Below are 72,089 nucleotides of genomic sequence, written 5' to 3' on the forward strand. Positions count from 1 at the left end.
AACCTTGAAACTTTGAAAAACCTTCAAAACAATGAAAAATCTCAACAAGAACACAACAACCAAGAGCACAAAGGCTCTGATACCAAATTGTAGATCCCAAAACGTATCCGGATCACAGTGGTTGGTTGTTTTAGTCCAAAACACCTATTGATTAAGTGTTTGAACTATGAAGAGTCAAGAAAGATCAAGAATGAAGATGAAGCTAATGGATTGATGAATACAACTAGTGTTGTATTGAATCCAAACAGTAAGATATAGCAATGAATAACCTTGGAAATCAGATCTAAGCACAATATGAATGTAAACAACACTTGATTCCACCAAGAGCCAAAAGCTTGAATAAGTTACAATGCTTGGGGTATTTATACTAGCCTCCTGACTTGCCAGCAAATTTATAAATTTGCTGGAATCTTAACTACACTAAGTCAGGAATACAACTTCTAGATAAATACAAAATAACCCCCTAAACATTCAAAATGCATACAAACTACTATCAAACTAATCCAGCACAAGTACCAACGATCTCATAAGCTCTAACACTAATCCATCCACCAACTTGCTCTCGGATTCTCAAGTTTAAAGACTTGCAAACCGTGAGTATACTCGTACTTTTCCCCTTTTTACTTTTACCACTTTTAGGGCGTAACATGTTTACCTATTGAAACTTACACATGAACTTTTGTCTAAACACATGAACATTCCTATAACATGCTTGTATATGTGATGGCTTGATACTTTAAATTTGGGTGATTCTTATGTGTTGAACTTATCATTAACTTCGTACGAGCCAAACCTTGACATATATAGCGCTATAGGATTAACGACCCGCCTCTACTGAAACTTTGGTTATGTCATGAGCAAGTTGCGTTTTCTTGGTTTGATATGTTAGACACATGCCATATTTAATGTTTATCTTGAATCGCATGCTTGCTATGAGGAATTGTTCACACGTTTATCTTATGCTATGTATGTACCAAACTTGTATACTCGCCTTTGCTTTTGCATTGAATTGTATTTTAAACATGTTACAGGTTGAGGATGATGAGACCATGAAATGAAGTAGGCTTGATGCCTAGATACACATATAGACGTTTAGGTTTAAATGTTGTATCAATTTTGATTATGTTGTTATGTATTTCTTCGAACATGTTGTTATTTGTATTTCTTGTATTGTTGACAATTTACTATGGAAATGAAATTTGGATTATTAAATTATTGTCACAAATAGCGTTATGATGTCTCGAGCAATCTTCACACTTCGTCTCATCCCGATGTTTCCGCCATTGGTTGGGGTGTGACAGATTGGTATCAGAGCTATAACTATAGGGAATTAGGAAAATTGCCATGCTTTTGCCCTAGTCTATAGTTTTAGGAACTTTATCTCTTATTTGTTGTTTAAAACATTTGTACTCTACCTTGCATGCTTCCTAGCTACACTTCTTGTTATTAAACTTATGCGCCTTTCCTAAGGCTAACACGAATACACTTATGTTATTTCATACTCTTGTAACATCAACGAGACAACTTTACCAAAATAGGCGTGAAACCCACAATTTGGTAAACGACTCTCACTCTACCTTTAATCTATTTTTGCACGAAATTTCACCATTAAGCTAGGAGTGACATCCACAACTTAATGGAAATTTCCATTTCAACTCTAGTGGACCCTTGTCAAAGTGTCAAAATTTTATTTTGGCCGACAAGTACCAACCACATTTAGGGTACGAAATCGTCAAGTTAGGGGTGAAACCCGCATCTTGTCGATTAAGTCCCATTCCTTGATTTTTATTCTCGCCAAAGTCCCGAATGTTCCAATCATTTAGAGATGTGTAGTAACCGGAAGGGTAAGATACCGTTAATCGCTTCTCGAGGAGAGTATCTTACTTATAGGCCAAAGCACAATATCTCTAAATCGAAAGGACTTTCGACCCACTTTGGAATTGTCGACGTTTCTCTACCCGAAACAATCCTATGTTTTATTGAGCTTCTCTTTTATGTAACTCAATTTATATGTGATTTTATACTTGAACGTTCTTTCATTTCGAAATGTCGTTTTAATCATTTCGCACGTTACCGCAATCACAAACAATAATAATCCCTCGTGAACAAACTAAATTTAAAATGCTTTCATTTATTCATGTTATGTGGAATTCATGATTATGCTATATGAGACATTTAAACTTTTATACTATGCAAATCAACTTGAATCTTTACGTTATGTGACCCTTTATGCTATGTGATCAATTTCATTTTCTTAAACAAACATTATGACCAAGTCTCATCTACTCCCTCTTTTCGAATTCGAATTATTTTTTTTTTAATTTCATTTTCTATGCGTATATCGTACAAATACTTTATCGTACATTTATACATTATTTACATGCATGAGTTCACATAATTTTATTTATACCCCTTGTAACAATAAATGGAGACATATCATCAAGGTGGGAGTGATTTCCTTACCTTGACGACTAACTCCGTTTCTTTTCTCATCTTACAACGGCCTCGCCAACGTATTAGGGGTGATTCCCTTACTTAGGTGATCGTTACCAATATTTTCCTTAATAGACTATATTACGTAAACATGATCACGTTTATATCTAAATCTTTTATCATTAGGCAAATCTCTATTTATTTCAGCATGCATTGTTTATATGAACGAATTCCTTATCCTGCAATATATATTTTTTTTATAAAGCTCACACACACGAAATTCTTAACCTTTACCATAAACGCTTATTTCTCGATTTTCAAAATTTGCAACCTAGTTGGTTTAATAAATCCATTGCCCACAAAATTTTGTATTCAACGTAACTATTGAAAAAAAAGCTCATCTTATATCCTTAAACTAGAGATCTTCTATTTTCAATTAGGAATCAAATCAACTTTTTCCCGCACACCTATAAAATACTACCAATGTTATTCAATCATTTACTAAAATTTCTTTCAAAATCAAAAAACGCTTTTTCAACAGACACTAAGATCGTATACCAAAATCCTTTTCTTACGAGTCAACGTTGTCACAAAAATATCTAAAATTCGAATTTCTTCCTTAATGCAAGATCATTTAAAACGATGCAAACTTATTTACTTCTAGAACCTTTTCAACCATTATTCAATACGTCAATTTAATTTAAAATGTGTGGGCAAGGAAACTTCATAAGAACCAACCAACCTCAACGTATGTAAATTTTTCTTTTTTTAAAAAAACAAGAGTAGCATTTCCCTTCTTTCACAAAGTATAACACACATAACCATTAGATATTTTATACTCTCTTTACATTTATGAACTAGATTCTATATTTCATGTCAACTCAATCTATTTTGATTTTAATTAAATTTCACGCTTATAATTGTATATCATTTTACGTGCTTTAGTTTATATCTCACGACAATTTCACCTATACACTCATTTTACCTTCATACTCAAAAACTTCTTGGCCTTTCTTTTCATGTTTAAATTCGTATATTACGATTCATATCATAAACAAAACCATTACGTATTACACTCATATCCATATTCGTATTTCTACACCTTATGTCTACACCTATATTTATATTTACACATTTATGTTAATTTTCATAATCATATCTATATCCATACGTTTTATATTATACTCGTGTTCCCAAATTATACATTTACACTACACTTATATCTAAGTTTATATTCATGTAATACAATTATACTTACACTAACAATTACGTTGCGCTAATATTCATATTCGTGTTTATACTCATGTATCCTACTTGTACCTGTACCTATACAACTATGCTTAAACTTATATTCACATTCATATATTTTCCTCATACCAATACAATTATGTTTGTACTTAAATTCATAGTTATACTTGCATTTATACAATTTATGATAGACTCATACTTATATATATACTCTCATTTATACGATTTACGTTTATGCTCACGCTCATTCGTTTATGCTCAAAATTGTACTCACATATATACTCATACTCATACTCCTGGCATGCGTTTTATTTAAACTTATACTAGACTCATGCTTTTTACACAAAATTTATTCTTTCGCACTATACGCGGGCGAAACCCGGGAGATTCGCTTACGTTGTTATACTATTTGGAACACAAGCATGCTTATATGCTATGCCTCTATGCACGCAATCTTATTTTTAGAATTTATTTATACCTAAATTCATACACAACTAGTACAAGTTATGCGGATCATGTGACGATCAATGTAATCGCGGGTGCACACGGGATTATAGTGATAGTCGTATGAGAACCATAGAGTGTACTATTGTGTATGGTAAGACACGGAACGTAACATGACACCGGATATGAAATGGACGTCACATGGTCAAAACATGGTGGATACGCCGCTGGTACTTCCTATATATAAGTGTTTTCACCATGTTACCAAACTCTCGTAAAACGTGCCATGAGAAATTCAGTGTTTTGAAGACCTTTTTGGACCTTATTACCAAAACTTTTTCAAACCTTCCGTCTTCCTAAATTTCGGGACGAAATTGCCTAAAGGAGGGGAGACTGTAACGCCCTGCGTTTTCATAATTTCCCTATTTAGAAACCATTGCTTGGATTTCTATTTTTGGAAACCTTGTATTCTTGTAATCGTTTCTTTCTTTGTAATCTTTATCAAATCGAGACTTGGATCATTAATGAAGCTGGTATTTTGTTATATTTATGTTATACACACTCTATGAATGCTCGTATGTTCGACTTCGTGAATCAGTCAATGTCTAATTGTTATTCTTGGAAACTATGTGCGAAACTTGTAATTAATCTAAACTTATGCATTGAGCGTCTTTTGAACGAGAACGATACTTGGTTATGACATTTATACGCTTAAACATACCTTGGTTATGATCATCATGCTTAACTACACTTCATACTATGCTTTTATATCAAAACAAGTCCCTAAACTATCAAAAATGCACCTAATAGAATCAAGCATAAACTTCAGGGGGGTAAAATGCAAAACTTTGAAACTTGCCGGCACTAGGGCGCCGCGTGACGCGAGGGGGCTTGGCGTCGCGCGAGCCCCTTGTTTCGGCAGAATGTGTGTTTCCTTTCAATTTTTGCACGAAATCCCAATAATCCAACTCACCCAATCACCTTTAATCCACCTCTAATCACCTCCAATCACCTTCTAACTCATTCATTATAAATACCCACCTTCTCCAACCCATTTGACACTTTCACAACTCTCTAATCTTCACAAATTCACTCTCAATCTACAGTAAATCTGAGTTTTTGGACAGATTCTTGTAACTTCACTAAAGTGAGTGTAACTTGCTTATTTCTTAACCAAATCACTTGGTTCTTCTTCCTGTTGCTTTGTTATGTCCTTGGGTTTGAATCCTTGGTTTTTCCTTGGAAGAATCATGCTTGGATTTGCCCTAAAATGGACTAAAACTTTCTGTTTTGTTTACTATTAATCAACATGTCATTTCTTATCCAACTTGTGTCTAACACATCTCAAACCAATGTCCTAATGCTTACAACCCCTCTTATGGTCGGTTAAGCTTAAAAACATGGTTGAGACATCTAAATCAGAGGCTAAAACCTCACAAACTTTCTGTTTTTAATTAGGGTTTTACCCACAAGTAGTGTTCAAGTGTGAAACTTGATGTATGTGTGATGGTTGGTTTAGCCTAGGCTATCCTTCATAAGAATCCACTCATTACTTGATGTTTTTCTATAGATTAGTTGTAGTTACTACCTTAATACTTGTATGTTCATGACCCTCCTTGTTGTTTATAACAACAAGTGTAGTGGTGAACAATAGAGGTGCCTAAATGGAAGCTTGTTCTTCCTACCTCATGTATGTATTCTATGACACAAAGAGGTACCTAAATGGAGACATTAATCTCCTACCTCATGCTTGAATCATAAGACTTGTAAACTATATAATATTTAAGTTATTCTATATGTATACATCTAAGTAACTAAGACTTGATGATGACTTAATAGTTATTTGTTAAGTGGACGTTACATCATCTATGACCATGCCCTTGTTACGACTCTAATGGATCTTAGAATCCATGAAATCATACCAACTCTTTTGAGTTTAATAGTGTCAAGAACAAGAGTTATGTGTACAAGATGATTATTTTCACCTAGGTTACTTTCTATATATTTTAAAAACTCCGAATCTATAATCTTCCGTTATACGCCAAACTCACACACCTACGTTTCCTCGTGTAGAAGGACAAGGTGCTCCAAACTAATCCATCCACCAACTTGCTCTCGGATTCTCAAGTTTAAAGACTTGCAAACCGTGAGTATACTCGTACTTTTCCCCTTTTTACTTTTACCACTTTTGGGGCGTAACATGTTTACCTATTGAAACTTACACATGAACTTTTGTTTAAACACATGAACATTCCTATAACATGCTTGTATATGTGATGGCTTGATACTTTAAATTTGGGTGATTCTTATGTGTTGAACTTATCATTAACTTCGTACGAGCCAAACCTTGACATATGTAGCGCTATAGGATTAACGACCCGCCTCTACTGAAACTTGGTTATGTCATGAGCAAGTTGCGTTTTCTTGGTTTGATATGTTAGACACATGCCATATTTAATGTTTATCTTGAATCGCATGCTTGCTATGAGGAATTGTTCACACGTTTATCTTATGCTATGTATGTACCAAACTTGTATACTCGCCTTTGCTTTTGCATTGAATTGTATTTTAAACATGTTACAGGTTGAGGATGATGAGACCATGAAATGAAGTAGGCTTGATGCCTAGATACACATATAGACGTTTAGGTTTAAATGTTGTATCAATTTTGATTATGTTGTTATGTATTTCTTCGAACATGTTGTTATTTGTATTTCTTGTATTGTTGACAATTTACTATGGAAATGAAATTTGGATTATTAAATTATTGTCACAAATAGCGTTATGATGTCTCGAGCAATCTTCACACTTCGTCTCATCCCGATGTTTCCGCCATTGGTTGGGGTGTGACAGTTAATTTAAGTTTTTCAGTTTATCTATATGCATGAACATAATATACAAATAAATGGAAAATATCAATTATTATTTTAATTGACCATTTTAATAAGAATCTTAAGAAGGTAAAACCTAGCTTGAACGTCTTATTAAAAGGCCTGGCCAATATGGTAAAACCTGGTTAAAAAGATTCAAATCTCTGTTAACATCTGTAAACATGTTAACATTCTTGGGTGGCGTGATCTGTAGAATCACACATGTCACCCTTTTAATAAATTATCCTAAGATTATATTGTATACATGTCTGATTATGACTTGATGCCTACGGGTTATGACTAATGTCATATAAAACAAAAAGGCAGCCGTGGTTTATAGACTCCCTGCCAAGCAAAGGATTATTTGTTTTAATTATACAATTCTAATCCTATAAAAATTCTAAATTTAAAATTTAGAAGTTTGTCCAAGTGACTAGGCCAATTGTGCCAATATATATATTTCATTCTATGATAAAGTTGCTAATAAAAGTGCTGAATGAAATTAAATAAATTAACTAATATGGCTTTTATTACCATGGTTAATAAATCGTCAAGAACGATAATACTGTTAGGTTTCTAAATAGACCTCATCCTTACTTTTATGTAGCTCCTAAAGCTACATGGCCAAGTCGGAAGAAACAAACAGTCATTCTGAGGAAAACCCGGATAATACTAAGATTCATGTAACTGGTGCGGAGCTACAAGCACTGGTAGAAAATGCTGTTGCCAGGGCCATTGATAGGCAATTCAGGGAATCAAGCGGGACTCGAAGTAGGACCCGAACCGTACCACGTTCCAAATCCAAGAATCATTCAGAGGCTCATAGCAAGCCGCCCTCTAAGAATGATGTATCAAAGAAAGATGAGCCAAAGAAGAATGACGAGGATAATCACTCCTCTAACCACAGCAGTATCCCGAAACAGGAGATCAAGCAGAAGCATGAAACGCACAGCAAGTCCTGTACGTATAAATATTTCGTCTCATGCAAACCCAGAGATTTTACTGGGGAGAAAGGAGCGGTCGACTGTATAACCTGGTTAGATGAGATGGATACGGTTGTAGATATCAACGGGTGTGCTGATCGGGATGTGGTGAAATACGTGTCCCAATCATTCAAGGGGGACGCACTGGCGTGGTGGAAATCTCTTTTGCAAGCTGCCGGTAAGGCCACCCTTTATAGTATGTCATGGGATCAGTTTGTAGCCCTGATCAAAGAAAATTTCTGCCCACAACACGAAGTTGAAAGGATTGAGTCAGACTTCGTATCCCTGGTAATGAAGAACCTCGACTGCCAGGCATACCTTACCACTTTCAACACTCTATCTCGATTAGTGCCATACTTGGTAACTCCAGAGCCAAGAAGGATTGCCCGTTTTATTGGGGGTTTGGCGCCTGAAATCAAGGCAAGTGTTAAGGCATCGAGGCCTACGACGTTCAGATCAGTAGCTGATCTATCTCTCTCCCTCACCCAGGATGTAGTCAGGTTGAGAGCTCTTAAGAGCTCGGAGGAGAACAAGAGGAAACGTGAGGATGACACCTCACGAAGATCGGAGAAAAGACACCGAGGGAACAACGACCACAGGAAAGGGTCGGGATCTAAGAAAGATTGGCAACCATCAGGGGATAAGCCCCGATGCAAGACCTGCAAGAAACACTATTTTGGGAAGTGTCGTTTAGAATCAAACTCCCAGTCTCACGCAAAACGATGTGGAATCTGCAAATCCACCGACCATAGAGCCTTGGAATGCAAGAAGCTAAAGGATGCAACTTGTTATGGTTGCAATGAGAAAGGACACATCCGACCTAATTGCCCAAAGAACGCTAAGAAGGCCGATGATGGAAAGAAGACCAATGCGAGAGTCTTCAAAATGGACGCTAAGGAAGCAGTTCAGGATGACAACGTCATTACAGGTACTTTTCTTGTATATGATGTTTTTGCTAGAGTTCTATTTGATTCAGGAGCAGATAAGTCATTTGTAGATGATAAGCTCTGTAAGTTGTTAAACCTACCTGTTAAAGCCTTAAGTGTGAAGTATGAGGTGGAATTAGCCGATGGAACCATAGAAACCGCCTCAACTGTCTTAGATGGATGTGTTATATCCATTAGGAATCATTCTTTCCCGTTATCCTTGCTTTCCTTTAAGCTAGCTAGATTCGATATAGTGATAGGCATGGATTGGTTATCGCGTAACCAAGCTCAGATTGTGTGCAACAGAAAGCAAGTGATAGTTAAGACTCCGTCTGGTGAGTCACTCACTATCCAGGGAGATACCCAGCATGGATTGCCGGAGCAAGTGTCCATGCTCAAAGCATCCAGATGCCTGCAGAAGGGTTGTGTCATTTATATGGCACAAGTTACTATTGATGAGCCAAAGCCAAGGATCGAAGACATCCCTGTCATCTCAGAATACCCTGAAGTATTTCCTGAAGAACTCCCCGGTTTGCCACCGGATAGGCAAGTGGAGTTTCGAATAGACATCATTCCAGGCGTAGCGCCAGTAGCAAGAGCACCATATAGGTTGGCACCAACGGAGATGAAGGAGTTGAGGACGCAATTGGATGATCTGTTAGCTAAGGGTTTTATTAGACCTAGCTCATCTCCTTGAGGAGCGCCAATCTTGTTCGTTAAAAAGAAGGATGGATCGATGCGCCTGTGCATCAATTACCGTGAGCTTAACAAAGTCACTATTAAGAATAGATATCCGTTACCCAGGATCGACGATCTGTTCGATCAGTTGCAAGGAGCGAGCTACTTCTCAAAGATCGACTTGAGGTCAGGCTATCACCAGTTGAAGGTCAAGGATGAAGATGTGCACAAGACAGCGTTTAGGACTCGTTATGGACATTACGAGTTCCTAGTGATGCCTTTTGGGCTCACTAACGCACCAGCCGCATTCATGGATCTCATGAATCGCGTCTGCAAGCCTTATTTGGATAAATTCGTCATCGTCTTTATTGACGATATCCTTATCTACTCGAAGAACCAAGCTGACCATGAGAAACACCTTCGTTGTATTCTCAAACTTCTACATCATGAGAAACTCTATGCCAAATTTTCGAAGTGCGAATTTTGGCTTCGAGAAGTCCAATTCCTTGGACATGTGGTAAGTGAGCATGGTATCCAAGTAGATCCCGCAAAGGTAGAAGCAGTCATGAATTGGCAAGAGCCAAAGACTCCTACCGAGATTCGCAGTTTCCTAGGATTAGCAGGATACTATAGGCGATTCATCAAGAACTTTTCAAGGATTGCTGCGCCCCTAACTTCGTTGACTCGTAAGAAGATTAAGTTTGATTGGGGCCCTAAGCAGCAGGAATCCTTTGACATTTTGAAGAAGAAGTTGAGCAATGCACCAGTGTTAACATTGCCTGATGGTATAGAAGAATTCGTGGTGTATTGCGATGCGTCACACACTGGTATGGGCTGTGTACTCATGCAGAGAGGCAAGGTCATTGCCTACGCTTCACGACAACTAAAGGTGCACGAGAAGAACTACACCACCCACGACTTGGAATTGGGTGCCGTTGTGTTTGCATTGAAGCTATGGAGACATTACTTGTATGGAACCAAGTGTATAATTTATTCGGATCACAAGAGTCTTCAACACTTGTTCAATCAGAAGGAATTGAACATGCGACAAAGGCAATGGATGGAAACTTTAAATGATTACGACTGTGAGATAAGATACCATCCAGGCAAGGCAAATGTAGTTGCCGACGCCTTAAGCAGAAAAGAAAGAGTGAAACCGATCAGAATCAATGCCAAGCGCATTGAAATAAGGAATAATTTGAACGAAAGGGTGTTAGCTGCACAGAAGGAAGCTGTGTTGGAAGCCAACTATCCTGAAGAGAAGTTAGGAGTAACTGAGGAGCAGTTATCCTACGACAAAGATGGAATGCTAAGACTGAACGGACGAATATGGGTTCCAGTTTATGGAGGACTTCGGGATGTTATCCTCCAGGAAGCCCACAGCTCTAAATATTCCGTTCATCCTGGAGCTGATAAGATGTACCAGGATCTAAAGGCAAACTACTGGTGGATTGGTTTGAAGAAGTCTGTAGCTGAGCATGTAGCTAAATGTCTGACTTGTGCGCAAGTCAAAGCTGAGCACCAGAAGCCGTCAGGTTTGCTTCAACAACCTGAAATTCCCAAGTGGAAATGGGAAATGGTGACAATGGATTTCATCACCAAGTTACCAAAGACGAGAAAAGGAAATGATACCATATGGGTCATAGTAGATAGACTGACGAAGTCAGCTCATTTTCTACCCATCAAGGAGACGTATAGCTCCGATATGTTAGCTCAATTATACGTTGATAAGATTGTAGCGCTACATGGTATACCTGTATCTATTATCTCTGATAGAGACACTAGATATACGTCACATTTTTGGAAGAGTTTCCAACAATCATTGGGCACTCGTTTGAATTTTAGTACGGCTTATCATCCTCAGACTGATGGTCAGAGTGAGCGTACTATTCAAACTTTGGAAGACATGCTGCGTGCATGTGCGATCGACTTGGGTGGTAGTTGGGATAAGAACCTACCACTGATTGAATTCTCCTACAACAATAGCTACCATTCCAGCATAAAAGCTGCGCCTTTTGAGGCCTTATATGGTAGAAAGTGTAGATCGCCCATCTGTTGGGCAGAAGTTGGAGATGTCCAACTATCAGGACCAGAAATCGTTTTTGAGACGACAGACAAGATCGTTCAGATTCGCGATCGTTTGAAAGCTGCCAGGGATAGGCAGAAGAGTTATGCGGATCTTAAGCGCAAAGATTTTCACTTCGATGTAGGTGATAAGGTGTTGCTTAAAGTATCGCCCTGGAAGGGGGTGATGCGATTTGGTAAGAAAGGCAAGCTAAGCCCGAGATATATAGGACCTTTCGAGATTATCGAACGTGTCGGGTCAGTTGCTTATAAGTTTAACTTGCCTGAAGAACTTAGCGCTATTCATAATGTGTTCCACATCTGTAATTTGAAGAAGTGTTTCGCTGATGAATCACTGGTTATACCGCATACAGATATACACATAGATGAGAGTTTGAAGTTTGTGGAAAAACCATTGTCGATCGAGGATCGACATGTGAAGAAGCTTCGAAGGAAGTATATACCTATTGTCAAGGTCAAATGGGATGCCCGTAGAGGTCCCGAATATACGTGGGAAGTGGAATCCACGATGAAGGAAAAATATCCTCATTTGTTCTAGTAAATCTCGAGGTCGAGATTTCTTTTAAGGGGGTGAGGATGTAACACCTCGAAAAATTTCGTCCAATAATGCATTGACACGTGTCATAGACTTTGCATATGCGAAAACATACTTTAGAGGGACTAAAGTTGACAAACAGTGAAAACTATGGAACGTAAGGGTCCAAAGTGTCAACAATGGATAAATAGACTCTATAATAACCCTACATGGTGTTAATAACCCTAAACGGATAGATCATGGATCATACGAAGCGGAAAATACACAAAAGTGAGGAATTACAAACTATAGGGACTAAAAGTGTCAACATGTTGAATTTATACCTCTGAGTGATCTTTTGGCAGCCCCGAAGCTTTGTAATACTAGAATATACTCACTAGAATATGTGGTAAAAATTTCATGAAGTTTCGTTATCGTATGAGAAAGTTATGGCCAAAACCGTACTTGAGGGGTTAAAAGCGTCAACGTCGAATTTCATGACTTTTCGGGTGAGCGCAAAGTTAACCGAGAACATTACCATGTTGGTAAATGTCCCAAGGTTCTTAAAAATCAGATTTGAAGGTTTACGAGTCAAGATATACTGCAAAAACCTCGCGTGTAAAGAACAGGGACCAAAACTGCAACAAATGATCAAAGTTTGGAGCTGCAGACCCCAGGCGCCCGCCTGAGGCCTTACGCGGGCCGCGACCCAGCGCCCAGCTCCAGTTTTCGCGAACAGTGCCATTTTGGTCCGAATTTTGAGTGTTTAACAGCTAGCATCACCTCTAAAACTCACCAATCATCTTACATGCAAGTATGGACACCTGTTGCACTCTTATAACACCTGAAACCTCCATAAATCAGATCAAATTCATCACTTTTGAGGGTCTTGAGTAGTAAACAAGAACACTAGCAAACTTGCAAGAATTCACAAGGCATTCCAGGAGCATTCTGATCGACAAGGCTACTTCCAAGTCCTATCTAAGCTTCATTAGGACTCTTGTAAGCATCCATAACTTCCTCTAATTCGTTCTAGCATAGATTTTTAGCCAAAAGTCAATCCGTCATAGTTATAGTTTGACTTTTCGATTAAACGAAAAAGGCTCAGTCATTTCTCAAATTGAAAGTACCTAAATGTTGGTATTTATGTGGGAAACAAACCCTCAAAAGGGTATTCTCTGATTCCCACTCTAAGCATGGTTATTGTCGAGTCAAAGATGTTCTTAAAAAGTCAACAGGAAGTGTTTTTGCAAATTATAGCATAAATGGTAATGTAGATGACATGCAATCAGTTTGATCATCCAAAAATAACTTTATAATGAATATAAGAATATGTTTTATCATGATCAACTCGACAATCTTTAGTATAAACTCGGATCGGAACCGAAAGTCTTATAAAACGACTTTTTCTTTGACTCTTGATTCGGATCCGTGCATGCATGTTTGAGATCTGCAGTAGAGCTTATTTTGAACCATTTATATTTAAGTTTAACTCTCTGGAATTTTTACAACTTGAGTCTATGCTTAACCGATTCATATGCATGTTTCCGATTTATGCTTAAAGTTGACTATTTTGCCCTTTTTGTTATAAAACGTGATTTTTGGAAAAGTGAAAGAGTAGAAACCTTTATTACTGATTTATAAACGTGCACCGAAAATTTGAGATCAGTTGGAGGTCCAGATTTTGAGTTATGGCCGATATCGTAAAACTATAGCTTTATGTTAAAGAAACGGCGCATTTAGCGTATAACCTATTTAAGGCCACTTTTTGATATAAAACTTTTTACCCACTGATGTTATATAATATTTTGGGATTTTTGAAGATTTTTATTTAATTTTTGGCTGATCGTATCATAGGTCGCTAAGTTGATTCGGTTAATGCCGGTTTTGACCGTTTAAGCCATAAAATGAGTTTTATAAATCCTTTTGACCCCAAACCTTTTTCTACTGATTTTATTTGTTAAATAAATTATTTTGAGCATTCTGGAAATATAAAAATCTTAGCTTTCCTTTAAAAACCCGGAAACGGCTCTAAATCGCCTTTCTAAGCGTTTTTACGCATAGTATGCGTTATACCCATATTAAACATATAAGGATTATACCTACTGATGTATTTAGCATATTTTTATAAAATAACAGTAAGTATAAGTTTTTGAACTCAGGTTTCCAGTTTTGACATTTTTAGCCCTTGTGAAATTACTAAAATACCCCTACGGTGCATAGTTTGATTTTAAATGATAAGTTTTGTATATGGGTCATACCCTACTGTTATAATATGTCAAATTAAGTATATTTACTGTATAAATCAGACCTGTAACTCAGATTTCCAATTTAACTCTTTTATAATCTTTTAAATGACCAAAATGCCCTTATAAGGCATAAATTGAGTTTAAATTCATTCGGGGCATAATAGAACATAACTTGCTGATATTATAACATATTTAAAGCATATTATCTCAGGGAACTTGCATATGACTCTTTTGGCTACCCGTAACGCTCTTTTAGCGCTCGGTTCGGTTTATGTAACTAGTTTGCATAAATTGACCGAAACGGGTCAAACGTTATCATTTTTGTCTCAAATTCCAGAATGTACTTAGTATACCCATATTATACAAGTATTCAAACTTGTCGGGTCTAAATCACATTCTATCCGGTCTTCGCTTAATCGTGCGCTTGAACCGTATCGTCCTTAAACTAACCGGTCTAAGCTTAGGCTTAAATAAAAGACCCGTTAGGAATCTAATAGGTTATTATAAACCTTTGTTCCAGAATAGGAGGCCCAGTAAAAGCTACCCTCACTTGCCAATTGTGATTCATACTTACTCAGGTAAATACTTTTAACTTATTTTCCCTATACGGGCTTGGGTTACGGTATATAGAATACCGCTTGATCGAGCGTACAAAATCTTGCACCCTTGGGTGTTCAATTGAATAATTTTGATCGGCTCGTTTAAACAGTCTTGTTTTACTTTAAGCCTTTGGGGGGTTAATGACCATGTCCCGGATATCCTTGGCATTATCTTACGAGATGGCCACGACCAGAGCACGGGGTGTAGGCGTACACCCGTCGTGTATAACTCTTTAATGTGGTGTGTCTATTAATCTTTAACCCGGACAAGATCCCAGGCTACTGAACGCACGAGTAACATGTAATTCGTTCACAAGATTATATTGCATAATTAGCCCAAGTTATAAAAATATTTTTATGCCATGTGCATTTAAATCAATTTTCAATCATTTTCAAAATGAGTCAGTTAATTGTATTTACCAGTGTAAACTGACGTATTTTCCCAAAAGGTTAAGTGCAGGTACTACAGGTACTAGGCTGGCTGTTTCCTAGAGCGTCCACAATAGTCTCGCAAGCTCGGACGACAATAAAACTGTTGAACAATTATCTTATTTTATTTGATCCGCCTGTGGATCCGTTTCAACTACTCGTGATATTTAATATTACATTTTATTTAAAGTTGAAATGAATCTATTTCTGCTTCCGCTGTGCATTATTATATTGTGTTGTTTGTCTATGATGATGCCAACTACGTCACCATACCCTCCACCGGGCCCACCGGTGACACGTGGAAATAGAGGGTGTGACAATCCTTGATTTATGTGATCCATGCAAAACCCTAGGTCTACATATAATGGCTCTGTGTTTTGGTCAATTCTGATTATTGTGAAATGGTTGTGATTAGTAGTGTAATCAAATGCTTGTCAATGAAATGCTTGTAAGATAGAGATGTTTGATTTGCTGATTAGATTACTGCACTTTGAATATATGAAAACTAGGGTTTCTTGATCGTGAAAACGTAACTGTTCCAATGAAGTTGAATATTCGTATGATTGATTGTTGATCTTAGTTTTGTGAATGAAACATAGTCTGAGTTTGTAAGGATTATATGTCCGAGTTTTATGTAATGTTCACTTGTCCGACTTTTACATAAGATATAATGTCCGAATTTTATATAAAGGACACAAGAGGTCCGAACTTTGTTGAAACACAAGAGGTCCGAACTTTGTTGAAACACAAGAGGTCCGAACTTTGTGGTAACACATGATGTCCGAGTTTTGGCCCAATGATCTTGTCCGAACTTTATGTATAGTACTACAAGGGGAGTCCGACTTTTAAGGGTTGTTTGGTCCGAATAATATGAGTTGATGCTAGGTCCGAAGTTTAAATAAGAAGGAATTTGGTCCGAGTTTTGTGTAGGTTATGAAGTCCGAATATTTGTAATCATGAATGGTCCGAACTCTTGTAAAGATACAAGGGTCCGACCTTGTGAAGCCCATTTGGTCCGAGTTTTTATAGTGAAGCATGAGTGAATGATCCGAGTTCATGCATGACTATATGGTCCGACTTTTACACATAATTGTTGAGTTTTCATTTACTCAAAACAAGTGTGATATCCAAGTTTCGAGTTTTTATAGAATAAAGAATGTCCGATTGATCAAACAAGTCCAAATTACACTTTGCAATATTCCAAATTTCTGATGACAACTACCAATCAAATATAAATAAAATTTATGTGTGCTGGACTTGAAAAGAGTTATGGAGCGCCGGCTTTTAAAAGTTGATGTGAGTGGGTTGTGATATGTATTGGGCCAATTACATCAAATATTCATAGATATGGTTTTCACTGTAAACATTTGCAACTTTGCATTCTTTATAGCAAGAAATATTATAATAAGGTTCAATTTACAACAAAATAAATATTAATAAATCATATGTGTTTATGTTAACAATTAGAATCTACTGTGTGTTACTGTTGCTGTATGTTAAACTTGATCACATTGGACACTGTTGTTTGGACACTAGGGTATTGCAGAACCTTACTCGTATACTCACTTATATGACATTATACCTTAGGTCGCGTGTAACGGACCTAACAATTAATTAATGCTAGAAGTACGTTATCATACCGAGCAAACCAAGGTGAGTTCACACTCTTTACCAAGGCATGGGATTCCCGGGGATTGGGATTGGGTTGAGTGATGGAATTGAACGATTTCTCGTACTTACACGGTTACTAGACTATCTACCATGGTCCTCGGGTTAAGCAGGACAATTACGTAAAACCTACGTAAACTCATACATGCTACTGTCTTCCGGAGTCAGGAAGGACACTTACGTAAAACCTACGTAAACCCCACGCGTACCACTATCCTCGGGTAAAGAAGGATACTTACGTAAAACCTACGTAAAGCTTGTACGTACTACTGTTCTTGGGTTAAGAAGAACACTTATGGTTACGAATAGTCTAGTGTATATGCAAACATGGGAAGCCCCCACTAATGGAACATACTATCGGCCTAGTAGAGCCACATGTTACGAAACAAACTTACTATTACGAACTTACTTACTGTGAACTCGCTCAACTAGTTGTTGACTCTCTGTTACATGCCTTGCAGGTCGTTTGGTATACATGGAGCTTGCATGGGGAGGCGCGGTCGTTGTGGACAAGGATCGTGAATGCTTTAATTAAACATTATGACATTACATACTTTATTTGTGTTGGGCTTTTACTCATATGCTTCCGCTAAACGTTGAATTTATACTTATGTTTTGAACACCTTTCATATGGATTGGTTTTGGTTAAACTACATTTACTTTTACTATTTACATTGTTCTATATGATTGGTGGCTTGATCCTGGCCAGTCACGCTCCCAAGCGGTAGTACTCCGCGTGTGGATTTTGGGGGTGTGACAGATTGGTATCAGAGCCAGGTTATAGAGAACTTGGTTTTAATATGGGGAAAACATTTTTATTAAAACCAGACTATAACCAGTACAGTGCTCAACGATCCACAACGACGCCTCGCTCCACGTGCAAGACTCAACATCCTAGGTAATAAGGTTTATGTTTATTGCCTACATGCTAGAATTACATCGAACTTTGCTCGTGGTATGCTTAGATTACATTGTCTACTATTCGTTATTGCTTGAGAACACTTGTGTGCTTACTCCCTTATGTCATCGCACTATTCGCGAACCTCTCTCACTTACGTTACATTTGCTATTAAGATCATGGCCGGACGTATCAACTTGACTCAAGCCCAGTTGACGGCTCTCATTAACGAACGAATTGCTGCGACACTTGCAGCCATACAAGCAGGAGGTCAACACGCTCAGTCACCTGTTTGCACCTTCAAAAATCTCAAGGATTGCCGACCTAGTACCTTCAGTGGTACTGAGGGAGTTGTAGGCCTCCTCCATTGGTTTGAGAGGCTCGAAACTGACTTTGAGGTGCATGATTGTCCTGAGTCTCGTAGAGTAAAGTTTGCTACTGGAACACTCGAAGGTGCTGCATTAATCTGGTGGGAAGCACAGGTTCAAATGTTAGGGTTGGCAGCTGCTAATGCCACCCCCTGGAACGAGTTCAAGGACCTAATTAAGGAAGAGTTTTGCAGTCGGGAAGACATCCACAATCTAGAGGTGGAGTGTCTCAACTTACAGATGGCGGGATCTGAAATTGAGGCTTATATGAAGAGATCAAATGAATTAGCCACATTTTGTCCCACTATGGTAGACCCTCCCACCAAACGCATCGAGCTGTATCTCAAGGGTCTGGTGCCCGAAATTCAGAGTCATGTGACCGCAGCTAATCTTGGCACTATCCAGGAAGTCACTCGGCTTGCTCATCGTCTCACAGATCAGGCAGTAGAACAAGGCAAACTACCGAAACGTGTTAAAGCTGCTACTACATGTGCTTCTAGTGACAACAAACGCAAGTGGGATGGAAACCTGAGCAAGGGATTAATTCCGGTTCAGCCTTTGGCGCAGCAGCAAAAGATAGATGACTACCAGAGTCCCAGTCAGCAGTTTTCTAGTGGTCGTGGGCAGAGTGGATATCGAGGAAATCATCCAAAATGTAACAGATGCAATAGGCACCAAAGCGGTCAGTGCAACAAGGGTCGTTGTCAGAGGTGTCTCAGGATAGGTCATGAAGCTAAGGATTATCGAAGCTCACATCCTGTAACTCAAGAACAGCAATGGCCGCCTCAGTCTCCACAGAATCAGCGGCAACAACAGAGTTTTAAAGGATGTTTTCAGTATGATGCTAAAGATCACTACAAGAGGCATTGTCCGCAAATTAACCAGGACCAGACTTAGAATCACGACCATGAAAACAGGGAGGACAATGGGGATAGCGTTGGGGGAAGCAATGGAAACAATGACGCCGGGGCCGCATGTATGTGATTGGTCAGGGTGACGCAAGGAACGATCCTAACGTAACAATGGGTAAATTTCTTCTTGACGAATTTTATGTTACTGTCTTGTTTGATTCGAGTGTGAATACCAATTATATGTCCTTGAAAGTTAGTCAAATATTAAAACGTGCATCAACTCCCTTGAACACCAAACATGTCGTAGTGTTAGCTTATGGTACAAGTCTAGATGCCACACATAGTTCAAGGTTGTAATCTTATCCTCGCTGGTCAGACGCTCTCTATCGACCTCATTCCTATAGTTCTGGGCAGCACCTATAGCTCGCGCACCGTATCGCTTAGCTCCATCGGAATTGGAAGAACTATCGACGCAGCTACAAGAACTCTTGGATAAGGGATTTATCCGACCTATCTCTTCACCTTGGGGAGCTCCAGTGTTATTCATGAAAAAGAAGGACGGTACCTTCCGCATGTGCATTGATTACCGCGAACTCAACAAGGTGACGGTGAAGAACCGCTACCCTCTACTGCGTATTGATGATTTATTCGACCAGTTGCAAGGGTCGAGCTACTACTCCAAGACTGATCTATGGTCAGGTTACCATTAGCTCAGAGTCCGGTATGAGGACGTCTCTAAGACAGCATTCAGAACTCGCTACGGTCACTACGAGTTTCTGGTCATGCCATTTGGGCTAACGAACGCGCCTGCAGTCTTCATGGACCTTATGAACAGGGTGTGCAAACCCTACCTAGACAAGTTTGTGATAGTTTTCATTGACGACATCCTGATCTACTCCAAGAGTCAGGAGGAGCACGAGCAACATCTACGTCTTATCTTGGAACTTCTTCGAAAGGAACAACTGTACGCTAAGTTTTCAAAATGCGACTTTTGGCTTCGTGAGGTCCACTTTTTGGGCCATGTGGTAAACAAGGATGGGATTCATGTTGATCCATCCAAGGTAGATTCGATCAAGAACTGGCCTGCACCGCGTACACCAACAGAAATACGCCAATTCTTGGGTTTGGCGGGTTACTACCAACAGTTCATTAAGGACTTCTCCAAGATCGCACAGCCGCTTACTTTGTTGACACAGAAAGGTGTTACCTATCGTTGGGGTAATACACAAGAAACAGCTTTTCAATACCTAAAGGATAGGCTCTGCAGCGCACCTATTCTCTCATTGCCAGAGGGCACGGACGACTTTGTGGTTTACTGCGACGCATCAATTCAGGGTCTTGGTTGTGTATTGATGCAAAGGGATAAAGTCATTGCTTACGCCTCGCGCCAACTAAAGGTTTATGAACGAAACTACACGACGCATGATTTAGAGCTGGGAGCTATTGTTTTCGCGCTCAAGATATGGCGACACTACCTGTACGGTACCAAGTGCACTATTTACACCGATCACAGGAGTCTCGAGCATATCTTCAAGCAGAAGGAATTGAACATGCGTCAGCGACGATGGGTTGAACTACTGAATGATTACGAATGTGCCATCAAGTACCATCCAGCCAAAGCCAATGTTGTGGCTGACGCTCTTTGTCGAAAAGACACTCTACCTAGGCGTGTACGAGCCCTACAACTTACTATTCAGTCTAGTCTTCCTGCACAGATACGAGATGCTCAGGTAGAAGCATTGAAACCAGAAAATGTCAAGGCTGAAGCCTTACGCGGTTCCAGGCAGTGATTGGAACAGAAGGAAGACGGCGTCTACTATGTAACGGGGCGTATTTGGGTCCCACTATATGGCGGTTTACGAGAACTTTTGATGGATGAAGCGCACAAGTCTCGCTACTCGGTACATCCAGGTTAGGATAAGATGTACCATGATCTTAAAACTACGTATTGGTGGCCAAGCATGAAAGCTCTCATCGCAACCTACGTCAGCAAATGTTTGACCTGTGCAAGGGTCAAGGTTGAATATCAGAAACCATCAGGCCTACTTCAGCAACCAAAGATACCACAGTGGAAATGGGAGGAAATTTCCATGGATTTCGTTACTGGCCTGCCTAGATCCTAGCGTGGGAATGACACCATTTGGGTGATCGTGGATCGACTCACAAAGTCTGCTCATTTCCTGGCTATTAAGGAAACGGATAAGTTCTCCACCCTCGCAGACATATATCTTAAGGAAGTTGTTTCAAGGCACGGAGTGCCAACCTCTATTATTTCGGATCGGGATGCACGATTCACTTCAGAACTGTGGCAAGCGATGCACAAATCTTTTGGCTCTCGGTTAGATATGAGCACAGCTTATCACCCTCAGACGGATGGGCAGTCTGAGCGCACGATTCAAACTCTTGAAGACATGCTTCGAGCATGTGTTATCGATTTTGGCAACAGCTGGGAAAAACATCTCCCTTTAGTGGAGTTTTCATACAATAACAGTTACCACACCAGCGTTCAAGCTGCTCCATTCGAGGCATTGTACGGACGTAAATGCCGGTCACCTCTCTGTTGGGCAGAGGTGGGGGATAGTCAAATCACAGGTCCAGAACTTGTAGTTGATGCTACTGAACGAATTGCACATATACGACAACGCATGGCGGCAGCTCTCGACCGTCAGAAAAGTTACGCTGATAAGCGAAGGAAACCACTCGAGTTCCAAGTTGGGGATCGAGTGCTACTCAAAGTCTCACCTTGGAAGGGTGTGGTTCGTTTTGGTAAACGAGGCAAGCTCAATCCGCGGTATGTTGGACATTCGAAATCATCGAGAAAATAGGCAAAGTGGCCTACAAACTTAACCTACCAGCTGAACTCGGTGCAGTTCACAATGTTTTCCATGTGTCGAATCTGAAGAAGTGTCTGTCAGATGAGACCCTTATAGTTCCTTTGAAGGAACTCACTATCGACGAGCGGTTGCAGTTCGTCGAGGAACCAGTTGAAATCACGGACCGGGATGTTAAGGTCCTCAAGCACACTAGAATACCTCTTGTACGAGTTCGTTGGAACTCCCGTCGTGGCCCAGAGTTCACCTGGGAACGAGAAGACCAAATGAAACTCAAGTATCCCCAGTTATTCGAAAACCGTGCGACCAGCACTGAGGCTGAAGCTACTACAGAATTTCGGGACGAAATTCCAAATCAACGGGGGGATGATGTGACACCCCAGGAAAACCAGTAAACGATACAACTTACCTAGCTTCCTCAGTAACCGCATGCTAAATTTTGGGACGAAATTTCTTCCAAGTTGGGGATAATGTGACAACTCAAGTTTCCGAGATTCCACTTTCACATTTATTGCACGTTCACTATTTGTTAGTTGTTTAGTTGCACAATTGGTTTGCTTTGTAACGTTTTGGTTCGATAAAGTATATTGTGATTGTGCATGGTTATGTGTTATTTACGAAAGATTTGACAAATACATGAACTTGGTGATGAAACTGTAAATTGTATGTCTTGTGCATGCATTTATGTAATAGATAATACTTAAAGGGTGTTTAGTGTTAATAGTGGAAATAAAACAAAACCCTTAACCCTAATCATTCTCACAATCATCATACGTACTTTGACATCCTCCAATCCTCTCTACAATCATCATCTTCATCATTGGCACAAGCTCTCAATCATCACTCTTGATTCCTCTCTTTATCTAGAATCAATCCAAGGTAATCGTTTTATGATTTCTTGTTGTTAATCCTTGATTTATGTGATCCATGCAAAACCCTAGGTCTACATATAATGGCTCTGTGTTTTGGTCAATTCTGATTATTGTGAAATGGTTGTGATTAGTAGTGTAATCAAATGCTTATCAATGAAATGCTTGTAAGATAGAGATGTTTGATTTGCTGATTAGATTACTGCACTTTGAATATGTGAAAACTAGGGTTTCTTGATCGTGAAAACATAACTGTTCCAATGAACTTGAATATTCGTATGATTGATTGTTGATCTGAGTTTTGTGAATGAAACATAGTCTGAGTTTGTAAGGATTATATGTCCGAGTTTTATGTATTGTTCACTTGTCCGACTTTTACATAAGATATAATGTCCGAATTTTATATAAGGACACAAGAGGTCCGAACTTTGTTGAAACACAAGAGGTCCGAACTTTGTGGTAACACATGATGTCCGAGTTTTGGCCCAATGATCTTGTCCGAACTTTATGTATAGTACTACAAGGGGAGTCCGACTTTTAAGGGTTGTTTGGTCCGAATAATATGAGTTGATGCTAGGTCCGAAGTTTAAATAAGAAGGAATTTGGTCCGAGTTTTGTGTAGGTTATGAAGTCCGAATATTTGTAATCATGAATGGTCCGAACTCTTGTAAAGATACAAGGGTCCGACCTTGTGAAGCCCATTTGGTCTGAGTTTTTATAGTGAAGAATGAGTGAATGGTCCGAGTTCATGCATGACTATATGGTCCTACTTTTACACATAATTGTTGAGTTTTCATTTACTCAAAACAAGTGTGATATCCAAGTTTCGAGTTTTTATAGAATAAAGAATGTCCGATTGATCAAACAAGTCCAAATTACACTTTGCAATATTCCAAATTTCTGATGACAACTACCAATCAAATATAAATAAAATTTATGTGTGCTGGACTTGAAAAGAGTTATGGAGCGTCGGCTTTTAAAAGCTGATGTGAGTGGGCTGTGATATGTATTGGGCCAATTACATCAAATATTCATAGATATGGTTTTCACTGTAAACATTTGCAACTTTGCATTCTTTATAGCAAGAAATATTATAATAAGGTTCAATCATTTACAACAAAATAAATATTAATAAATCATATGTGTTTATGTTAACAATTAGAATCTACTGTGTGTTACTATTGTTGTATGTTAAACTTGATCACATTGGACACTGTTGTTTGGACACTAGGGTATTGCAGAACCTTACTCGTATATGACATTATACCTTAGGTTGCGTGTAACGGACCTAACAATTAATTAATGCTAGAAGTACGTTATCATACAGAGCAAACCAAGGTGAGTTCACACTCTTTACCAAGGCATGGGATTCCCGGGGATTGGGAATGGGTTGAATGATGGAATTGAACGATTTCTCGTACTTACACGGTTACTAGACTATCTACCATGGTCCTCGGGTTAAGCAGGACACTTACGTAAAACCTACGTAAACAAGTATATGCTACTGTCTTCCGGAGTCAGGAAGGACATTTACGTAAAACCTACGTAAACTCATACATGCTACTGTCTTCCGGAGTCAGGAAGGACACTTACGTAAAACCTACGTAAACCCCACGTGTACCACTATCCTCGGGTAAAGAAGGATACTTACGTAAAACCTACGTAAAGCTTGTACGTACTACTGTTCTCGGGTTAAGAAGAACACTTATGGTTACGAATAGTCTAGTGTATATGCAAACATGGGAAGCCCCCACTAATGGAACATACTATCGGCCTAGTAGAGCCACATGTTACGAAACAAACTTACTATTACGAACTTACTTACTGTGAACTCGCTCAACTAGTTGTTGACTCTCTGTTACATGCCTTGCAGGCCGTTAGGTATACATGGAGCTTGCATGGGGAGGCGCGGTCGTTGTGGACAAGGATCGTGAATGCCTTAATTAAACATTATGACATTACATACTTTATTTGTGTTGGGCTTTTACTCATATGCTTCCGCTAAAAGTTGAATTTATACTTATGTTTTGAACACCTTTCATATGGATTGGTTTTGGTTAAACTGCATTTACTTTTACTATTTACATTGTTCTATATGATTGGTGGCTTGATCCTGGCCAGTCACGCTCACAAGCGGTAGTACTCCGCGTGTGGATTTTGGGGGTGTGACAGGTCTTCCCTGAGAATCAAGAAATGTAATTTCAATTTCTTGATGGTTCTGAAATTGTAAGCCTCCCTCTGAAACTTCACCTGTCTTAGGTTTCCAAGTTTTCCGTTTACCAGATTGTGTAATATTAACAGTTTTTGAAATTTCTTGTTTTATTGGTTGAGATGAACTTGATTCCCGTTTAACAGATTTTACATCTGGTTTCAAAGCCTTTTCAATCACCTTTATATTTTTGCGTCGTTGTTTCGTTTCCTGTTCTTTAATAGTTCGTTTATCTTGTTTTGGGGAAACTGAACAACGTTGAGGGTGATCCTTTTCAATAGGGGCTCTCTCAACAAATATTGCTTTGGGCGAGTTTGTACAATTTTTGATGATATGTCCAAACTCCCCACATTTGAAACAGGATCTCCTTTCAACAAACTTAGGAGATCCATCATGACGACTCGATGTTGAACTCGTAGAATCAGAGGTACTAGTGCCTTCATTACACCCGTTTGTGTGCTGGGTGTAATTATTTTGATTATTACGTTTTAAAATTCTAACTTTTTGAATAAAATCGGTGTTTGATTTATTTTCAAAAGTTTCCACCTTGTCAGTACCCTTAGATGCTACGAATTTGACATCATTGTCCTTCTTTTTGAAACGGGCTCCTTTTGGTTCTACCTTTGGTTGTGAGACCTTAGGTTTTGAAGCTCGTTGTTCCTTCTGTTTACCTTTAAAAGGGATAGGTTGTTGTTTTGTCAGGAATCGTTGGTTTCCAAATTGTTTCCTAATTTCAGCTTTTGGAATAGGATCGCACTGAGTTACAGAAACTCTCGGGATCGCTTTTCCCAAAAACATACAGGAAGTATCTTCAAACACTTTATCAATCAAAGATTGATTGACGTTTTTAATTGGAAAATCTTTGTTTGAATATGTTTTACTATCCCTGACCAAAGTATACAACATGTTATCACTTTTAACAGCAGACACTGTCTCAGTGATAGGATCCATCTCTTGCTTGTTAGAAGAGTGCACAGCAGGAATAGGAGGATCACACAGAATGTGATTCTCAATAGGAATGTCTACTCCTTTCTTATCATCAACAGATGTATCCTGATCACTCACATCCGATTCATCATCCGACGATTCATAGTCCTCAACAGTTGGAGCACTTTGTTCTGTGCATGTTGAATTTTCCTTTGTTTCAGATGAGCCCTCTAAGGAACTATCTGATTTGAACCCTAATCCTGTAGTTACTTCCTTATAATCAAGAGGTACACTTGGTTCAAACCAAGGCATTTCCTCCTCATCGGGCATCTTGGTATAGTTGTGTCTCAAAGGAGGTGGACACGACTTATACCCAATGCCTTTCACGTTTCCTTTCAGTTGTTAAACTTCAATGATGTGATCAAGCACATATCGGGAGTTAGAGTAACTATCCAATTTGAGCTTGATCGCTTCATACTCACATTTAGCCATTGCTAGCTCCTTCTTTGTTTCCTCAATAATATTAATGTAGTTATTAATACCAATTTGTTTGTTAAGAACAATTTTAGACACTTCGGAAACACTTTTCTTTAAAGTTTCAATGACTGATTTGAAATCCTTTTCATTGCGAGCCAAGGCCATGTTTGCCTCTTTGCATTTTGAAATTTCAATAATTAAACTCTGGTTGTGACCATGAACCGTTTCAGATTCAAGTTTCAATTTAGAGCATTCATTTTTAAGATCTGCACAATTTCTACATATGCTAGGAGTAGGAGTATCAGAATTTACCTGACTCGAAGAGGCTGCGACATTCACCATAAAGGCAGTTTGATAAGAGAAAGATCCGTCTTCAGAAAAGAACTTTTCCATCTCTTTCGATGCAACATCAGCCTTCTTGATCAGAATAGACTTCTGACACTTTAACTCCTTAACTTTCATCAACAAACTATCAATATCAGAATCACTTCCCTCCTTTACATCCAATTCTGAACAATAATCTCCAATGTTCGAGCTTTCCTCATCTGAACTGCCAGTATAACCCGAGCTATCATCGCTTTCTAAAATTCTTCCTTATGCACATGCTTGATGTGATTGATGATCTTAGCATAGCATGCGGTTCCTCCTTGATCGCCACCTCCAAACTGTACGGACCAATCACAACTTTCATCAGCTTGAACAACTGATGCACGGTTGGTGTTAGAAGGACCCGATTGGTTTGTGTTGGTGGTGTTAGTCTGGTTGTTGACAACTACTATCCTTCTTTCCTGGTTAGCTTGATTCTGGTTGGAAGTACTTGTTTGATTCCTGAAGGGATTTTGACTTGTTTATCTGCTCAGACGAGTGAACTCACACTTGAAGTGACCCTTTTCTCTGCAGTTAAAACAGGTAACAGCATCTTTGTCGAACCCGTACTTTGTATCCCTTTTGCCTTCCAAAGTAGTCTTCCCAGTTCTGCTCATGTAGTCTTTAGCTCGTCTAACCGCGCTTGCAAAAGCCCACTTGATATCCATTAACTCCATTTCATCCCTATCAATCTGTTGATAATCTTCATTGGTCAGATTTATGTTTCCAATCTGACCTGCAACCAACCCACAATAAGCATTGACCATTGTGCTAAGAAGTTCCATGTGTTCCTTGGCAACTTCTACATTGACTTTGGGAAGGTTTGAAGTATCAAGTCTGGTTGTATTAGAATTTTGCGGTTGAGTGAAATTGTTACCATAGAGTGCTTGTTGAGGTTGAGGTGAAAGGGCAACAACTTGTGGTTTCGGGAACCAAGCGCTAGGGTCAAATTGAGGTTGAGATTGAGGTTGAGTAACTTGAGGTTGAGGTTGAGGGAACCAGGCACTCGAATCAAATTGTGGTTGAGGTGAGGGGGTAACAGCTTGTGGTTAAGGGAACCAAGCACTAGAATCAAATTGAGGTTTAGATTGAGGTGGCTCTGGTACAAATCCAAAGGGATTTACATTAGTCACTTGAGGAAACGGGCTTGAATTTGACATGAATGCCGTTTGAAGTTTTGGTTGCTGACTTGAGCTTGCAACAGGGTTAATCCTTCCAAAGCACATTTCTGGATTCTGAGGGATTGAGATTCGTTTCGCCTTCCGGATTTCTTCTTCATTTTTATTTTCCAGCTTTTGAACGAAATCATAGATACTAATAGTATCTAATACACCTGTATGCTTTAATAGCTCAATAAAGGGGCTCCACTTCGGTGGTAGAGCATCAACAAACTTTGACACCATTTCCTGTGGAGTTGCAGTAACCTCGTAAGAAAAAAATTCACTTATCAAATGATAAAAACGAGTTGCCATTTCATTTAAAGTTTTGTTTTCTATAAACAAAAATGCGTCAAACTCCTTTTTCAACAAGTCGTGTCGAGTCTTCCTTGTCGCCGCATTCCCTTCTCCTCTTATAACTAGGATGTCCCACAAGGCTTTTGTTGTATTACAATAAGAGAATTGATGATATATGTCTTTGTGGAGAGCTTGTGTCAAGATAGCAAATGCCTTCTTTTCAAGATCGTACGCTTTCTTCTCTGCTTCAGTCATAGTTGCCAATGTGGCTAGATTTGAACCTGCTTCTTCAAGAGCTGTGTTGTATGGTGTAGTGAAACATATCAATAGCTCGGTATTTTGCCCTAGAACATAAGTATGAAAACGGCCTTTCCAAGATGGATATTCATTCATATGATTCAGCTTTGGCAATCGATTGTTGCTACCCGTTTCACTTTCGCTCATTAGCAAATTTTGAATACTTTGATTTGCTACGCATGCCCACTGACTTGCAGAAATTGTTTGTTGTTGTGGCATCATATTCTTGATCCATGTAGCTGCAAAGGTCGGATCTTGAGCAGTACTTGAGCTACTGCTCCAATCCCAGGGGCCAGTACTCATGATTGATGTATGTATGAGTGTAGCTGATCAAACACTTGAAAAGAAACGGTTAAGAAAGTTTTGCAAAGCTTCTGTTAACAAATGACAGTTAAAACGACGAAGTATCAAATGATGAAGTATGGACGAAGAAGAAACAGTGACGAAGAATGAATGACGAAGTTTCATTCTTCGGCTAACACATCTTTTGACGAAGAATAGAGAGTGTTTGAATCTTCATCTGAAACAATTTTTGACGAACCTTTGATTGTTCATCTAAGGGAAACTTCGTTGACAGAGGATAAGATATTTTTGCAAAAGCAATCAATTCCTGCAGACAAGTAGGTGACGATTTTTCAAAGCTAAACAAGTTGCTGTGACAGGAGTTGATTGATCAAACCATCATTACATGTACCAATTTGTCAAACAAATCTATTTTAATCATAAACAAGTTATCCAACACAAATCTAGATCAAATCTCAAGAGTGTTATGAATATCTCTAAGAACACTTTGAAGAACACTTTGAATATCAAGAAAAATTTCAATATTCCGTAACACGAAATTTTGCTTAAACTTTCAAGAAAAACCCATTTTTATCATGTAGACATGCAATGTAGCAAGGTTTCTGATTAAAACTTATAGCAAATGATGAAGATTTTCACTGATTTTAAAGACTTTTTCAGAAAATATATTTTTTCAAGAACAGCAATCTGAAAAACAGTTAAAATAACTTGTTTTAAAAACACAACAATGTTTGGTTTTAAACAAGGATAAGAGCCATAGCTCTGATACCACTTGTAGGTCCGTTTTTCTCAGAGGATCTAATACGAAACCTAATCCTGTTTATCACAAACACGGTCACGAGTGCGGAATCCACGTGACGGTGCAAACCAAACAAAGTAATGCAAGCAACACAACAGATAACCAAAGATTCACTTTAGATTAAAAGGACGAGAACAACATCAAACATATACACACAATGCTTGAACGATAAGCTCTCAGTAGTCTCTCTATGCTCTCATACCTTAACTGCTAAACACACCAAGCTATATATAATGTCCTCAGACGAACCTTGATTGGCGAAGCTTCATGTGTGACGAAGATAGAACCTTCGTCACACACAAACAATGACGAAGATTGAAGGTTCGCCAAGCATGGGTTCGACGAAGATTGATGCTTCGTCAAACACTAAACAAGGACAGAATATATGACTAAGTTAACAGAAGACATAAGACAAGACTAACTATAGTTAAACACTATGCACACAAGCATGTGTTCAACATACATTACAAATACAAAGACAAACATCATACCAAGTAGGATAAGAGGATATCCGACTAGGTAGACTTGACGGAACTTACGGACTCGATAACAAAAGACTAAATAACATACATCGTAAACAAGACAAATTTACAGACACATAAATGCACCAACATTAATTTGTTCCTTTTATACATTTAAACTCTTTTTGTCACACCCTGGCTTTGCGGAAGCTTGGTTAATTTGGTGTGACTTCTTAATACCATAGCTTAATCATTACAAAGCTATATGAAAATAAAATCATGCAAGATCATCCATTGATTTAAGTTTCAAAATAAAAGTACCACGACATTGTTTTTAAAGTACCGACACACGCAATGAGAGTTACAACCTAATATCATAATAACATTGTTCAGAACTCAAAACCACAACCATAAAGCAGACGTAGTTTAAAAGCGGTGGCTCGTCCAGGCAAGAGCCACGACTCCTAAACTTGGATGACCTTATTTCTTTTACGCAGCGAGAAAACGTATCATACCTTGCCAGATCCTTAATTACCTGAAATACATGTAAGTTGGAAAAATCAACATAAATTGTTGAGCAAGTTCATGTGTAGTGAGTAAGTAAAACCTTTGTAAGTATAAAATCCTGGTATGTAGCAAATAAGGAAAAAGAGATCACCAATGGTTTGCAAGGCCATTGATATGTGTGAAGTGCAAGTAGGAAGGCTCAAACCTAGCAGACTTATGCGATGGGTACAAAGTCACCCCGAGGTCTGTTATGCTGGGCCTGGGGCTGTGCTCGCTACACCCAGATAGATCTACCGCTCCTACCCCTCGATCCTACCCTGAGGATTAATGACCTCAAGTTTCCGCCTACCCAATTCACATGATCTAAATAATAACCCTCCTTACGCTAACCATACCATATAAGAATTAGTCGTAATCATAGTAACATGTATTTCACCCCCGCAGTTTAGAAAACTGAAAACAGTTAAGAGAAAAGGGGGACATGAACTCACAGCGGTGCGTCTCTACCAAGTATGTCTCCAAGTCAAGCAGCTGTGCAACGACCTACATGTACTAACTCTATTAGACGGACGGCCGTGCCTTAGCTTTATGGTTTAAGTTTTGGGAAATAGTTAGACAACTATTTCGTGTTTACATTCTGTGCATACTTGGTAATTATTTTCCTTCCCAAGGATGGGGGATTTAATACATGTGTGTTCGAAATATATTATTAAGTCTCACTTAAAATATATCTTATTTCTAACTTCAAAATATAAATATTTTTCTCAAAAATATTATATTTTTATATCACATAATTTTCCCAAAATAATACTTTAACAAAAATACGCGTTCATAAATATTTTCGTAAAATGCGTAAGTTACGTTTTAACGATCGAGTGGTAATAATAATTACCGGTGTAACTTATATATTTATCGTGAAAGCGTTCGTATTATTTTGGATTCGTTAACGTTCGATAATATTATTTTTACCCTAAAAATAATATTTATACACTTCACAAAATAATTGACAAGTGACGTTGTGAAAAATATATTTACTAAATATATATTTATCACGTTTAATTTTGTGAAATCCCATCTCCCATATTTTGTAAATAAAGTCATGGCGAAACTTATATTTTGAAAACATGTCGAAAAGTATTTCTAACACTTATAGTGAAAATAATTCTAAGTGTTAGGTTTTTGGAAAAATTTCGCCAGAGTTTCCTCTGTAACTGGAGGTGGCCATGCTTTCAAGCGTATCATTTTCTTTTATAAATCAAATCAACCATTTTCTTACTCAATCAAAACAATATTCAACACAACAAACTAGTTAATAAATATGTAAATCGCATAAATCACATGAAATTTTAGTTTTCTAAAATTATGAAGTAAATCCCATTACTTTTAGCGGATCTTTATATAAATCAATCCGATTTCGTAAAAACCTTGCTTTTAAAGAAATCCCGTCTTTACATCTTCTCGTCATCTTTTACAAAAATTGTTATTTTGTCGAAACTTTGTGCTACACAAGTGTTTACAGACTTGTGTGTTCTGAAAATCATTCTTGTTAGTGTAAGATCCGTCTTTAGAAAACATGGTTTCTTTGATACTTGGTCCTTTGAAAATACCACTTGTAGATCCGTAGACTACTAGTTTTAAACACTATTTCATAAGCAAAATCGTTTTTACACAAGTTCATGATTTGTGTGTCATAGAGTTTCATCCTTTAACCCTTGTTACTTCTAAAACAACCTTATGTCATGATCCATGATCATGACCAACCCGGGTTAAATGATGATTCGAGCTACCACAACATAGATCGGGTCCAAATAATCACACAAATCAAATACTACAAGATTTACACAACATATAAGCTTTTAACCATCATTACAAGCATTTTTAGTAAACTTTTGTGTGTCATCTTGTAAGATTACGAGTTTTAACCGTTACATATTGTTTTAACCACTTCAAAATAGTTCGAGAAGGTGATTCAAGCAACTTACTACTAGCTCGAGGCTATGGAAGAATCTAAGCGCAAAATGAGAGGATAAAAGCAATAGAGTTAGGTCCTTTGAGCTCCGAATGCACCAAGCCTCCTTATACGGAATCCTTGACACTTGTGTGTTCTTGAAATGAGGTGATCAAAACCGAAAAATATGATGGATGTACAGGGGGTGTTCGGCCGAAGCCTTTGAGAGAGAGAGAGGGAGTGTCTTGGTGGAGAGTTGTGAATGTTATGTTGTGAATGATCAAGTGTGCCATTTCATGTTCTTATAGACAATTAGGATGATTAATATCCAAGGGTTCTTATGCCTTCTTGATACTAGGCAAGAAGATTAAAATAATACATTGAAGGACAAGGTATGTCCCCCTCTTGGGGACGGTTTGTTAAGGTGGGGGGGGGGGGGGGTAGTTTGGTTAGTTTTCAACTAATCATTAGTTAATAGTTAGGATAATCTAGTTAAGTTAGGGGTTAACCCGGTTAGTAGTGTGTTGTGCTTTATGGCGGGTGTTAGGGTATTCAGGGACCCTAGCTGGCTCAGAAAAAGATAAATAATGTTATTAACAATATTTTCATGTTTCGGGTATAGTCCGGTTGTTCGGTTGGATAGTAATCCGTTAAAGCGCTTAACAAAGCATTAGAGTGTCGTTAATACCATTTTTAGTGACACATCTTATTCCCGTCACTTTGGAAAGTGTCTAGTAATATTTTTCTCATGTTTTGGCACTTTATTAGTTAGCTAAAAGCTGAATTGTTTATTCAAGTGCTGAGTTTTGTGCATAGTGTACGTTTTAGGCACATCCAGTCATTGTAACTTATTCCTAGAGACGCAGTTCTACAATCCTTGTATCCCTACACTCTCTATTAGTGTAGCAACTATCTCTGCCTCACACAGGCCTTAGAGGCTATACCTGCCTGGTGCTAGTTATGACAGCACGTTCAATAAGTTATCCGTTCATTGTGCTACTGTGCTTTTGGTGCATCAAGGTTGTCACTAGGGTGCTGTAAGCAACACATGGAATGAAAGCAAGTAAAGTAGGATGCAAGTAAGTACATGTATCGGCATTCAAGTAGCAGTCTATCCATAAATTCAAGTGAGCACAGTAATTAAGTAGTAATCAATTATTAATTAAGTCGTACGGATACCTGCTTTGGTGAGGGTTGTCACATTCTCCCCCCGTTAGAAAAATTTCGTCCTCGAAATTTGTACTACCTTAACTCCTTATGGTCACGTCACGCATGTATATATATAATTAACATCGAGGTAGATAGTCATCAAACCGAATCAATCCTTCCTCACACTTGGTGGGTCCAAGAATATTTAATAATCCGCACCCTAGGGTTAAGAAGGTGGGTGCTCATAGCAGTCGATGTTAGAGTACAAAACGTGCTTTACGTATATCCTTATGTATTCCAGCTAGCAGGGGGTCCACAAGAGAGGAGTTTCAACTAATAAGGCCCTCAAATGTCCGATCGCAGTATCCAAGCGAGTTTTCACGAAACATAGCACCCTCTATATAAATTCAGAAATTATCAACTCAAATGAAATGGTAAAGTGATCTGTCAACTCCCAAGTAGACGAGTGGCAAGGTTCAGTGTGTTTGAACCTTTTGAACTGTGAGGATACACCGAATGAATACAGACGAATCTGGTGTATCCTTGCTTTTATTTGTAGTTGCATCAGGAATATGTAAATGACAAGTCAACAAAAGTTTATGTATTTTGCGTGGAACGGTTAGCCATGATTAGCATAAGCTACAAGTTTGTAATGACACCACAAGTTATCGTAATGACAAGATTCAAAATAGTGGTGACTGAACAAAATCACCGAGTTTGGAACCAGATGAAAGTGTACCGAAACAAGCCGGAAGACGAAACTAAGTACAGCAAGGCGTTTGATTGATAACGAGGGAATCGTTAGGGGGGGGTACCCATGATATAAAATGAATTTATGTACTTTTTGACCCAGCACGCAAGTGTGTGTTGAGAGTGAGTTAGTTGTGATAAAGAAGACGGATTTAGGGCAAGTTGTCAAATAATCAATCAAATCCGTGTACGAAGTGAGTAGTCAGATAAGTGCAAGCTTCAGTTCTGTGAAAGTATCACTGTAAGGTGTAGAAATCTATCAACGATTTAGTGGAGTGATAGACCAAATAAGTCTACTACGATCCGAAACAAAAGAATCTGTGCCAAAGTATTAGAATATGATGCTCTCAATGCATCATATAGCGTCTCAATTTAAACATGTGAACTGGATAAGTTCAAGCAGTTGAACCTAGTTTCAACGTAACCAAACAATAAACGTACATATCGACAAGGAAATCTTGACATGATAGCAAACATGTAACATGAAAGAGGGTAGTTTCAACAAGTGTGTTGACTTGATATCAGAAGAGTCAACAACGACAAACATGTAGGTCATTCGAATCACAACTAGTAATTAGATTTGGCAACGTAATGTTTGAACATTCATGAAGCGTTTATTCGAAATGAAACCACATGCGTAGCAAATGGTGCATGGGTTATGAAGTGATGTGTTCTTACTAAAATGGAGAAGTGACCAAATATATAAAGCAAACATGCATTCGCTCTCAGCGAAGGAAAACAACGCGATGCAACTACTTGAGGGGAGCAGAAATGCAAATTTCTACTTGTTAGATGTGAAGGTGAAGACTTCAACAGAAGAAAATTTAAGTACTTTCGGGTTTGTTAACTGCAATGACAAGTTGGTCAAGTTAATGATGTTTGATTGAGTTGACAGATGTGGTTCCTAGATGTAAGGCTTCCAGTCTTTCTGGATTCCGCACCTCGTGTTGATCTGGTTTATACATTGTGTAGGAAGTAGTATTTTGTTTATGTTTAAGCACGACCATTGTCCCACAATTTCATCCTGGTATATTCTCTAACGATGTTCGATTGTCGATCAGTCGTGTAGTAGTAGTTGGGTTCTCATAGTCAGTTGTATAAGAGGTCCGCTAATTTTTAGCAAGAGTCACTGCTTTTGGTGAGTTAGCTTGTTCGGTTCCTGGTAGCTGACGCTTACTTGAAACTCATCATCCTTCTTTTTGACGAGCAGATATGGGGTTCTCCCAACAGGGGATTTTTTTTGGTCTGTTATCTTCCTTCTCCATCAACTTCTGAAGCTTCACTGTCAATCCTTGCGTTTCCGAAGATATAAGTCGTTAAGGGGGGGTATTGACTGCTGGTGCAACGCCGAGAATTTAGCTGATATGAACAGGATTAGCCGTGGGAGAGAACATTATGGCAAATCCTCGGGGGAAACCTTAGGGCATTTTGTTGTACTAAGGAGATCTTCGTGCTTAGTTCTTCGGCTCCTCCCGTCCCCGACATGAGCCAGAAACAACTTATTCTTTCCACAACCTCCTTCATGCCTTCATGCAATTTGTAGTTTGTAGAGGCGTATCTTTCCTCGTGAGTCATGATTGCTTCGTCGTTCGACTCCGGGACGCGGGTAACGATTCTTCGCTTGGTTGCTCGATCGCGGGTTCATCCTAATTACTATATCGAGGTCGTTTATTAACTAGCCTCATTAATAGAGGGTCGTCTAACTTACTCTTTACTAATCTAAAAAGATTCCTAAATTCATGTGATGCGAGACAATGGTCGGCACCGTTATCAAATAACGTGAATGCAAGGCTTTGGGTTGACAAAGAACGTACCAGTGACCATATCTGGATCCTGGCAGGCTTCACTAGCTCCGGTGTTGGATGCTCCTTCATGGTCTTGGTTAATCTCCCTTGGGCAATCCTTTCCAAGTTGCCCCATACCACCGCAGTTATAACCTTCCTTTCCTCTTTTCGTCTCCTGCCAACACGTTTCCCTGTCGTGTCCCCTTTTACCACAGTGGTCACACTTCCTATTACCGCACTTCCCGTTATGATGGCGCTCGCATACTTCACACTTAGGTAGATTACCCAGGTACATCTTTCCCTTTTTGGCCCTTTTCTTTTCATTTGCCTGCTCACCTCCCTGAAATTTACCAAGCTTTCTTTTGTTCTTTCCAGATGTCTCCACTGGTGTTTCCTTCTTCTCGTCCGGGATCGAAAGTTTCACCAGCCTAAGTGCTTCCTTAGTGAGCTCCAGTCCTATCACATGGGCAATCACGGGGGATGGTGGCGTTGATACCATCATCAAGCTCAAGGCTTGAGGTGTCAGTTCCCATATGGATTGCTCCATTCTCTTCAACTCGGGTTCCACTAGGTATGGAATGACTCGCGACAAATCGTAAAGCCTTTTTACGTGCTTCACCACATCTGGACCTTCCTTCTGTAGCTCCCAGAATTCTAGTTCCAGCCCTTGGATATCCTTCTGAGAACAATACTCCTTCCATATTATTTCTTTCAGCTCGCTCCACGACATCGCATATGCTACAGCCTCGCCTAATTCTTGAACCTTACGGTCCCACCATAATAGAGCCCCATCTTGTAGCAATCCGGAAATGTACGGGACTTGCTACTCTGGCGTGCAACCACTCATTCGCACAGCGGCATCCACATTCTCAGCCCATTTTACAAATGCTATGGCACCTCCCGTGCCACCGAAATTCAGAGGGTTGCATTCTAGGAAATGCTGGTAGGTACAACCTGTATCCAAGAATTCACCATCACAAAAAGGTATTAGCAAGGCACTTTGGGGACTTTCCAAACATGTCGTAATGTGTCTTAGGTGACTTAAACATTACCGTTAGGTAGGTTTCTCCCTGAGGCACCTTCGCCATGTTTGTAGCGAAGAACCTCGTGCCGAGCTATGACACGAGAGGCGTGCGCTAACCATTCTGCCTCAGTCAGTCGGGTGATTTCTTGATGCGACATCTTCTAGGAAGAAGTTCGTGTTAGTTAGGTATCCTCCGTTCAGGGAACATAAATAGTCATTTGGAACACATGTGTCACACATATCTAAGTCATCATATTACACATCACGCAATTCGTCAACAAGTAATTTAAATCATGTTTACCGGAAGTATATCAAACAAACACGTGTTTCTCAGTCATAGCGCATTCCTGTTATATTGGTATCACGTCTTATGATTAGGTTTTCATTAAACGGGTAAGCACATTGCATCAAAATCACAACATTCGCACGTAATTTGAGGGTTTCGTTTAATAACAGTATAGCAGGTAAACATGTAGTATTATAGTTATCGCACAAATAGCGTGCTTAGTGGGGACGTAGCGGCGAAGTTTTTCGTTAGTCATTGGTCATAAGTATTGCCGCGTGTTTTAAGATGATCGGGCTTTTATTATCCTCCGGCCATAATCACAGTGTCTCACAAAATGTATTACAGCAGAAGGGACATAGGGTCACCCTACCCTTGTCCAGCAAGTATATTAGTGCATATCTAAATTGCGTAGTCAGACGTGGTACTCACAAATCTCCATAATCTTGGGGTCTCTACCCAATCGTAACGCAATCTGCGTTATCCAGATATCAACATTTCTGGTGACTAAGGTGGGGGAGGAAAGAAAAGTAAACTATCGATATGCTTGAATTCCTCCGCGAACTTGTATATTCCTCGAAGTAGTCAGCTGATTTGCCGCTTAATGGTAAAAGGAACGATGATCAAAAATCCTGGGGACGGTGGAATATCAGAGGTCAAGAGCATAAAAGGGGTCCTGATGTACATGGCGGATTAAGGCATGCTGGTGTAGGATGTGGTGTTTTACTTAAAGTTTTCAGACCATATGATGTCTTGTGATGTAGACCCTTGACTCATGTTTTTAGTTATGTAATGTTTTGCATTGGAAGTTGCCCTTCGAGGTGTCAGCTCAAGCTTCAACGTTCCGCGACTCATATCCTTAACTTGCAGTTGATGTTACAGGAGCCACTTATCCTGTGTGTGTTTTTCATAATGTGAGAAATGGTAAGGGTTCATAGTTAGCATAGTGCGTTTGTAGGCACCATCCAATTGGCTTATCGAGCGTTGTAGTGGTGAATGTAGCAAGTGGTGCGGCCTGGAGCATCTCTACTAGGCGCGGGTACGTCCTGACGGAGAGTGTTAGGCACGATGGCGCAACGGGCGTCGTTCTTCACAAGGGAAAAACGAACCTTTCCACAAATGATGGGGGTGTTGCCTGATGCAGATAGATATAAGGGGTGCAACGTCTGGCAGACTGAAAAGAAATAGGATCGTGATCAAGTATAGATGTAGGTTCAGCAGGCGCAATATCAAGCCGTCTCAATGGTGTAGTAGCTGGCTCAAGTACAGGCTCCGGTCATGTAGCGGTGTGGTGAGTATCAGTGGTGAGTGTGGGAAACAAAGGTGCATCCATAAGAACTGGATCAGGGGCTGAAACCGGAGTCACAAGGGAGTGTCACAGGAAACTCCAAAGGTGGGTAACTATTGTCATCGTCTATCCACCCACTTCGGGTGTGCGCGTATCGAGGATCAACTTGGGCCGCAAGAAGCGCATGATTGAACTGTACAGGCACAGAGTCAGGAAAAGGGGCAATAACAGGATTAGCAGGAATATCAGCAATGTGAGGGGCATCAACATGAGCATCAACAGCATGCTCATCCTCCAGCAGTGGAGCAACAATGGAATGGTCATCGATAGGTACATTATCAATCAAAGGATCCACAGCGGGTACATCTGCACGAATAGGGTCATGCTCGAATACGGGGTCTGGAACAGCTACTGGCTCGGGGGCTACGGCATCTAAAATCGAATGCATGGTCAACGGGGTCAACTGGGCCAACTGGGTAAACCGGGTCCTCCATAGGCTGATCCAGTGGTATAAACTCGATCTCCTGATCTGGGTCAAATCCTGGGGGAAAGACAGGATCGGAATTCTTCTCAACATCATGATCGAAGGAGCAAGGGCAACAGAGGATGCTCTATCAGGATCTGATTCATGAGAAAAGTGCTGCACACTCTGAGTGTGTGAAGGTGCGGCGGCCACAGACTCGAAGGAGTCCAGGACCAGTGAGTGAGCCGGTAACTCCTCTGCGGGAGCATCTGCGAGCAACAAAAGATCTCCAGCGGCTGGAAGGGCCTCGCCCTAAACATCATCCTCTAGGGGCTCGTCATCAAACGGATCGACATCGCCGTCAGCGTCAGCGTCGAGAAGCATATCGTAGGCAGGATAAACGACCAAAGGTATGGGAGCAGGGGTCTCTACAAGCGGTAGGTCCCCGGCAAAAGGGCCATCAGTGAGGAGTAGAAGATCACCGGCAGCAATGAGGGCCTCGCCCTCCGTGTCATCCTTGAGTGGGTCCTCATCAACAAGTCGACGTTGTCGTCAGCGCCTACGTCCAGGGGCATATCAACAATAGGGTAAGCGACAAGAGGTATAGGGGCAGGGATCACCGCGAACGGCGAATCCCCAGCGATAGGGCTATCAGCGGGTTTATCCGCGACATCGGGCAGTGCAAATGGCTGGAAGTCGTCATTGTCCGTGTTGGTAGTATCCGAAGTGTGTACCTCACTTTCTGTCATAATCTCATCGTCCGACACGATTGCTAAAGGATCCGAGGTGTTCGTCACTTCAGTATCTGAAGAGGAGGCCATGCCGTCTTGTAACACAAACACACACATGCACCAATAATAAATCACATAATCAAATAAACACATTAGTCACCAGTTAAGCAATCAATTAGTTCTCCTAGTCCCACTAGCCTCCCAGTCTCCTAGACTGACATTCCTAGTCCCACTAGCCAAATTCTCCCAGCCTCTAAGACTGCTCTATCATCTACCTCGATCTCTTAGATCGAGCCTCGGCCTCCAAGACCGAGCCTCAGCCTCCAAGACTGAGCCTACTCTTCCTAGTCTTACTAGCCATCTACCTCGATCTCTTAGATCGAGCCTCGGTCTCCAAGACCGAGCCTCAGCCTCCAAGACTGAGCCTACTCTTCCTAGTCTTACTAGCCATCTACCTCGATCTCTTAGATCGAGCCTCGGTCTCCAAGACCGAGCCTCAGCCTCCAAGACTGAGCCTAAAAAAATAATATATAAAATATGCTCAACATTTGTTTGTAAAAACGTTTTGGATCTGGACTTAAGTGGTATGCAGTAAAAATGTTTTCGTGAGAGCCCTAGTGATCATAGTCTAGACTCGAGAAGGAATCCTAGTTCGCTATGATCAGAGCTCTGATACCAAGCTGTCACACCCTGGCTTTGCGGAAGCGTGGTTAATTTGGTGTGACTTCTTAATACCATAGCTTAATCATAACAAAGCTATTTGAAAATAAAATCATGCAAGATCATCCATTGATTTAAGTTTCAAAATAAAAGTACCACGACATTGTTTTTAAAGTACCGACACACGCAACGGGAGTTACAACCTAATATCATAATAACATTGTTCAGAACTCAAAACCACAACCATAAAGCAGACGTAGTTTAAAAGCGGTGGCTCGTCCAGGCAAGAGCCACGACTCCTAAACTTGGATGACCTTATTTCTTTTACGCAACGAGAAAACGTATCATACCATGCCAGATCCTTAATTACCTGAAATACATGTAAGTTGGAAAAATCAACATAAATTGTTGAGCAAGTTCATGTGTAGTGAGTAAGTAAAACCTTTGTAACTATAAAATCCTGGTATGTAGCAAATAAGGAAAAAGAGATCACCAATGGTTTGCAAGGCCATTGATATGTGTGAAGTGCAAGTAGGAAGGCTCAAACCTAGCAGACTTATGCGATGGGTACAAAGTCACCCCGAGGTCCGTTATGCTGGGCCTGGGGCTGGGCTCGCTACACCCAGATAGATCTACCGCTCCTGCCCCTTGGTCCTACCCTGAGGATTAATGACCTCAAGTTTCCGCCTACCCAATTCACATGATCTAAATAATAACCCTCCGTACGCTAACCATACCATATAAGAAATATTCGTAATCATAGTAACATGTATTTCACCCCCGCAGTTTAGAAAACTGAAAACAGTTAAGAGAAAAGGGGGACATGAACTCACAGCGGTGCGTCTCTACCAAGTATGTCTCCAAGTCAAGAAGCTGTGCAACGACCTACATGTACTAACTCTATTAGACAGACGACCATGCCTTAGCTTTATGGTTTAAGTTTTGGGAAATAGTTAGACAACTATTTCGTGTTTACATTCTGTGCATACTTGGTAATTATTTTCCTTCCCAAGGATGGGGGATTTAATACATGTGTGTTCGAAATATATTATTATGTCTCACTTAAAATATATCTTATTTCTAACTTCAAAATATAAATATTTTTCTCAAAAATATTATATTTTTATATCACATAATTTTCCCAAAATAATACTTTAACAAAAATACGCGTTCATAAATATTTCCATAAAATGCGTAAGTTACGTTTTAACGATCGAGTGGTAATAATAATTACCGGTGTAACTTATATATTTATCGTGAAAGCGTTTGTATTATTTTGGATTCGTTAACGTTCGATAATATTATTTTTACCCTAAAAATAATATTTATACACTTCACAAAATAATTGACAAGTGACGTTGTGAAAAATATATTTACTAAAATATATAGTTATCACGTTTAATTTTGTGAAATCCCACCTCCGATATTTTGTAAATAAAGTCGTGGCGAAACTTATATTTTGAAAACATGTCGAAAAGTATTTCTAACACTTATAGTGAAAATAATTCTAAGTGTTAGGTTTTTGGAAAAATTTCGCCAGAGTTTCCTCTGTAACTGGAGGTGGTCACGCTTTCAAGCGAATCATTTTCTTTTATAAATCAAATCAACCATTTTCTTACTCAATCAAAACAATATTCAACACAACAAACTAGTTAATAAATATGTAAATCGCATAAATCACATGAACTTGTAGTTTTCTAAAATTATGAAGTAAATCCCATTACTTTTAGCGGATCTTTATATAAATCAATCCGATTTCGTAAAAAAACTTGCTTTTAAAGAAATCCCGTCTTTACATCTTCTCGTCATCTTTTACAAAAATTGTTATTTTGTCGAAACTTTGTGCTACACAAGTGTTTACACACTTGTGTGTTCTGAAAATCATTCTTGTTAGTGTAAGATCCGTCTTTAGAAAACATGGTTTCTTTGATACTTGGTCCTTTGAAAATACCACTTGTAGATCCGTAGATCTACTAGTTTTAAACACTATTTCATAAGCAAAATCGTTTTTACACAAGTTCATGATTTGTGTGTCATAGAGTTTCATCCTTTAACCCTTGTTACTTCTAAAACAACCTTATGTCATGATCCATGATCATGACCAACCCGGGTTAAATGATGATTCGAGCTACCACAACATAGATCGGGTCCAAATAATCACACAAATCAAATACTACAAGATTTACACAACATATAAGCTTTTAACCATCATTACAAGCATTTTTAGTAAACTTTTGTGTGTCATCTTGTAAGATTACGAGTTTTAACCGTTACATATTATTTTAACCACTTCAAAATAGTTCGAGAAGGTGATTCAAGCAACTTACTACTAGCTCGAGGCTAGGGAAGAATCTAAGCGCAAAATGAGAGGATAAAAGCAATAGAGTGAGGTCCTTTGAGCTCCGAATGCACCAAGCCTCCTTATACGGAATCCTTGACACTTGTGTGTTCTTGAAATGAGGTGATCAAAACCGAAAAATATGATGGATGTAGAGGGGGTGTTCGGCCGAAGCCTTTGAGAGAGAGAGAGAGGGGGAGTGTCTTGGTGGAGAGTTGTGAATGTTATGTTGTGAATGATCAAGTGTGCCATTTCATGTTCTTATAGACAATTAGGATGATTAATATCCAAGGGTTCTTATGCCTTCTTGATACTAGGCAAGAAGATTAAAATAATACATTGAAGGACAAGGTATGTCCCCCTCTTGGGGACGGTTTGTTAAGGGGGGGGGGGTAGTTTGGTTAGTTTTCAACTAATCATTAGTTAATAGTTAGGATAATCTAGTTAAGTTAGGGGTTAACCCGGTTAGTAGTGTGTTGTGCTTTATGGCGGGTGTTAGGGTATTCAGGGACCCTAGCTGGCTCAGAAAAAGATAAATAATGTTATTAACAATATTTTTATGTTCCGAGTATAGTCTGGTTGTTCGGTTGGATAGTAATCCGTTAAAGCGCTTAACAAAGCTTTAGAGTGTCGTTAATACCATTTTTAGTGACACATCTTATTCCCGTCACTTTGGAAAGTGTCTAGTAATATTTTTCTCATGTTTTGGCACTTTATTAGTTAGCTAAAAGCTGAATTGTTTATTCAAGTGCTGAGTTTTGTGCATAGTGTACGTTTTAGGCACATCCAGTCATTGTAACTTATTCCTAGAGACGCAGTTCTACAATCCTTGTATCCCTACACTCTCTATTAGTGTAGCAACTATCTCTGGCTCATACAGGCCTTAGAGGCTATACCTGCCTGGTGCTAGTTATGACAGCACGTTCAATAGGTTATCCGTTCATTGTGCTACTGTGCTTTTGGTGCATCAAGGTTGTCACTAGGGTGCTGTAAGCAAAACATGGAATGACAGCAAGTAAAGTAGGATGCAAGTAAGTACATGTATCAACATTCAAGTAGCAGTCTATCCATAAATTCAAGTGAGCACAGTAATTAAGCAGTAATCAATTATTAATTAAGTCGTACGGATACCTGCTTTGGTGAGGGTTGTCACACTTTTAATCCTGAAAATCAAAAGTATACAAAGAAACGCACTTTTTCCAACATTAGTACTAAAAAGGGTTGATTTTATAACTTATTTGATATAATTTATATGTTGCATTTGGTGCATATCAAGAACTATACCACCACCAAGAAGGAACTCCTAGCCGTAGTCTTCATATTTGATAAGTTTCGTTCTTACCTCGTGCTTTTAAAAACAATTGTGTTCACCGACCATTCAGCTTTGCGTTTTCTTTTCGAAAAGAAAGACGCTAAACCTCGTCTCATATGGTGGATTCTCCTACTCCCCGAGTTTGATATAGAAATTAGATATAAACACAATGAGAAACAGGATGGTTTCCACCAAATAACTGACATCTAACCAGGTTTTGAGTACGAAACACAAGAGGGTTTTCACGAAAATCAAATTCATGATCAGAAACACAATCTGACCTAGTTATAAGAAAACAAGGCTACAAACAGGACTCAAGAATTATTAAATATTCTTAACATATGAATTCAAACTAGGCCTTGAAGGTCATATCACATGCTACGGGTTTAAGACTTCCAACGGGCTCCATGATTTGCATGCTCATAGATATGCTGTATCAAAAATTAATATTCTAAGCTCAGTGATTAGTTGCTTCATATAAATTCATATAGATTATATAAGAAGTATTTACCAAGTTGAAAGCTGGATAAAAAACATGAAGATATCAATTTGAAGTTTGATGTTGGGTGGTGGATGCAGTTTTCTCCTTAAGATTTGAATCAAATGAGACAATATTCGGAAAGTTTTGACCATTCGCATCCTACAATAAAAATTCCAAACACACGTAATCAAGATCAATTTTTGGAAAGTATAATTTTTATTGCACATGATCAAGATTACCATGTTACCTTATTCTGGCGGTTTAGAGTAGCAGGGACATTATTTGAAGTTTGACCGCAATCGCCATTTTCATCAGCAAATGATAAAATAGCATCTATTTCAGTTTCAGTCAGCACCATATCATCTCTTATTGCCCCTTTTTCCATATTAGCATTCCACTCTGAATAACCAAAGGAAGTCATTTTAACAAACTCAGTTTGAGTAGAATAACTAATTTTGAAAGTATTATAATTCTCCATAAAAGTGAAATTGCCTAAGTCTCCAATGTTCATTGTGTTCTCTTGATTCCAACTCATTGGTAACTCCTTGATCAAGTGCACGCCGCTTGACAAGCTCATTTCAATATTGTTATACAAATGTACTTCATTTGAACAATGATCATAATCATAGATGAATCGATCAACACAATGAACAATACCCAAATTACAAGAGTTCACAACACCCATACTGGTGGTATCATAAATTAAATTTCTTTCCTCAACAAGATTATTTGTCATGGTTTTCATGGAATAACCTATTAAGTTATATACCAGTTCATGTATATAAGCATATATTTTACAATAACTACCATGGGTGTAAGTATATCTCTTGATTTACTAATGTACGATATACATACCTTTATTTGGTAATGGACCTGAAAGAGTTAATGCAGATGAAAATGTTGAATTGAAATTTGCAGCTTGAATAAAAGGAATGTAGGAGCGTTCAGTGTCCACAATTCGAGGATTAGTGGTATGTGTCCCACTATAAGATGACCAATTCATGTGTTCCTGATTAAGGACAAATGAAGATTTTTTCAAAGAGGCGCCGTCAACCACTGAGCTCTCTAACAAGCATGGTTTTGAAGCAGCTTGAACACCACAACTTGTGCTACTTAATTTCTTTAGTAAGATTCGGTGTTTTTGTAGATGACTTGACACATGATCTCTTGTTAAACCTTTCACATTCATCAATTCTTGGATTTTCTTTGGGGAAGCTTCTGCGATTGATAACACATGAAACTTGTAAAAATGTACTTTGGTGTAATCAAATACATGATAATTATCATACAGGCGCCAAAAAGTCAAGTTCTTCATTTTAAGATCTTACTATCAATTCCAAGAATTCCAACGGCTTCCAAGAACTTCTTGCTCAACGCTTTGGTCCAGATGATTTTAGACTTCTTTCCAACACAATGATCCTTCATTGATGTACACTTCGAACTCGAGTTCATTTCGTGATCTTCACCAGAAGATTTAGCATCATGCAATTTCTTGTTCTTTTGATATGCATTTTGTGATATATTTCTTACTCCATCTGGCGTTGGACGTTTACCCAAGGAAAACTCATTTTCATCCTTGAAGCTCTCTAAAATCTTTTCCTCATTGACTGGTATTGCAATAATGTTTGTTAATCACGTACTAGCTTTCTTTCAAATGTATATTAAATAACAGTGGCTAGATCGAGTTTATTATTTTTTTGAATATATACACACAAAATATATGTATACATGGTTTGAGTCTTAGGAAAGAGAAGATAGAGTTTTTGGTAACACCTTGTCCAAAATAGGAACAAGATGGAAATTCAAATGAGTTTATATATTTGAAGTTTTCTTTGTAATTATTTCCATTGACTATTGCAAGGAGTGTGGCTCGCACCCTTTACCACATCATATCGTAGGTGTAATGTGATGTTTTGATTGTATACTTTGAAGTTGAAGAATGATAAAATTAGTGGCGTCCACCTTTCTATTTTTGATAGTTTGTGTCGAAGACGGGCTTGACATCGATATCTATTTGGTTCATACTAGGCATAATTGGTATTAAGCTTGGTTCACACTGAAGTGAGAAACTGGGCGGTGGTTATGAATAAGAATTATGACAGATCAAACAAAGCATATGGTTTAGATCTATACAATGCAAGGGTTGCGATCAGATACCTAGTTGTGATGGTTCAAATAAAGGGTCATGATTATTAAAGATTAAGTTAGTTATGGTGGTTATAATCAGTGACGGATCTAAGAACTTTTTTCACTGGGTTCCTTTTGATAGATTCTCACTATTTCTCATTATTTTTTTCCAAATCATACGAGTTTCTCACTATTTTTTCTCATTTTTTCTAAACCGAATGGGTTCCTGGGAACCCACAAAAGTGGTCTAGATCCGCCCCTGATTATAATAAACCATCGTCTGTGTCAACTTTAATGAAACTCGGGAACACACAATTAAAGTCACAATGTACTTATAAATAGCGGCTAACAAGTAGTCATTGATTACTCTTGACTTATTTGTGACAACAAGTATTCATTGATTACTCTAAACTAACTTACAAAATTACATAAACAAAATATCACTAATAGCTCTATTTATATATCAACAAGTTTGTTGTCTGTTGTGGGATAACAAAACAGTCATATAGTGATCTAATAACTAAAATGGAATCATCAACACTTTACTTGGTCACAAATCGTGTCACTCGTTGCTATATAACCAAAATCAATGTTTCAGTGGTGTTTGGTAGTTGTGTTTAATTGATTGCTGAAATGTCAAGAGTAACCTATAAAGTTGTAAGCTCTTTTCTTTATTATACCAAACTATTAAACAATTGTGTCAGGATCCAAAAACATCTCTTTCTTGATAGCTTAGGGGGACTGGGTGCAATCGGTGAGTTGGTGCAGGAATGGGGTTCACCGTCCGGGCATAATGCCACCGGCCCCAATCGTGTTGGTGAATGGCTGTTATCAGGGAGTAGTCAACGAGGTGGGGAAGAGGAGAGAGAGATGGTTAATGGTGGGCCTCACCCACTTCCAACTAATTACACATTTAACCTTTGCTTTTTTTTTTTAAAGAAAAAAATGTTTGGATGTGACACACCTATTGTTTGAATGCAAGATGAGAGTGGAGAAGGGAGTTAAAATGATATCAGATGATTGGTTAGGTGGAGAGTTAGCCACTCACCATGTGGGGAGCACCCCTTCCACCCTTATCACAACTAAATACAACGTTGATTAATGATTCTACATACGTTGATTCGTTGTATCTTGAGAAGTGTTTCGCCAGAGCAATGGGGGTGGTGGTCCATTGGCAAACGCAAATGCAAAACCTTTAAACATCTTGAGAGGGAGAGATCTTAGGTTCAAGTCGTACAGACGACAGAAATAAAAAGAAATTTGCCGTTAAAAATAAATGTTTCGCCGGATGTTAGAAATAAATAGTGGAGGCAAAATTGCTTTAATTAAAGATAGAAATCCTTTGCATTGAAGTAGTACGTAATATCGATCCTTGTTTAATTTCTATACCTTAGTCATCTTTTAGAAATCAACACTAAAATATCGATTAACAGTAAACCATTGAATATCATTAATTTGAATATAGGAAAAGTCGATAAAATTATCACTCAAGTTTAACAAATCTGGTTTTCTTGATCACATACTTAATTTGCTATTTCCCACATTAAAATTTAATTAATAATTTCAAGATTTACTTTTTCCAAAAAAAACAGTACATGAAAATAAAATCCCCTCTAGAATAACTGAATTTAATAAATCAATTGATTAATTGCATTTTTAATGATATTTAATTAATAATTTTGAGAATTTCTTTTCAGAAAAAAAACAGTACATAAATATAAAATACAACCCCATAATAACTGAATTTAAAGTAAATTATTTTTTAAGTTCCTATGTTTAAGTGGTTTAACAATTTAAGTCTAAAATCAAAAAGTTTAACGTTCTGATTTTTCAACCGTTCATAATATAACATTTTGTATTCCTATATTTTAGTGGTTTTAAGTATTTGAGTATAAAATAAAAAGTATAAGTGTTAAAAATTGGACTCAAAATGTTATAAAATGAATGGTTAGGGACTCAGGACATTAAACTTTTCTATTTTGAACTCAATTGTTTAAAATCACTAAAACACAAATCAAAAAAATAATTTACTCCTAAATTTAATAAATCGATTGATTAATTGCACTTTTTCATGATATTAATGTTGTGTGTGCGCATACAAACAAGTAAGCGTAAATTTCAATCTTCGTCCCTAAAGTTTGACCGAGTTAACAAATTCAGTTTAACCTTATCACCTTGAGTCCCTATCATTTGATATTTTCATACTTTACATCGTTAAAATTTTTTGTTGGTTTGTGTTTAAAATCACTCCCTCCATCTTCTTCTCCAACTAGCCCCTACCATCCAATAACCACCTGCCACTACTCCACCCTACCCAAACAACGATAACTACCACCACTACGATGAGTAAAGTCGGGTCACACCTGATCCGAATCCGGGTCCGCTACTTCTCTGCCAATCGACGTACTTATGGTCGGTAACTTTTGCAGGTCCAGGAGGGTACTAAAAGCTGGTATGAGAAAAACCTAGCTCCAATTCTTTTCACATTATAATTTCTCAAATTGAATTGTACCCAAAGTGTTAAGGTTGGACTTAACATACTAATAAACAATATCACAGATAAACTAATAAAAAAGTTAATGTTCAGGGACATAACATATTAAAAGATCAAATGACAGGAACTCAAAGTGTTAAGGTTGGACTGAACATACTTACTAAGGTAAACATCAGGGACGAAAACTACAATTTAGTCTTATCTCTTAAGTAATGAAAAAAGTTGTGACAAAATTAATTTTCAGATTCTCGTAACTCTTCTTTTTAAAATCATGAAAATTAATCTCGAAAAAGTATAAAGGAAGACGTGAAATGAGAGAAAGTTCAATGAAAAACTAGTTTAGTTTTGAAAAAGTATAAAGGAAGACGTGAAAAGTAATGTGAAATTGGCTTTGAAACTGAGCGTTTTTTTGCTAAACAATATTTACTTTGGGTTTTTTCAATGAAAAACTAGTTTAGTTTTGAAATAAACGTATTTATTTGGGCTTAATACATATACTATATATAAAACTTTCTAAAAACTTGAAGGCCTTTATTTTATGATGACTCTAGGCTCGTGCCTAGATTGGCAAGCCTATAGAGCCTGCCCTTCAAGATCGATGTTTTCGAAATGTTAGATTGCGGAACACATTCATTTTTTTATTTTCAGTAATTAAAGTTTGACTAGGACATAGAACTATAATTACAACTAGTCTTAAGTCTTCGCGTTGCAGTGAAGGGCCTAAAACTGTAACCGTGCCCCCGGAGGTTTATCGGTGTGGCTAATCGGAAACCATGAAAAAACAAATAATGATACCAGTTCCAATAATATCAGTATTTAAACTTTAAACCGTAAAAAAACAAAGTTATTTAACTCTAATCAAAAGTTTATTACAAAAATTTAAAAACCTAAAGTTTAGTATGCTTATGAAAAAATAAAAAATAAAAGAGTAAACTGCCATTTTGGTCCCTGTGGTTTGGTCAATTTTGCCACTTTAGTCCAAAATTCAAACTTTTTGCATCTGGGTCCCTGTGGTTTCAGTTTTATTGCCATTTTGTTCCAAAAATGAAATCAGGTCATATTTGTCTTATAAAATCTTGTTATTTTGTCATTTTCCGCAGGGGTAAAATGATCATTTCTTTTTTATAAATAAATACCATATTTTATAAGACAAATATGACCTGATTTGTTCCTGAGGAAAATGACAAAATTGCAGGATTTTATAAGACACGTATGACCTGATTTATTTTTGGACCAAAATGGTAATAAAACTGAAACCACAGGGACCCATATGCAAAAGGTTTGAGTTTTAGACTAAAATGACAAAAGTAACCAAACCTCAGGGATCAAAATGGCAGTTTAATCAAAATAAAAATACACAAGAAGACAATTTAGACTCTATTCATCCGAATTTTAGAAACTAATATATATGAAGAATAGGCCCACTAAGAAAAAAATACTCCGGTTAAAAAAATCCAAATTTGTTTGTAACAAACAAATACCAATTAAAAGTTAGACATATAGAAATCACATTTACCAAAATCAAACTAATCAAAACCTACAACTCAAGTATTTATTTTGCTTGTGTTATAGGTATATGTGCTTTGGTTCAAAGGAGAACCATTACGAGTTGTGAGAATCGCGAGAACTAGATCATCCAAAAGGTTTTTCCGATTTTTTTTTCACAAAAGTCGTAAAAATAATCACTAGTTTCAGCAAAATAAGAAAAATTGAAAAAAAAAACGTCGCACACCCACATTTACAAGAGAGGTAAAAAAAATATTTATCTTCTTTCAAAATTTACGTCTGTCGTAAAAAAACTTGTATGAGTCAAAACTACCGACTCGACAATTTTTTTAAAATTTCTTTTTATAGATGTGTTTACATTTTTTTCATCTACGTTTGTGTAAAAAAAATTTGGCCCAAATCGCGCCGGATCAAATAATTCTCGCGATTCTCGCAATACAAGGTGGTTCTCATTTTAACCTTTCCCTAGATATATGTGCATATATATATCCGCCTTTGGTTTAAAGACGCGAACTACTGTGATTAGTTGTACACATTTCATTTGATGTCACTCACTATGTTGATTATCTGCATTTTTAAGCATATATGGGTTTGTACATCTTTCATGTAGGTAAATTGTAACACATAAAAGCAAGATATATGAACATATAAGAAGTTTGTAATATGTACCTTTTGTGTCTGAAAAGGAATGTGAATGCCGGGCTTTGTCAAACATCTTGCGAGTAAATTTCTAGTTGAAACAAAGTTGTGCCTTCGGCTCTAATAGAATTATTTATCAATCACGGAGTGAATGTAACTGATACATAATATAATTGAATAATATAATAGTTGTGTTGAATGGAAATTATGGTGTTAGAAATAACTTGATTTTTTTTATGAAATTGAAGTTTAATTTAAAAAAAAAACAAAAACTTAAGTTCACCTTTTGACTACTGATTTATTGTTTAGTATTCGTTTATTTTTACATGTTAAAATTATTAAATTCGGTTATGAATTTAATGTAGACAACCTTTTATGCTTAACTATAACGAAATAATAAAAAAATACATAAATAAATTTGGGGAACCAACTATTTGTTTTTTTTTAACGGCAAATTTGGATCACTGACGGACCACTGGAGTAATATCGTGCCATCAGCGGAACCACCCGATCATATCCATCTCCACTAGGCATAATGTCTATACACCAATTCAGGAGGAAACCCAATAAATGTGGGAAACCCCCCCTTGTGGGAATCGAACTCAACACCTGTTAGTCCCAAAGTCTTATCACACCCCCAAGATGCCACTAGGCTATAAAGTCATGGGCAACTATTTGTAATATATGGTTTTCTTAAGGCTAGAGGGTGTGGTATAAAGCCCCTAGGACTTTATCACGCCACATCAACGCCACGTAGGATTCATGTCATATAAGGGGTTTTAAAGTCCCTTTAACTCGCATGCAATGGTTTAAAGCCCCCATTTACTATATATATAAAAAAAAGAAAAAGGAAGAAATCTGATTGGTTGAAAAGAATGGACCCCACCTACACAAGCTACTAACGCTCGTTATTGTGATAAAGCCCTCTCTATAGCGCCCCCTGGTTAACTGGGAGGGCGGGGGGGGGGGGGGTTGATGGCTCCCCGGGGCGCTAAAAAAAGTGACATGGCGTGGGGGCACTAAGCCACACCCAGTGGCCTAATAGTTTAATTTGAGATCCGCAATTGTGGCTTACTGGTAGGAGTCTTGGTTTCTCACTTTTTCCGGTGGAGACCTAAGTTGGATCCTTATTTGTGTCACTTATAGTGGATTAAGGCAATGAAGAACTTGAGTATGCCTTGTTCGAGGGTGTATGGTCAAATCGTGAGCCCACCTGGGTTTTCGTCCCACCGTGTGTTGCGCTTGGAAGTTATGCTCTTGTGATGACACAACGATTGTTAAGTGACAGTCAGCGGTATGGTTTTTCGGGGAAAACAACCGAGCCAAACTCTGAATCCAACATGGGCCCGATTAATACAACATAGTCTAGTCGAAATAGGGGCAAATGGCTCTTTAATTTGGAAGTGTAGTGGCTAAAACACAAGAAAGTCGTCGTTCCGAAAAAAAAAAATAGTGAAATTTGAGAAATAAAAGTTTTATCAATGCTATTAATTACAATAAAGATGGAGCTCAAGCATATTAAGGTAAGAAAAAATTAAAAAAAAAATCATAACTAATAAAAGGGTATCGTTATTTACACCATACTCTACTACACTATACTCAATATTTATTCATCAGTTAATAAATGAAATCAAAATTAACTAAACATTAATTTCCTAAACTCTTTTAGTGAATGTATAAATATATTTCTTTTATTTTTCTATTATTTTCGGTTGCCTTTTTGTGTCAAATAAATATTGTTTACAATAATTTTTTCAGTTCATTTTTTTAGCACGAGAGAAAGCTGAACATGTGTTTTTCTTAAAAAACATCTTTAAATTCATTAGTTTAGGGATAAAAATTAGTTTTTATTGAACATTTTTTTTGCTTGTGGTTGATAATATATTCACCTTGTTATAGTCCTAATTAAAAAAAATAGTAATTTAATGCCTAACAAGATGTAAATAAACTTTAACGTGTATGTTGGTATTATACTGTGTTAAGAAAATAATGTTATAATCCTAATATTGAAAAATAGTAATGAAATAAGTTACGTTAAACAACTTTGAAAATGCTAGGTAAACTTTTTGTTGAGTTAATAAGTTAGTTTTGTACTAAACTAATAAAAAAATATATGAAATTGATGCGGATATTATTATAATAGTTGAACTAAGAGTGTAACTAATTAATAGACACTTAATTTTTAGTCAAACTTGATAAGTTGGAGTGAATTTTTATTGGTTTGTTATATTCCAACTAATTAATAGAACTCCATTAGTTGGGTGGTTTGTTGTAAATATCTGTTGTATATGTTATAATTGTCGGCCCTTTACCCGTTTAAGTCGAGGGTGTTGTTTTGTTGTTTGGCCTTTTGCCAGTTTGGATCGAAGGTGTGTTTTAATGAAGTTTACTTAAAAAAAAAATTTAATACTATAGAGTAGCAAGTAAATGAAAAATAAAGTATGATATATTTAGAATAACCATTAATAAATAGATTGATACCCAATTATTTTGCCTTTTTTTTTTCTTTAATAGGCTCAAACTTTTATAATAGATCATTTTTTTTTATATTGTAAGTCAAACTAAATATAATAGCCAAATCAATCAATTTAATATACTAAAACAATTTTTTAGTATCTATTTGACCATTTTATATCAAATATTAACCAGTTGAAAAAATATACTAATAAGTTTTTTAATCATAATTTTAAGGACATTTGGTGGATGTTATTAGAAATTATATTTAGCTTTATTTAGAATCAATCAAGCAGTTTACAGTAAGTCATAATTAGTTTTCTTAATATATTTATGTACATAATATAAATATATACCCCATATAGTTTTGATGGAAAAATAAATCTACACTAAAACTAGTTTAATACTAGTATTATCACAAAAGAATTAAATGTATTAACTACTTTATTAGTTTTCTGTATTAATAAAATCTCAAAAGAAAATGTGTTATATACTTTATTAATTTGTAGGGATACAAACAATAAAATCTCAAAACAAAATGTGTTATATACATTATTATTAGTTTGTGGAGATACAAACAAAACATTAATTAAAAATTTATTGAAGAATTTACATTAAAGAATATAAAATTCACATCAACATAATTAAGTTATTTACTAACAAAATAGATGTCTCAAACATATTAGCTGTATTTGAATAAAGGATAATTTTATCACATGTAATTAATATATCAGCTATTTTTTATGTTTCTAATTTTCTATTATAGTCCTCAAACTTTTATAACCATATATTGTATATGAAAAATATAGGGAATCAAAGTTGAAAGTAAAAAGATTGTGAGATTAAATTGGAAAAACCAAAAATTTTTGGGTTAAAGCTACAAAATCAAGTATTTTTAGGTTTAAAGTGAAACATCAATTTTTTTTTTTTTTTTTTTGAAAAACCCCCTAAACATGTGATACAACACCCCAATGCCTCTGTTTTGGTCAAAAATTACCGAAACAATTAAGTGATCAAATTAGTTTAGTGAGGTAGTGTGCTAGTAATACTTGTGGAAAATATGTTGGTTTGTTAGTTTGCAAAAACAGTTTCAGGATATAGCTTAGGATACCAAGCTATATCAACAATAGAACAATGAGCAAAAATGTAAAGGTTGACATGAGATATACGAGGAAAGCCCTTGATCAATCTAGATCTCCGGCATAAAACCTTGGGAGCTGACAATCGTCGGCTACCTTGTTCTTCTTATTGCTTGAATAACCAGGATACAATGCAGGATAATGCTCAGATCTCTACTAAGTGTTACAATGATTGCAAGTGATGAGTGTTACTGTGTGATTTGTCACACCCCCAAAATACCACTTAGGGAGTGTCCCTGATAGGCATGTGACGTACCAGCAATGAGCCACTAATTACATAGAACCCATACATGTTTCTAAAATAAAGTTCTTGATTATTAATTAAAACACCATTCAAGTTCAAAAGGAAACCAAAGTATTCAGCGGAAGCAAAATTAAACGAAGTTAAATAGTTTAAAAACCAATATATAGTATCAAGAAATCAATAGCATTATGTCCCCCAGTCGACCCATGACCTCTCCAGCTACTCCAGACAGCAAGTTCCAATGCAAAACAGCTAACGACCTGCAAGCATGCAAACAAGTGTGTCAGACAACGCTGGTGAGTTCAAAGTTTTGTTACCAAGTTTAGTTTATCAGATGTATATACAAAACAGTTTTCCATATTGATTTGATGTTGTTATTAACTCGATTACCGAAATGGATACAAGATGTGTTTGCCCAACCCCAATGTCTCTATCAAAACATTGGTCATGCTTTAAGGAAATTAGTTCACGCCCGACCACCATGGTACGGTGTGAGGGTGCCAAACCTAATAGCGCTATCACTAATAACCTCGTTGCCTCCTCGGCAACTGTCGGTAGATGTAAGGGTCTTATGTGATAGAAACTGAGTAATAATAACAAACATCCCAATAACTAGCATTCCTCCCTGGAACGTTACCCGATATCCCTCCCGGGATGCATGCTTCGAAAAAGAGCAGTGAACTCACCTTTGGTTTGCTCGGTAAGATTAAATATCTTGTTTATTAGTCGAACAAAACACGCCTTAAAAGGGTTACCAATATCAATAAGTTTGCATCTACTTATATGGCATACATCGTTCACATTTACACAAATAGTATACACTCATCAGTAGGTATGGTATATCAATTAATTGTGACATGAAACTCCATCCTTAAAGTATGTTCACATACTAGGTGCCACACATACGAAGTTACACTACACATACCAAGTTCCAACTAACCATGTAGCATCTCATATCAATCAGTTAACTTAGCACACAATCACACACAAACAAGTAATACGTGTAAACCCCTAATGTGCTTAGCCCCATACTAACCCTCAACAACTAACTGCATAACTCAATAAACTATGCGGCCCACTAGTCTTTAAATTTGACCCCAAATATCCTATCCGGTAACAAACATATCCTGGCCCAAACGTGGCTGTGCAACTGGGCCCGGGATGTTTCTGTTACAATTATACATGTGGCCCAGTTTTAATTTCAGCCAAAACATAAACCATACAGGTCCAATTCGTACGCTACTGGGCTCTAATGTTCATTCCCACATGAGTCCACTTAGACTGGGTTATGGATCCCAATTAATTACTTATGAAAGTATGGTAATCTTGTAAGCCCATTTAACCGTTTTATTATTACCCGTACCTTAATATTATGCCACTAACAACCCAAATCAATTAACCCAGTTATCAACTTCTATTCATTATCAACTATACTAACCTACGTTACCTATGACCCATTTAATCGGCTTTGTTATACATATCCCACTTACAAACCTTCTTTATTTAGAACCCTTGTGTTATCATTCAATCACAATATAATTTGTAACACAGTTGATGACCATAACAATTAACAATTAACAATCACCATCTAATCATTCATTATCTCCCTAATTAACATGTATACACTTTGATAACAATTACGTTCCAATGATCAGTTTCATGTTACAAGAATTAGTTTCATGTTATTAAAATTCATGTAACACATTCATGCAACAACTACACTCAAATAAGCTATGGTTAATATATCCAACATACCCGAATACACAAGATTAATGGAGAAGGAAAAGACTTCGATGTAGGGATGTGTTGCCGATGCAAATCAGGGAAGGAGATTTCTTCAGTTGTCGTTCTTAATTTATGGAAAAGCTATAGGGTTTGTTTTATTTATCATCATAGTTATCCTAGTACAATACGTATTATACATTTAATTGGGCGGTTAGCATTAAACTGGAATGGGCTTGAGCCCATTTACTTAAGGTCATAGTTTAGGAGTAGGCTACAAGTAACCCAACACCCGCCCCCCAGTTCTAACATATGCCGAGCCTGATTCCATTAGTGTGGTCTGAGTGGGTTGGGGTGCATCAATAAACAAAACAGAAACAGGCCCAACCTGGCCCAAACATTACGGATATTAACAAGTTGGGTTGGGGTATAGATGTGTATGCGTGGCCCGACGAGATAACCACTAAACACTAAGGACGGCCCAACTAACATACAAACACGTTATTCGCTCGACCACACTACATAACAAAATTTAAAACGAAAGTTTAAATAGTACAAACCTCGAAGACGTGGAATGGACGAATCACTGAAAGTTCGGGTTGTCACATCATCCCTAACTTGAAAGAAATTTCGTCCCGAAATTTGACAAGCAAGCACAAAGAAGTGAAGTGATAAATCAAGGTTATTGAGAATTTTGCTCAGGTGTCACATCATCCCCAACTTGAAGAGGAATTTCATCCCGAAATTCGCCAACTACACTAGACTCAGGTTCACCAGGCTTAGACTTGTTCTTTGGAAATAAATGTGGATACTTGAGCTTCATTTGATCCTCGCGCTCCCACGTGAACTCCGGTCCACGCCTTGAGTTCCAACGAACTTTCACAATTGGAATGCGACTATGCTTACGCACCTTGACCTCCCGGTCCATGATCTCTATAGGCTCTTCAACAAACTACAACTTGTCGTCAATCTTTAGCTCTTGAAACGACACAACCAGTGTTTCATCAGACAAACACTTCTTCAACTGTGAGACGTGGAAGACATCGTGGACATTACCCAACTCAGCATGTAACTCAAGCTTGTAGGCCACCTTACCGATACGCTCCAGGATTTTAAATGGCCCAACATAACGCGGATTAAGCTTGCCACGCTTCCCGAAGCCTACAACACCCTTCCACGGCGACACTTTCAACATAACACGGTCACCTACTGCAAACTCTAACGGTTTCCTACGCCTATCAGCGTAGCTTTTCTGACGGTCACGCGCCGCTGCCATACGATTCCTGATCTGAACAATCATTTCTGACGTTTTAAGAACAAGCTCAGGACCTGTGATCTGGCTATCACCCACCTCGGCCCAACAGAGAGGAGAACGGCATTTCCGCCCGTATAATGCTTCGAACGGAGCTGCTTGAATACTTGTGTAGTAGCTGTTGTTGTAGGAGAACTCTATCAACGGCAGATGTTTCTCCCAGCTCTTGCCAAAGTCAATAACACATGCCCGCAGCATGTCCTCAAGCGTCTGAATGGTGCGCTCACTCTGACCATCCGTCTGTGGGTGATAGGCGGTACTCATATCGAGCTGTGAGCCGAACGATTTATGCATTGACTGCCATAACTCAGAAGTAAAACGCGGATCCCGATCCGAGATGATAGAAGTTGGCACCCCGTGCCTTGAAACTACCTCCTTAAGATAAACTGCTGCAAGCTGCGAGAACTTATCTGTTTCCTTGATTGCCAGAAAATGCGCTGACTTCGTGAGACGGTCAACAATCACCCATATAGTATCGTTTCCAGCCTGAGTCCTTGGTAACCCTGTAACGAAATCCATGGCGATTTACTCCCACTTCCACGTGGGTATCTTTGGCTGCTGAAGTAGACCCGCGGGCTTCTGATGCTCCGCTTTGACTTTACCACAAGTCAAACATTTGCTAACGTAAGTTGCTATGTGAGCTTTCATGCTAGGCCACCAATACGTAGTCTTCAGGTCGTGGTACATCTTATCCGAACCAGGATGTACTGAGTAGCGTGACTTATGTGCTTCCTCCATTACAAGTTCTCGTAAATTGCCATAGAATGGGACCCAGATGCGTCCGGTTACGTAGTAGGCGCCGTCTGCCTTTTGTTCTAACCGTTGCCTTGAGCCGCGTAGAGCTTCAGCCCTGACGTTTTCTGGTTTCAACGCTTCTACCTGGGCATCTCGTATCTGGGAAGGAAGACTAGATTGAATGGTGAGTTGTAATGCTCGTACACGCTTAGGTGCAGTATCCTTTCGACTGAGGGCGTCGGCCACAACATTTGCCTTGCCCGGAAGGTACTTGATGGCACACTCATAATCATTCAAAAGCTCTATCCAACGCCGTTGCCGCATATTCAATTCTTTCTGGTCGAAGATATGCTAAAGGCTTCTGTGATCGGTGTAGATGGTGCATTTGGTACCGTACAGATAATGCCTCCAGATCTTCAACACGAAAACCACAGCTCCTAACTCCAAGTCATGAGTCGTATAATTTTTCTCGTGTACCTTCAACTGTCGAGAAGCATATGCTATCACCTTGTCGCGTTGCATCAATACGCAACCGAGACCCTGAATCAATGCATCACAATAAACCACAAAATCCTCGGTACCCTCTGGTAGAGACAGAATCGGCGCGCTGCATAATTTCTGTTTCAAAAGCTGGAAAGAGTCCTCCTGTTTCGTTCCCCAAGAATAAACAACGTTCTTCTGTGTCAAGGAGGTGAGAGGTTGAGCAATCTTCGAGAAATCCTGAATAAACCGACGATAGTACCCTGCAAGACCAAGAAATTGTCGCACCTCCGAAGGATTCTTCGGTGCCTCCCAATTCCTAATAGCATCGATCTTAGCAGGATCCACGTGTATCCTCTTTTCGTTAACAATATGCCCTAGGAAGTGTACCTCTCGAATCCAGAAGTCACACTTAGAAAACTTCGCGTAAAGTTCCTCCTTCCTCAGGAGCTCCAAGAGAAGACGTAGATGTCGCTCATGGTCCTCCTCGCTCTTGGAATAAATCAAGATGTCATCGATGAAAACGATAACAAAGTCGTCGAGATACGGTTTGCACACGCGGTTCATAAGGTCCATGAACACCGCGGGTGCGTTAGTCATCCCAAACGGCATAACCAAAAACTCGTAGTGGCCATACCGCGTTCGAAAAGCCGTCTTTGGAACATCCTCCTCCCTGACTCGTACCTGATGATAGCCCGACCTTAAGTCGATCTTGGAATAAAAACTCGACCCTTGCAGCTGGTGAAACAAGTCGTGAATGCGTGGTAAAGGGTAGCGATTTTTTATTGTCACCTTGTTGAGCTCACGATAATCTATGCACATCCGAAAGGACCCATCCTTCTTCTTCACAAACAGCACTGGGCTCCCCAAGGCGAAGAGCTAGGTCGGATAAAACCCCTATCCAACAGGTCTTGGAGTTGATTCGACAACTCCTGTAACTCTCCTGGCGCAAGACGATAAGGAGTACGAGCAATCGAGGCTGCTCCTGGCGCGAGGTCGATCTGAAATTCCACCTGACGATGTGGAGGTAAACCAGGGAGTTCTTCAGGAAATACATCGGGAAATTCACGAATCACTGGAAGGTCCTCGATCCTTCTCTCATCAGACTGCGAGTTAGAAACAAGAGCTAAAAGAGCAGGGTAGCCCTTGCGTAAATACTTTTAAGCCTTCATTGCCGAGATAATACCAACCATGGCTCCACTATGATGCCCCTGAACCGATAAGGATTCTCCGTTAGGAAGAGGAATACGCACGATTTTCTCCTTGCAAAGAATTTCCGCCTGGTGCTTGGACAACCAATCCATGCCAACGACTACGTCAAAACTTCCAAAAGTAACAGGGAGTAGGTCAATGTCGAACACTTGACCCATGAGATCGAGTTTACAACCAAACAGAACATGAGAAGCCTCTATCGAATTTCAATCAGCTAGTTCTACTGCATGCTTATTTACAAGAGGTGTGGGAGTCAACCCTAACTGACGACTGAACTCCAAGGACACATAACTCCAATCGGCACCAGAGTCGAATAGAACAGAAGTAAATAAATCATTTATAGAAAATGTACTAGTCAATACATTGCCATCATTCCTAGCTTCCCCAGCGTCAATAGTGAACACCCTCCCGTGTGCACCATTTCCCCCATTGCCCCCGTTGTTGTTGTTCCTGTTGTTATTGTTCCCAGCATTGTTGTCGTTATTGGCATTCTGATTCAGCTGAGGGCAATCCTGCTTGAAGTGGCCCTCATCCCCGCACTGGAAACACCCTCTCTTAACACCCTGATTCTGCTGTGGTTGTTGCCTTTGCTGTCGCTGGTGCTGCTGATTCTGCTGTTGCTGCTGTTTTGGCTGTGGGGCTCTACAGTCTTTGGCCTCATGGCCCACCTTTTCGCATCTAGGACAAGTCCTGACACACTGCCCATAGTGATGATAGCCACACATGTTGCACTGTGGCTTCTTTCCCACATAAGAACCCTGATTCTGATTGCTGCCCTGGACTTGATTAACTGGAGAAGACTGACTGAAACTACGGCTGTTGCTGTTATCAGGCCTTTTCTAAGATTGACCCGCACTGGTTGCTTTATTAGTGTCGTTCCACTTGCGTTTGTTATCACTGGCAGGTTTGGTGGCTGTAGCAGTCGAAGTAGTAGCCGAAATACGTGGCGGCAAGTTGCCACGTTCGACCTCTTGGTCAGTAATCTTATGTGCCAAACGAACGATACGGGGCAGATTGTCTAAGTCTGTAGCAGTAACGTACCCCTTAACAGTTGGTGCTAAGCCCTTAAGATACAACTCAATTCGACGAGGTGGGGGTCGAGACAAGTTAGGGCATAAAGTTGATAAATCATTGGATCTCCTCGTGTATGCTTTTATCTCAGATCCCTCCATTTTCAGATTATAGTACTCATTCTCTAGTTTCTGTACCTCATCTCGAGGGCAATACTCCTCCCTCATCAACTCTTTAAAATCATCCCAAGTGGTAGCATTTGCCATTTCAATACCCAACATCTGAACCTGGGTATTCCACCATGTCAGGGCACCATCCTCGAGTGTGCCCGTAGCATAATACTTCACTCTGTCCTCAGCAGGACAGTTACACATCGCGAATACCGATTCTGCCTTCTTAAACCATCGCAGGAGTCGTACAGCCCCTTCAGTCCCATTGAAGGTTTGTGTCTTACAATCCATGAACATCTTGAACGTACAAACAGGTGGAGCGGGTGGATTGTTTTGATTCGCAGGTTGACCTAAAATGAAAGAACGTACAACGCATAGATAAGATTCGAGTATATGACGCAAGGATAGAAAGTAATTGGCACATATCGTACCAGCCTGGTAAGCCGCTAAGGCTTCAGCTACACGAGTGTTGATCAAGTTGGTTAATTCGGCCTGCGTCATAACAATGTGGCCACGTCCGCCACCTCGGCCTCCTCCACGTCCACTCATGATTCTATATAAGAGAAGGGAACTATCTTAAGGGTCGAAACGAGGTAAAAAAAAATAAAGTGTCACGTTAAAATCTACAACAATCAAGTTTACACACAATAGGGCAGAATCCTTCTCGCGTTCGTTAAGCCTTACTGGGATTTACATGCACCCCACATTATTATTATGTGTGCACCCATAATAATAAGGCAATTTGCATTCTCATCTTAGTGCCTCTTAACTTGCGCTAAAAGTTTCCCCCGCATTCAAATAGCCAAGCAGTGGGTACTACAGGATTATGATTCACAAAAGTCGAAGGGTTGTGTGACACTATCAAGTCACCATAATATCTAATATGTCGTTTTCATGTTGGTTGTGAGTGTGTGACTACTAAACAAGTAATGCACAAAGTAACAGAAGACGAACCTTGCAATCTGGAGCTGAGTGTCATGGTCGATTTTCGAAGTTGTTCGGTTATAGTCTGGTTTTGTAAAACGTTTTAAAAACCAAGTTCACTATAACCAGTGGCTCTGATACCAAACTGTCACACCCCGAAAATACCACTTAGGGAGTGTCCCTGATAGGCATGTGACGTACCAGCAATGAACCACTAATTACATAGAACCCATACATGTTTCTAAAATAAAGTTCTTGATTATTAATTAAAACACCATTCAAGTTCAAAAGGAAACCAAAGTATTCAGCGGAAGCAAAATTAAACGAAGTTAAATAGTTTAAAAACCAATATATAGTATCAAGAAATCAATAGCATTATGTCCCCCAGTCGACCCATGACCTCTCCAGCTACTCCAGACAGCAAGTTCCAATGCAAAACAGCTAACGACCTAAAAGCATGCAAACAAGTGTGTCAGACAACGCTGGTGAGTTCAAAGTTTTGTTACCAAGTTTAGTTTATCAGATGTATATACAAAATAGTTTTCCAAATTGATTTGATGTTGTTATTAACTCGATTACCGAAATGGCTACAAGATGTGTTTGCCCAACCCCAATGTCTCTATCAAAACATTGGTCATGCTTTAAGGAAATTAGTTCACGCCCGACCACCATGGTACGGTGTGAGGGTGCCAAACCCAATAGCGCTATCAACTAATAACCTCGTTGCCTTCTCGGCAACTGTCGGTAGATGTAAGGGGTCTTATGTGATTGAAACTGAGTAATAATAACAAACATCCCAATAACTAGCATTCCTCCCTGGAACGTTACCCGATATCCCTCCCGGGATGCATTCTTGGAAAAAGAGCAGTAAACTCACCTTTGGTTTGCTCGGTAAGATTAAATATCTTGTTTATTAGTCGAACAAAACACGCCCTAAAAGGGTTACCAATATCAATAAGTTTGCATCTACTTATATGGCATACATCGTTCACATTTACACAAATAGTATACACTCATCAGTAGGTATGGTATATCAATTAATTGTGACACGAAACTCCATCCTTAAAGTATGTTCACATACTAGGTGCCACACATACGAAGTTACACTACACATACCATGTTCCAATTAACCATGTAGCATCTCATATCAATCAGTTAACTTAGCACACAATCACACACAAACAAGTAATACGTGTAACCCCTAATGTGCTTAGCCCCATACCAACCCTCAACAACTAACTGCATAACTCAATAAACTATGCGGCCCACTAGTCTTTAAATTTGGCCCCAAATATCCTATCCGGTAACAAACACATCCTGGCCCAGACGTGGCTGTGCAACTGGGCCTGGGATGTTTCTGTTACAATTATACATGTGGCCCAGTTTTAATTTCAGCCAAAACATAAACCATACAGGTCCAATTCGTACGCTACTGGGCTCTAATGTTCATTCCCACATGAGTCCACTTAGACTGGGTTATGGATCCTAATTAATTACTTATGAAAGTCTGGTAATCTTGTAAGCCCATTTAACCGTTTTATTATTACCCGTACCTTAATATTATGCCACTAACAACCCAAATCAATTAACCCAGTTATCAACTTCTATTCATTATCAACTATACTAACCTATGTTACCTATGACCCATTTAATCGGCTTTGTTATACATATCCCACTTACAAACCTTATTTATTTAGAACCCTTGTGTTATCATTCAATCACAATATAATTTGTAACACAGTTGATGACCATAACAATTAACAATTAACAATCACCATCTAATCATTCATTATCTCGCTAATTAACATGTATACATTTTGATAACAATTACGTTCCAATGATCAGTTTCATGTTACAAGAATTAGTTTCATGTTATTAAAATTCATGTAACACATTCATGCAACAACTACACTCAAATAAGCTATGGTTAATATATCCAACATACCCGAATACACAAGATTAATGGAGAAGGAAAAGACTTCGATGTAGGGATGTGTTGCCAACGCAAATCAGGGAAGGGGATTTCTTCAGTTGTCGTTCTTAATTTATGGAAAAGCTATAGGGTTTGTTTTATTTATCATCATAGTTATCCTAGTACAATACGTATTATACATTTAATTGGGCGGTTAGCATTAAACTGGAATGGGCTTGAGCCCATTTACTTAAGGTCATAGTTTAGGAGTAGGCTACAAGTAACCCAACACCCGCCCCCCAGTTCTAACATATGCCGAGCCTGATTCCATTAGTGTGGTCCGAGTGGGTTGGGGTGCATCAATAAACAAAACAGAAACAGGCCCAACCTGGCCCAAACATTACGGATATTAACAAGTTGGGTTGGGGTATAGATGTGTATGCGTGGCCCGACGAGATAACCACTAAACACTAAGGACGACCCAACTATCATACAAACACGTTATTCCCTCGACCACACTACATAACAAAATGTAAAACGAAAGTTTAAACAGTACAAACCTCGAAGACGTGGAATGGACGAATCATGGAAAGTTCGGGTTGTCACATCATCCCCAACTTGAAAGAAATTTCGTCTTGAAATTTGACAAGCAAGCACAAAGAAGTGAAGTGATAAATCAAGGTTATTGCGAATTTTGCTCAGGTGTCACATCATCCCCAACATGAAGAGGAATTTCGTCCCGAAATTCGCCAACTGCACTAGACTCAGGTTCACCAGGCTTAGACTTGTTCTTTGGAAATAAATGTGGATACTTGAGCTTCATCTGATCCTCGCGCTCCCACGTGAACTCCGGTCCACGCCTTGAGTTCCAACGAACTTTCACAATTGGAATGCGACTATGCTTACGCACCTTGACCTCCCGGTCCATGATCTCTATAGGCTCTTCAACAAACTACAACTTGTCGTCAATCTTTAGCTCTTGAAACGGCACAACCAGTGTTTTATCAGACAAACACTTCTTCAACTGTGAGACGTGGAAGACATCGTGGACATTACCCAACTCAGCAGGTAACTCAAGCTTGTAGGCCACCTTACCGATACGCTCTAGGATTTTAAATGGCCCAACATAACGCGGATTAAGCTTGCCACGCTTCCCGAAGCGTACAACACCCTTCCACGGCGACACTTTCAACATAACACGGTCACCTACTGCAAACTCTAACGGTTTCCTACGCCTGTCAGCGTAGCTTTTCTGACGGTCACGCGCCGCTGCCATACGATTCCTGATCTGAACAATCATTTCCGACGTTTCAAGAACAAGCTCAGGACCTGTGATCTGGCTATCACCCACCTCGGCCCAACAGAGAGGAGAACGGCATTTCCGCCCGTATAATGCTTCGAACGGAGCTGCCTGAATACTTGTGTGGTAGCTGTTGTTGTAGGAGAACTCTATCAACGGCAGATGTTTCTCCTAGCTCTTGCCAAAGTCAATAACACATGCCGCAGCATGTCCTCAAGCGTCTGAATGGTGCGCTCACTCTGACCATCCGTCTGTGGGTGATAGGCGGTACTCATATCGAGCTGTGAGCCGAACGACTTATGCATTGACTGCCATAACTCAGAAGTAAAACGCGAATCCCGATCCGAGATGATAGAAGTTGGCACCCCGTGCCATGAAACTACCTCCTTAAGATAAACTGCTGCAAGCTGCGAGAACTTATCTGTTTCCTTGATTGCCAGAAAATGCGCTGACTTCGTGAGACGGTCAACAATCACCCATATAGTATCGTTTCCAGCCTGAGTCCTTGGTAACCCTGTAACGAAATCCATGGCGATCTACTCCCACTTCCACGTGGGTATCTTTGGCTGCTGAAGTAGACCCGCGGGCTTCTGATGCTCCGCTTTGACTTTAGCACAAGTCAAACATTTGCTAACGTAAGTTGCTATGTGAGCTTTCATGCTAGGCCACCAATACGTAGTCTTCAGGTCGTGGTACATCTTATCCGAACCAGGATGTACTGAGTAGCGTGACTTATGTGCTTCCTCCATTACAAGTTCTCGTAAATTGCCATAGAATGGGACCCAGATGCGTCCGGTTACGTAGTAGGCGCCGTCTGCCTTTTGTTCTAACCGTTGCCTTGAGCCGCGTAGAGCTTCAGCCCTGACGTTTTCTGGTTTCAACGCTTCTACCTGGGCATCTCATATCTGGGAAGGAAGACTAGATTGAATGGTGAGTTGTAATGCTCGCACACGCTTAGGTGCAGTATCCTTTCGACTGAGGGCGTCGGCCACAACATTTGCCTTGCCTGGATGGTACTTGATGGCACACTCATAATCGTTCAAAAGCTCTATCCAACGCCGTTGCCGCATATTCAATTCTTTCTGGTCGAAGATATGCTGAAGGCTTCTGTGATCGGTGTAGATGGTGCATTTGGAACCGTTCAGATAATGCCTCCAGATCTTCAACGCGAAAACCACAGCTCCTAACTCCAAGTCATGAGTCGTATAATTTTTCTCGTGTACCTTCAACTGTCAAGAAGCATATGCTATCACCTTGTCGCGTTGCATCAATACGCAACCGAGACCCTGAATCGATGCATCACAATAAACCACAAAATCCTCGGTACCCTCTGGTAGAGACAGAATCGGCACGCCGCATAATTTCTGTTTCAAAAGCTGGAAAGCGTCCTCCTGTTTCGTTCCCCAAGAATAAACAACGTTCTTCTGTGTCAAGGAGGTGAGAGGTTGAGCAATCTTCGAGAAATCCTGAATAAACCAACGATAGTACCCTGCAAGACCAAGAAATTGTCGCACCTCCGAAGGATTCTTCGGTGCCTCCCAATTCCTAATAGCATCGATCTTAGCAGGATCCACGTGTATCCCCTTTTCGTTAATAATATGCCCCAGGAAGTGTACCTCTCGAATCCAGAAGTCACACTTAGAAAACTTCGCGTAAAGTTGCTCCTTCCTCAGGAGCTCCAAGATAAGACGTAGATGTCGCTCATGGTCCTCCTCGCTCTTGGATTAATCAAGATGTCATCGATGAAAACGATAACAAAGTCGTCGAGATACGGTTTGCACATGCGGTTCATAAGGTCCATGAAGACCACGGGTGCGTTAGTCATCCCAAACGGCATAACCAAAAACTCGTAGTGGCCATACCGCATTCGAAAAGCCGTCTTTTGAACATCCTCCTCCCTGACTCATACCTGATGATAGCTCGACCTTAAGTCGATCTTGGAATAAAAACTCGACCCTTGCAGCTGGTCAAACAATTCGTCAATGCTTGGTAAAGGGTAGCGATTTTTTATTGTCACCTTGTTGAGCTCACGATAATCTATGCACATCCGAAAGGACCCATCCTTCTTCTTCACAAACAGCACTGGGGCTCCCCAAGGCGAAGAGCTAGGTCGGATATAACCCTTATCCAACAGCTCTTGGAATTGATTCGACAACTCCTGTAACTCTCCTGGCGCAAGACGATAAGGAGCACGAGCAATCGAGGCTGCTCCTGGCGCGAGGTCGATCTGAAATTCCACCTGACGATGTGGAGGTAAACCAGGGAGTTCTTCAGGAAATACATCGGGAAATTCACGAACCACTGGAAGGTCCTCGATCCTTCTCTCATCAGACTGCGAGTCAGAAACAAGAGCTAAAAGAGCAGGGTAGCCCTTGCGTAAACACTTTTAAGCCTTCATTGCCCAGATAATACCAACTATGGCACCACTATGATGACCCTGAACCGATAAGGATTCTCTGCTAGGAAGAGGAATACGCACGATTTTCTCCTTGCAAAGAATTTCCGCCTGGTGCTTGTACAACCAATCCATGCCAACGACTACGTCAAAACTTCCAAAAGTAACAGGGAGTAGGTCAATGTCGAACACTTGACCCATGAGATCGAGTTTACAACCAAATAGAACATGAGAAGCCTCTATCGAATTTCTATCAGCTAGTTCTACTGCATGCTTATTTACAAGAGGTGTGGGAGTCAACCCTAACTGACGACTGAACTCCAAGGACACATAACTCCAATCGGCACCAGAGTCGAATAGAACAGAAGTAAATAAATCATTTATAGAAAACGTACTAGTCACTACATTGCCATCATTCCTAGCTTCCCCAGCGCCAATAGTGAACACCCTCCCGTGTGCACCATTTCCCCCATTGCCCCCGTTGTTGTTGTTCCTGTTGTTATTGTTCCCAGCATTGTTGTCGTTATTGGCATTCTGATTCAGCTGAGGGCAATCCCGCTTGAAGTGGCCCTCATCCCCGCACTGGAAACACCCTTTCTTAACACCCTGATTCTGCTGTGGTTGTTGCCTTTGCTGTCGCTGGTGCTGCTGATTCTGCTGTTGCTGCTGTTTTGGCTGTGGGGCTCTACAGTCTTTGGCCTCATGGCCCACCTTTTCGCATCTACGACAAGTCCTGACACACTGCCCATAGTGATGATAGCCACACTTGTTGCACTGTGGCTTCTTTCCCACATAAGAACCCTGATTCTGATTGCTGTCCTGGCCTTGATTAACTGGAGAAGACTGACTGATACTACGGCTGTTGCTGTTATCAGGCCTTTTCTGAGATTGACCCGCACTGGTTGCTTTATTAGTGTCGTTCCACTGGCGTTTGTTATCATTGGCAGGTTTGGTGGCTGTAGCAGTCGAAGTAGTAGCCGAAATACGTGGCGGCAAGTTGCCACGTTCGACCTCTTGGTCAGTAATCTTATGTGCCAAACGAACGATACGGGGCAGATTGTCTAAGTTTGCAGCACTAACGTACCCCTTAACAGCTGGTGCTAAGCCCTTAAGATACAACTCAATTCGACGAGGTGGGGGTCGAGACAAGTTAGGGCATAAAGTTGATAAATCATTGGACCTCCTCGTGTATGCTTCTATCTCAGATCCCTCCATTTTCAGATTATAGTACTCATTCTCTAGTTTCTTTACCTCATCTCGAGGGCAATACTCCTCCCTCATCAACTCTTTAAAATCATCCCAAGTGGTAGCATTTGCCATTTCAATACCCAACATCTGAACCTGGGTATTCCACCATATCAGGGCACCATCCTCGAGTGTGCCCGTAGCATACTCCACTCTGTCCCCAGCAGGACAGTTACACATCGCGAATACCGATTCTGCCTTCTCAAACCATCGCAGGAGTCGTACAGCCCCTTCAGTCCCATTAAAGGTTTGTGTCTTACAATCCATGAACATCTTGAACGTACAAACAGGTGGAGCGGGTGGATTGTTTTGATTCGCAGGTTGACCTAAAATGAAAGAACGTACAACGCACAGATAAGATTCGAGTATATGACGCAAGGATAGAAAGTAATTGGCACATATCGTACCAGCCTGGTAAGCCGCTAAGGCTTTAGCTACACGAGTGTTGATCAAGTTGGTTAATTCGGCCTGCGTCATAACAATGTTAAGGGTTGAAACGAGGTAAAAAAAAATCAAGTGTCACGTTAAAATCTACAACAATCAAGTTTACACACAATAGGGCAGAATCCTTCTCGCGTTCGTTAAGCCTTACTGGGATTACATGCACCCCACATTATTATTATGTGTGCACCCATAATAATAAGGCAATTTGCATGCTCATCTCAGTGCCTCTTAACTTGCGCTAAAAGTTTCCCCCGAATTCAAATAGCCAAGCAGTGGGTACTGCAGGATTATGATTCACAAAAGTCGAAGGGTTGTGTGACACTATCAAGTCACCATAATATCTAATATGTTGTTTTCATGTAGGTTGTGAGTGTGTGACTGCTAAACAAGTAATGCACAAAGTAACAGAAGACGAACCTTGCAATCTGGAGCTGAGTGTCATGGTCGATTTTCGAAGTTGTTCGGTTATAGTCTGGTTTTGTAAAACGTTTTAAAAACCAAGTTCACTATAACCAGTGGCTCTGATACCAAACTGTCACACCCCCAAAATACCACTTAGGGAGTGTCCCTGATAGGCATGTGACATACCAGCAATGAGCCACTAATTACATAGAACCCATACATGTTTCTAAAATAAAGTTGTTGATTATTAATTAAAACACCATTCAAGTTCAAAAGGAAACCAAAGTATTCAGCGGAAGCAAAATTAAACGAAGTTAAATAGTTTAAAAACCAATATATAGTATCAAGAAATTAATAGCATTATGTCCCCCAGTCGACCCATGACCTCTCCAGCTACTCCAGACAGCAAGTTCCAATGCAAAACAGCTAACGACCTACAAGCATGCAAACAAGTGTGTCAGACAACGCTGGTGAGTTCAAAGTTTTGTTACCAAGTTTAGTTTATCAGATGTATATACAAAACAGTTTTCCAAATTGATTTGATGTTGTTATTAACTCGATTACCGAAATGGCTACAAGATGTGTTTGCCCAACCCCAATGTCTCTATCAAAACATTGGTCATGCTTTAAGGAAATTAGTTCACGCCCGACCACCATGGTACGGTGTGAGGGTGCCAAACCCAATAGCGCTATCAACTAATAACCTCGTTGCCTCCTCGGCAACTGTCGGTAGATGTAAGGGGTCTTATGTGATAGAAACTGAGTAATAATAACAAACATCCCAATAAATAGCATTCCTCCCTGGAACGTTACCCGATATCCCTCCCGGGATGCATGCTTGGAAAAAGAGCAGTGAACTCACCTTTGGTTTGCTCGGTAAGATTAAATATCTTGTTTATTAGTCGAACAAAACACGCCCTAAAAGGGTTACCAATATCAATAAGTTTGCATCTACTTATATGGCATACATCGTTCACATTTACACAAATAGTATACACTCATTAGTAGGTATGGTATATCAATTAATTGTGACATGAAACTCCATCCTTAAAGTATGTTCACATACTAGGTGCCACACATACGAAGTTACACTACACATACCAAGTTCCAATTAACCATGTAGCATCTCATATCAATCAGTTAACTTAGCACACAATCACACACAAACAAGTAATACGTGTAACCCCTAATGTGCTTAGCCCCATACTAACCCTCAACAACTAACTGCATAACTCAATAAACTATGCGGCCCATTAGTCTTTAAATTT

General features: G+C 39.1%; 1 protein-coding gene across 1 annotated transcript; it reads right to left on the bottom strand.

Moving 5' to 3' along the window:
* Positions 1-44,829: 44,829 nt before the first annotated feature.
* On the bottom strand, positions 44,830-46,722 carry LOC118486275 (two-component response regulator ORR25-like). The gene is made up of 5 exons (XM_035982594.1): positions 46,283-46,722; positions 45,810-46,172; positions 45,202-45,353; positions 44,985-45,113; positions 44,830-44,904 (listed from the first exon to the last, which is right to left on the bottom strand). The coding sequence occupies exons 1-4, from the start codon at positions 46,404-46,406 to the stop codon at positions 45,018-45,020; spliced, it is 735 nt and encodes a 244-aa protein (XP_035838487.1). The 5' UTR covers positions 46,407-46,722; the 3' UTR covers positions 44,830-44,904; positions 44,985-45,017.
* Positions 46,723-72,089: the final 25,367 nt, after the last annotated feature.

The sequence above is a fragment of the Helianthus annuus genome, chromosome 14 (assembly GCF_002127325.2).
Source record: "Helianthus annuus cultivar XRQ/B chromosome 14, HanXRQr2.0-SUNRISE, whole genome shotgun sequence".
Classification (NCBI taxonomy): domain Eukaryota; kingdom Viridiplantae; phylum Streptophyta; class Magnoliopsida; order Asterales; family Asteraceae; genus Helianthus; species Helianthus annuus.

Bases quoted from the DNA above. Each gene is read 5' to 3' on its own strand.
- LOC118486275 (XM_035982594.1), bottom strand. From the start codon at position 46,406: ATGAACTCGAGTTCGAAGTGTACATCAATGAAGGATCATTGTGTTGGA. The intron at 46,173-46,282 runs GTAAGATCTTAA...TATCAATCGCAG, and splicing joins TGGAATTCTTGGAATTGATA to AAGCTTCCCCAAAGAAAATC. The intron at 45,114-45,201 runs GTAACATGGTAA...TTTTTATTGTAG, and splicing joins CTCTAAACCGCCAGAATAAG to GATGCGAATGGTCAAAACTT.